We start from the raw sequence: 72089 nt of genomic DNA, 5'->3' as shown, positions 1-72089 counted from the left end.
CACATGTGTTGCGCGCATTTTCAGTGACTCGGTTTTGCTTGCTGGGCTCTTTTAACCCGCCATGGTGAGCACAAAATCTGAAATTAAAATTCTTCTTCAACATAATTTTCAGCATTTAAACGAAAGTGTGGCATCTTCAGTTTGGTTAACCATAATTATCTAATCCCTGGATATACATAGCCTCACGGAAATACGAGAAATACCCATGGATGAGAAGTGTCGAGTTCCTATCATTTCATGTTAATACAAGCAAGCAACGGTGTGTGTGTGTACACACACACACACACACACACACACACACACACACACACACACACACACACACACACACACACACACACACACACACACACACACACACACACACACACACACACACACCTAATCAGCTCAACTGAGATTGAGAACGAACCATTATTAATGTCCAAGACCAGGGACACTACACACATGGCAAAGTGTAGGTTCTGCAAGGTAGAACCAGAAATTACGAGTCACCTCTTATCGGGATGTTAAAAAAAAAAAACTCATGACAGAACAACTGTACACACAAAGGCACAACAGAACAGCTGTACCCTGCAAAGACTTCAATATCGCAGTACCAGAAAACTCATGGAAACACGAACCAAGGGCAATCATTGAAAATAAGGATCTCATGCTCACATACGACCTGATGATCCCATCAAGCATGAACATAGACAACAAAGCCTTGCGACCGGACATCGTTCTCAGGAACAAAAAGGAAAAGACAGCATTGCTGATTGAGATATCAAAAAAACAGAACCCATATTAAAAAAAATTAAATAATTCTGGCCGCCAGATCATGCATCAGATCAAGTTGAAATTTAAAACATGCATTCCGCATCACTGCTAGATCATAAATGTGAACTTTCATGTCGATTGATTAAGCGGTTCTCGAGAAAACATTTTAAATCTTTTTCTTCAATCCAATCTGGCTGCCAAACCATATGACCTATCAATTATTCCTTAAAACAACTTGCACACCCACGGCTTGGGGAATACGTGTGTGAGGTTTCCCCTCGATTTATTGAGCCATTTTGGAGAAGAAGATTTGAATAGGTTTTTGGGTAAATCCAATATGGTTGCCAAACCATGTGACCTATGACATATGTATGAACCTTTTGTTCCTCATGGAGAGGTGGTCATACGTGTAAAGTTTCATCATAACCTGTTCAGCCACTTTAGAGAAGATTTGTGAAGGTTTTTCTTTTTTAACAATATGGCTGGAATATCACGTGACCGATGACGTCATTAAATTATAATTTTGTGCCCATTTTATCCCAAGATGACCCTCAAAATTTTTCATAGTGATGTGGCGTTCTACATATAGTAGAGTCAATGATACGGTTGAACCCCCAAAAAATTGCAACAAAACGTTTTATTGTTTTAAATGCTTTAACAGGTCATGGTGAATTCCAGAAAAAGCCTTGGGTAATCTGACCCCGGAAAAAGGGGTTAATTTGCATATTTTCAAGATGGCCACCAATGAAAATTTCAATGTACTACAAACTTTTTTATGGTTGATTTTAGACCCTATAAATGTATTGGCAACAGATAGGAACATGGGGTTTCTGAATCAAATAAACATAGTTCCATCTGCCTATGATGTATTATGACGTAACTATGACGTATATGATGTCACAGTTAAAAGATAAATGAGTATGCCATAGAAAATCTGCTGTTTTATAATTAATATGTAATGACATGTGATGCTATCATTTAACTCCTTGAACTAGTTAAGCTGTCCCTTTCCTGTAATTACATAGATGGGACGTCATCAATCTAAAAGAAATCTGTATGTATGCCACACAGCCTTACCATAAGCCATGCCCATTGTCGCCCTACATCATCTCAGAATTGTCATTGTCATCATTCTCATTGTTATCCCCCAACATTTGATTGAAAGGGTTGTTACATGACTGCACTTGGCACTGTCCACAAGCTGATGTGCATGGTAGACCGTAGGTTCTGCATGTGCAACGTTGAGTACTGCACCCGGGAGTGCAGTTGCAGTGAACTACCTTAAGCAAAGAGTCTGGTGTGGCATTCATTTCATTCATCACTGGGATGAACTGATTCTCCTCTGTTTTTCATCCCCAGTCTGTTGCTTCCAAATCTGCCTCTTATCCCATCCATGCCATGATCTGGAAATACGTGCGGAGTGAATGGTGCTTAGTTGCCACTTCAGTTGGCGGCAGACGCTCTGGGGTAACAAACGACACAGCCGATACCACTTTCTTTGTCAAGATGCTGTGGCGCAACGAAATGAGAGTATCTGTTCCCTTTCCGCCAAACACCTGGACCATTGCCTTGTACCCAATCTCTACAATTGGATCTGTGCTTTGACCTGGTGTAGCAAATGCTTGGGCACATGACCTCAAACCAGCATCACCTTTCATGACTTTCTGGAAGAGAGACTTCTTGCCAACCCCAAATATGCGCGAAGTCGGATCACATCCAGTAAAGGCATGTACGAACAGCATCATGGTAGATGCCTGGGATCCTAAGAGGCTCTTCAGTCTGTTTATGTGATACACGCTGCTTTGGTCCTGCGTCTTGTCAGATCGGAAGTACAAGTCCCGGTTGCCACCTTCAGCAAAATGGTGAAGCAGCAGAATAAGTAAGTCCGTATCTTCGCCTATCATTGTTGACTGCAGCTGGGAAGCTCGTACTGCTGACAATCATCATGACAATGCTTTTGAAGGACATTGAAAAGGTGAATATCAGCAGTTCCAGAAATTCTATTGTTTTAGTTGAAAGTCACAGATGGCAGTACCGTACAAGTGCATATGGGAGGCCTAAACAGCAGTTATTCATAATCACCTTGTGATGTTCTTGGTGGGGCTTTTCGTTTGTGCTCTTTCATCCTAATAAAGGGGGTTGGCTTTCGGTTTGTGCTATGACGTCATAAACGTCATAGTTACGTCATAGGTGGGAGAAACTATGTTCATTTGATTCAGAAACCCCATGTTTCTATATGTTGCCAATACATTTATAGGGTCTAAAATCAACCATAAAAAAGTTTGTAGTGCATTGAAATTTTCACTGGTGGCCATCTTGAAAATATGCAAATTAACCCCTTTACCTGGGTCAGATTACCCGAGACTTTTTTCTGGCACGCAGCATGACCTATTAAAACATTTAAAACAATAAAACGTTTTGTTGCAATTTTTTGGGGGTTAGGTGATACGGATCATATTTTCACTCTACCAATATACAATTATGACATGATAACGAAGGCACGTATGACATCATCAAAAAATCACACTTATTCCCCATGAGGAGTATGTGCCAAGTTTAAATTTTTTCCTTGGTGTGGTTTCAGAGATACAGAGGTCCAAAGTTTTTTCTAATATGGCTGCCATACCATGTGACCTATGACATCATAATTGTCATTAAAACATTCTACATGAATGAATAGTTGCACCGATGGTGAAAATTTTCTCAATCCAATAAGCGTTTGTGGAGAAAAACATGAAAGTTCAGTGCAGACAAACAAACAGACACAGACACACACACACACACAAACAAACAAACAAAAGGACTGAATGCAATACCCTCTCCTTCGGCGAGGGTAATTACATTTCAGCAAAGGTGATGTGATAAAGGCACAAATAAAGGTTTCCGAAGCTCTGTGGGGAAGATAATTATAAATCTTTGTGATGTTCTGGAGTTGGCTTGGAATGCTCAAGCAAGATTAATTTGTATGTCAACAGAAGGTAAAGTCATTTGCACACCAAAGTGATGAACTTGTGAGGTATAAGCAAAGCAATGAGCATCCCAGTGGCACAGCTGCGCCCCCAGTAAATGATGCTACCCGCAGCCATGTGCTGCATACGAAAAGCGAAGAAGCAGCCACGAGCGTGGAATTTGAATGAGAAGTGTGACAAACGAAGGGCCGGGATTGGGAGAGGGAGTATGGGTGTAAGTGAAATAACTATCAGATATAACTCATAGCTCACCCCTGAAGTTGTACTAATATGGTGTTTTTATCTTTGCAGAATAGTCTGTAGGCACGTGAGAATTCTGCAAGAAGACGGCTGTACGCCTGAAGACAGTCATCCAGGTTGGCCATAATGGAGGCCCATCCCTGATGCTGCAAATGTTCATCGTGGACAAGATTCTTGCAGTACTCAGAGAGTTGTTCAGCCGCTTCTTGCATGTCCTGTAAGAATGGAGCACACACCACAGAGCTCTTGACGTCTTGACGGACAGTTAATAAGCTTGTATAACAAGTGCATCTTCCATTCCACGATGCATCTGAGAAATATCACTTCCTGTACGGTACTTCCTCAATTACAAAACACACCACTACTCGAGCCCACACCAAACATGCATCTCCTACATTCTAAATCGACACACCAGAGCCAGCTGTGCCCGCATGGCCACGGTGTGGAAGACCGGTGGCATCAGCAAAGTCTCCTCCACTCTGTTCTCAATCTCAGTCTCAGCTGGGAAGACGACACGAGGCACGGCGGGTGATTTGTCACGAAGGATCAACTCCTTGCTGAATAGGAAAATTGGATTTGTGTCCTGCTGGGTAAAGATGCATTGTACAGACATGATGACCTCATTTTAGCAAAGATCTTTCGGGCATTCACGGAGAACCATTCCAAATCTGACAAAAAGTTCACCCTCACACCTCACAGTTCCTCACAGTTACTTTGCAATACCTCCCTTACCGTGCCAGCACAGTAGCTACAGACTCTACGTTCTGGTGCCATGCTCTCGCCTCCATTCACCACCAACACTTGATGATGAATGCTGATCCGGTGGTGCTTCTGGATCGCCATTTTTAGCTCTGTCACACTACAGGATAAATGGTCGTTTAGAGTTTATAACAAGGAGAGCTGACATTGACAGTTGTGGAGAGAAAAATATACAATGATAGAAGAAGCACAGCAAGAAAAAGAAAACCGATTTACCTCTGGATGGCCAATTCGGTGTCAAAGGTGAGCATCGAACCGGTGTTAACAAGGAAAACGTACAGCTTCATGGCAGCTTGTAGAGCTTATACCTTGGCCTGTTGACCTGCTGGAAGGAGCATTCGTATAGCAAAACCATCGCCAAGGTAAGGCGTCCTGATTAAGGTGACAAAGCAATGGGAACAAGTTTCTCTCAATCGAGATTCCAGACACAGACAATTTGTGGGAATGCCGAGACATCAACTCTCTCAGTCGGTCAAAGCAACAACCTACTCCTAGAAATGACAAACAGTCACCTGTAGGGGATTATATTGGTGTTATTTTTGCAGCGAATTATATTACGAAGGCGTTCAAAGGGTGTTAGAAACCGGGTGTCCTTTGGAAACCTAGAGCGAGCGTATTTTACATTATATAAACTTACAGGGATGTTTGTTATGGGCTGGAAGGAATGTCCTGGAGGTACGCACGACCCTGGAGGTCACCTTTAAACAATCTAGCCTGGGTTTGAATACTGACCCAGCTATCAACAGTCAGCTCAGTGTTTCACCATTGTGTGTGAATTCGCTCGGATGGATGTTAATCGGACGTCCCGTCTGCCAGCATTAGTTAGTGGATGTTAAAGATCCCATGGTGTCCTTCACAAAGAATAGGCTATCTATCACCATCACCCTGGTCAAATTCCAAATTCTTGCCCTAACAACTGCTGGGAATGCAATTATAAACCACCCAGAATAACCCTTGCCAAGAAACTGCTTTGGCAGTACCGACACTTTATAACAGAGTACGGTGCATCAGAATCCAGGTGTGTTACATTCCATCACTTTCATTAATCTGACTGGATGACGTTTGTTGTTTCATATTGCAATGCAGAAGTGTGCCGTCATGCAATCATGAATGTTAATGAAGTGGAGCATCGAGGTATCGTCAGATTTTCTTTATGTAAAGGTGCACACTCCAAATACATGAACAAACAGTGCCAGTGAATGGGAAAGATCCACCCCCAGATCCTAAATTATCCAAGTGGGTGTTTGAATTTCTGTGTGACCACGACTCTGATGGATAACGAGCTGAGGTCAGCACAGCCATCTGATGTCAACGGTGTATGAACTGTTACCCAGGATTAGGTTTTAATCAAGGACAATCGCTATAAAGTGACCTATATATCCATAGAACCTCGGATTTCTCCAGGAAGCACTAAAATAAAAGAAAGAAAGAGAGAAAGAAAGAACAAGGCTCAGTGAAGAGATGAATGACAGGGATGACATTAACACAGCAATGGAGCAGAGAAAGTTGGCATACAAGAGAAGACAGACAAACTGGGAAGGAATGAACACACAGCGAGTGCATGTAGGGACAAACAGACAGGACAAGGGAACCGAGCAAGCCGAGTAGACGAGGAACACGTGAAGACAGGAAAAGCTGACAAACCGAGTCAATGTTGAAAAGTGCAGATGCGTAGGAGAACAGAGTCGGTGAGAGTAAAAAAAGATAGGAAATTGGAATAGGAGATAACATGAGATTGCGATGGCTTCCCATTCTCAAGGAATCGGGAGAACATGATTGGACAGACTCGGAGGAAATTCCACAGTTGTGTGTTAGCCTGGATTTTGGGAGGGAATAAGTCTTTGGGTTGTTGGCTTAGTAAGTGCAGCCTGGTTGAGCTTGTGAGACAAGAAATGAGATGATACAAAGCTGATAGGCCACCAACATGTTTGTGGCGCTCTGTTCAGTTTTCACCATCATTCACAAAAACCCTTTGCCACAAGTTAATGGCCTCCATTTTCTGGGATGCCGAGAGCATCCTCTTGATTGATCATATGCCTAACAAAACTACAGTCTTGACAGAATATTATGCCAGACTAGTACGGAAACTATGGCAGGCCATCAAGGACAAACGCCAAGTGAATGTTGAATGCAGACGTGCTCCTCCTTCATAATACACGGGTGCACAAGGTTCATGTTGTGCAGACCGTCATTAGTAACTAACTCGCTTTGGTCAGCTGGGGTCACCCTCTGTACAACACAGACATGGCACCGGGTGACCATTTATTATTAACGAGCAAAGGTACCCAGCGTTTGCTCCTCCCACTTCAGCTCCTTCCCCTCCCTGCTCCCACCTTACCACCCTACCACCCACCCTCTGGACTCTCATCACACCCATTCCCCTCCATCCCCCTCCCACAAAGGAATTTTTGCAGGGTGTGAATTTGCAAAAATTAGCTAAGGGGGTAACCTTATTTCTACAAACACTTCTTTCACCCTTGAAAGTTGTGTCATTAGATGAGAAATAAAATTACCTTTAAATCGATGTATAGGTTGTGTTTGTACCATTGTCGTTTTCAGAATAATTAGCGATTAGCACATTTGAGAGATCCTGTGACTCCTCCTTCGCCGAACTGACCGATTGTTGTAATGTCTTGTTATTTTTCACATCTGATACAATGTTTGTGTCACTGACTGAATAAAGTGTTTTTAACAACGTTTTGGAAAAAAATATAACAATTAAAATAAAACCCGCTTTTGATTCCTACCAACCTCTAACTTGCCATGTGTCGTGTCGTGTTCCCCTGAGGAACGAATTCATCGATACAGCTGAAATAATGATGGTATAGATATTTATCTTCGTCGCCATGTCATGAATATGTTCAGGGGTATGTTCAGTTTCCAAGTTTCTTGTAAAGCACTCGCCAAGTGGCTTAAGCACTCAAGCAAGCACACCATTCTAAACTATCGATAATTATCGATATAATGAACTGAAGTTCATTATAATGAACGGCTGGCTTGGCAAACGCTAGCTGGCTGCATGGTAACTGAACACAGCCCTGGACATCCCCACAGCATACAACACATACAAAACGCCAACGAAAGGACAATTTTTAATTTTTTTTAATTGAAGACTTCAAATATTAATCATGACTATTTTCATTATTATGACAACATGCACTATTAAGTTTTCGACACGTCGTTTTAGTTTTTAAATGTGCACAAATCAGTGGTGATGTGTACGAAAGTGTACGTGTACATTTCATATGTAGCTTTAAAGTGCATGTGTGCATAATAAATGTCTCTCGGGAATTTCCCCAGCCTCCCAACTAATTATGTACGCAGGCATTTCACGACCTCACCGATTTTCATCGCTTCTAATGTTTATTCACTTCACATTATATATGAATTACATGTTCATCAGCTTGTTTATAAGCCTTGAAAAGTTGGGCAAAAACCAAAAAAAATTTTTCTTCGCTTTATATCTGGAATTTAAATTCCAGATAAGGTATTTTCATCATGCACCGTCTGTCAGTCCGTCCGTCCGTCCGTCCGTCTCATATTTCGACTTCTCGGCCAAACCGCTGGGCCGATACAGCTGAAATTTGGCAGCAATGTTCCTCTCCTGACTGGTAATGGGGATTACAAAGCTCGTTCCAGTCACATGATATTAAGCAAGTCAAAATGACCGACTTAGTAAATTTCTTCAAAAAAATCTTCTTTTCCAGAACCACCAATCAGAATGCTACCAAATTTTGGTTACAACATAAGGATAGGGGCCTGATGTTAAATTGCCAAGGCCATGCTGATCATGTGACCAGAAGTGTGTCAAAATGGCGGTCGTGCAAATTCCTTCCAAACTCTTCTTCGAGACCCAGCAGTTAGAATGACACCAAATTTGGGTTGCAACATTAGGCTCGGGTAGGGATGTTAATTATATTGTCGATGTCATGTTGATCACGTGACTGGAAGCGTGTCAAAATGGCCGACAATCAACTTTTGGGAAAAAATCACATCAATTCTTTTTGAAAAAAAAATAATAATAATTATAATCTTCTCCAGACCCACCAGTCAGAATGCTACCGAATTTGGGTTACAACATTAGGACAGGGTCACGATGTTAAATTGTGGAGGTCATGCCAATCACATGAACGGAAGTGTGTTAAAATGGCGAATTTAGTAAATGTTTGGGAAAATAATGTAAATTCCTTCAAAAACCTTCCTCTCCAGACCCACCAGTCAGAATGCTACCAAATTTGGGTTACATTAAGCCAGGGCCCAGAGGTCCTATTTTGTAATGAAAGACCACTATTTTCTTTCCTATGCATTAGAGCATATCCTCATTGGGTGGTGTATATTAGACTGCTGCTGCGATTACTGTGAACAAACCATGCATTTAATGAGAGAAGACGCAATGTTGAATCTTCAAGGTGAATGCAGGCTGAACAACGAAAAGCCCGGTTTTATTTTTTCATGATGAGAAGAGTTAATCATCTTCAAAAGGGGTGTTTAAATTTACCAAATACAGAGTTTTCATTCATGCACTCCATTACAGTTCCCTTAGTATACATGCAAAGTTTTGCAGTTATGGAGGACACACACACACACACGCTCATGGAAGAGCAAACACGACGAGGCATCCCAAAACCACAGCACTGTTGGTTAACAGACAATTTTTCGCAGTTGAAGTCCCCCCTACCACCCTTGCAAGGCCACACTTCGTGATGTAAAACAATGCTTGGGAAGCACCAATTTGAACGTTCAGTCAGGTCGGGAATCAAACCCGACCAAGACAGGTCACAGGTAAGTACATACCTCTGCACCACCCTTTCAAGCCTGGTGCATCAGGAAAGGAACGTAAGTGTATCTCGGCCTGAGATATTAATTAGTATTAATTTCTTCAAGGCTTGTTAAACGGGTTCATTATCAACATGAAAATCATGAGGGTCAAAGGTCAATTAATTTTGCTCATGGGTGAAAGATACCATCCCTTTCAAAACCAATCTTTTGAGGCAGTTTTTGTTACAATAAATAAATATTTATCTTGGGTATAAACAACCATTTCAACAAGTAAAAACTGGTGGTGTTCCCTGCATTTTGGGTGATATCGTAATCCACGGGTAGGACAACACATTGGATCAATTACTATTTATTGAATAAAACACACGATAATCCATGAAATGGTACAACACAATGGACTAATTACTATTTATTGTATAAAACACTATAATCCATGAAAATGTACAACATAATGGACTAATTACAATTCATTGAATAAAACACACGATAATCCATGAAAATGTACAACACAATGGACAAATTACTATTTATTGAATAAAACACACAATAATCCATGAAAATGTACAGCACAATGGATTAATGACTATTTATTGTACAAAGCACAATAATCCATGAAAATGTACACTGTACAGCACAATGGACAAATTACTCTATTGTATAAAACACTATAATCCATGAAATGTGCAACACAATGTATTGACTACAATTCATTGTACAAAACACTATAATCCATGAAAATTAACAATGGATTAATGACTATTTTACAAAACAATAAAATCAATCAAAATGTACCACAATGGATTAATTACTATTTATTTTACAAAACACAAGATAATCTATGAAATGTACAACAATGGATTAATTACTATTTATTTTACAAAACACACGATAATCCATGAAATGTACAACAATGGATTAATTTCTATATATTTTACAAAACACAAGATAATCCATGAATTGTACAACAATGGATGAATTACTATTTATTTTACAAAACACAGAATCCATGAAAATGTAGAACAATGGATTGATTACTATTTATTTTACAAAACACACGATAATCCATGAAATAGACAACAATGGATTAATAACCATTCATTGCACAAAACACACTGTAATCCATGAACATGCACAACAATGGATTAATTAATATTTATTTTACAAAACATACTAGAATCCATGAAAATGTACAACAATGGATTCATGACCATTTATTTTACAAAACACACGATAATCCATGAAAATGTACAACAATGTACAAAATGTACATTGTACAACAATGTACATGTACAACAATGTACATTGTACAACAATGTACAACAATGTACATGAAAATGTACAACAAAAATATAATCCATGAAAATGTACAATAAAACTACCAAAATTACTACTTTCTCAAACATCAACTCATCCTGGGAATTCTTTCAAAGAAACTTGCTCTCCTTCATGCACAGATTTATCCCCTCTCGTGTTCAGTTGTCTTACCCTTCCTCCCGCCCTTGGTTTACTGAAGCTTGTGGCGAGGCAGTTGTCCTGAAACAACTTGCCTTTGCCTCATGGAAAGCAAACCCAACTGAGGGCAATCTCAGTTCTTTCCACAAAGCTCGGAACAAGTGTGTATCTACCCTCAGGAGAGCCAGAAAACAACATCTTTCTCATCTCAAGTCTGAACTCTCAAACCTCTCTCCCTCCTCAAAATCCTGGTGGCGTTTAATCAAATCTGTTTCTGGTGTATGTTCCCCATCCATCCCCTCCCTTACCTCAAATGGCCGCACTTCTGATTCCACACGTGATAAAGCTGAATGTCTAAACTCGGTGTTTGCAGCTAAATCTTGTGTCCTAAACCCATCACTATCTCTACCCACTTTACCCAGTCGCACCCAACTGTCCCTGGACTCTGTATCCTTTTCTCCTGACAAGGTGGAGAGCTTGCTTTCAAACCTCGAGTCAGATTCTGCAACCGGTCCAGACGGCATCAGCCCACGTGTGCTCAAAGCCTGCTCTTCTGCTCTTGCTCACCCTCTCTCTGTTCTATTCACCCTCTCATTTGCCGAAGGTCATCTGCCATCTGCTTGGAAATCTGCTAACATCACTGCCCTGCATAAAAAAGGTGCAAAAACAGATCCCTATAACTACAGACCAATCAGCCTTCTCCCAATCATCAGCAAGGTGATGGAATCCATCATCGCTTCAGATATGAAATCCTTCCTCTTCTCCAATGGCTTGATTTCCAATCATCAATTTGGTTTCAGACCAGGTCACTCTACCCTGGATATGCTGCTTCTGCTCTCCCATCAATGGATGGAGGTCCTCAATGCCAGACATGAAATCCGAGCCGTATCCCTGGACATATCACGTGCTTTTGACACAGTCTGGCACCCTGCCCTACTCACCAAACTCTCTTCCCATGGTATTCAAGGCCATCTCCATTCATGGCTCGCAGACTTCCTCTCCTGTCGCAGTCAACGTGTGGCCCTAAATGGAGTTCTTTCATCCCCTCTTCCTGTGCAGGCTGGAGTTCCTCAAGGTAGCGTTCTGGGCCCTGTTCTTTTTCTGGTTTTCATCAATGATCTCTCGGACTCTCTGGAAAATCCTCTATTTCTCTTTGCCGACGACTCCACCCTCTGCCGTACCATCTGTCATCCCTCAGACTGGCAAGCAGCAGCTTCTTCGCTCACTGCAGATCTGGATAAAATCACAAACTGGTTCAACACGTGGAACATGTCTTTCAATCCAGACAAATCTCACACTCTCACTATGTCTCTTCGAAAGGACCGTTTACAAAACCCCCCCATCCACTTTCTCAACAATCCTCTGGAAGAAGTCTTTTCTTTCAAGCTTCTAGGTCTCACTATCTGCCATGACCTTTCCTGGGAAAGTCACATTTCCAACCTCGCCTCAAAAGCCAGTCGCCGACTGGGAATCCTCCGTCATGTTAAGTCCTTCCTCGGCCCTCTTGAGCTCCTGACCACTTACAAAGCTTTTGTCCGTAGCCTGATGGAGTACTGCTCTCCCCTCTGGGCTGGTGCTCCTGCCTCCCACCTTTCTCGGCTTAATGCTGTCGAAACCAGGGCATTTAAGATCATCGGCATCTCCCGCAATGAAGCTGAGTCTTTGGGCCTCTCACTCAATCACCGCAGGTTGGTCGGTGGTCTTTCTGTCTTCTACCGACTCCTCTCCAGCCTTGCCCCCCCTGCTCTCTCTGCGATTTGTCCCCACCACATTTCCACAGGGCACTCAAGGTCCGCCAACAACCCCCTTCTGGTAAAACTACCAAAATCACGAATCACTGCTCATCTTCACTCTTTCATTCCTCTTTTTTCCCCCTTTGGAATAAACTTCCTCACTCTATTCTTTCCCATTCTTCCCTCCAGGCTTTCAAAACAGCTGTTCACCACCACCTCTTATCTTCCCCCATCCAAATCCTCGATCTTTTCTACCCCAGATAATCCACCCAAGCCCACTTCCTTCATTTCTCCTGCTTTCCTTCCTGAAAGTCCCTGAAATGTCCATCTTCTCTTCGCCATGTTCCCCGTCCCATCCCCATCCCTCTCCCTTCCACAGTTCACCTAATGTGTCTGTTCCCCACTGTTTTGTCATTTCGACTCCCGCCCCTCTTGTCTCATGCCTCCTTGCTGTGAGTTGTGTGTTTGCTCTCATACGAGCCTCGACCAAGGTATACAAAAAAAAAAAAAAAAAAAATGGATGAATTACGATTTATTTTACAAAACACACGATAATGGCTTGTAGCATGGTATTGTGCACACTGTGGTCCTAAATGAGGAGAAAGCTTAGAAATGAACCCCAGTTTTAATAAGATAAACAATCTTAATGTTATATAATGCACAAGTCTCTGTGCTTTCAGAAAATGTATACTTTGCTCTGGGTCCTATGGATATAGTTGCTTACAAAGCATGTTTTTTTATCCAAACACAGGCTATATTTTTCCATTTTATAGCTCATGTTTTTTAGAAATGGGTTACATGTATGATTGTATATGTTGTCCAAAATGGTTGAAAATGCATTTTTTGTTTGATATATATTATTATACATAAGAATAGAACAATTCCTCGAAACAGTACATTTCTTATGACCTTCTGCATATCTTGGCACCTTCAAATGTGTAAAATCTCAGATTTTGCAAAATTCCCCCCAGTCATAGTGAAGCTTACAAAATCTTATTCCAGAAATTTAAAATGCATCTGATAGAACATCTTAAATAGTAATTTACTTCTGCATAAAGTGATGATTTAAAATGGCAAGTTTCAACATGGATCATTACTACATACCAGTTTTTAGGTTCACTTCCATGATTGGGTCAAAAATGTTAGGAAGTACATAACAAATTGCATTTACCAAGCTGCTACAAAATTACTGGTAGCTATAAGCTTGATTTTATCACCATATAATAAGTTTACCAAGATGGCCCTATGATATAAAAATCAATACCAAAGGCCAGTTTGTGTTCAGTATACAGAACATCAAAGGTCATTAGGAAGTACGTAACGTTTTTAAGAAATCTGCACTTTTAATCCTAAGATGTTAGTTTGGTTCATCACAGCATGTATTTCTATGGTTAAGTTTATGTGCATATATATTTATGACCTGAATGAACACTGATCAATTTGTTAATTTCATATGACCTTGACCTCTTTGTTCAAGGTCAAATATCAGGTAAACTAAATACTCTCCATATATGTGGTTTGCAATTAGTGTATAATACATATCTAAGCCATCAGACCAATTTTAGAATGATACGAGTGGTTCCTTGATACAGATAATTGATAACCAACTTAGACCCTGTCAGAGCAATAGAAAGAGGAAGAATTAAGCTCTGCCCAAATAGATCCTGAATCCCCATGATATTGGCTAACAAATGATATGCAAAACTTTATCATACAGTGACTTTCATTTTTTGGTACCCCGTGTCCTAAATGTGTACATAATACCTTGCTACAAGCCTAATCCATGAAATATACAACAATGGATTAATTACAATTTATTTTACAAAACACACGATAATCCATGAAATAGACAACAATGGATTAATGACCATTTATTGCACAAAACACACTATAATCCATGAAAATGTACAACAATGGATTAATGATCATTTATTGCACAAAACACTGTAATCCATGAAAATGTACAACAATGGATTAATTACTATTTATTTTACAAAACATACTACAATCCATAAAAATGTACAATGGATTCATGACAATTTATTTTACAAAACACACGATAATCAACAATGGATCAATTACTATTTATTTTCCAAAACACACGGTAATCCATGAAATGTACAATGGATTAATTAATATTTATTTTACAAAACACATGATAATCCATGAAAATGTACAACAATGGATGAATTACTATTTATTTTACAAAACACACCACAATCCATGAAAATATAGAACAATGGATTAATTACTATTTATTTTACAAAATACAAGATAATCCATAAAAATGTACAATGGATTATTATATATTATACAAAACACAAGATAATCCATGAAAATGTACAACAATCAATATCTATTTTACAACGATAATCCATGAAAATGTACAACAATCAATATCTATTTTACAACGATAATCCATGAAAATGTACAACAATCAATATCTATTTTACAACGATAATCGATGAAAATGTACAACAATCAATATCTATTTTACAACGATAATCCATGAAAATGTACAATGGATCAATTACTACTTATTTCACAAAACTCACGATAATCCATGAAATATACAATGGATTAATTACTATTTATTTTACAAAACACCACAATCCATGAAAATGTACAACAATGGATTAATTACTACTTATTTTACAAAACAAACTATAATCCATGAAAAAAAAACAATGCATTAATAAATTTATTTTACAAAACACACTATAATCCATGAAAAAAAACAATGGATTAATAACAATTTATTTTACAAAACACACGATAATCCATGAAATATACAACAATGGATTAATTACTATTTATTTTACAAAACACACGATAATCCATGAAAATGTACAACAATGGATTAATTACTACTTATTTTACAAAACACTATAATCCATGAAAAAAAACAACAATGGATTAATTACTATTTATTTTACAAAACACACCACAATCCATGAAAATGTATAACAATGGATTAATTACTATTTACTTTCCAAAACAAACTATAATCCATAAAATATACAACAATAGATTAATGACCTTATTTTACAAAACACACGATAATCCATGAACATGTACAACAATGGATTAATGACCATTTGTTGCACAAAACACACTATAATCCATGAAAATGTACAACAATGGATTAATTACCATGTATTGTACAAAATACACTATAATCCATGAAAAAAAACAACAATGGATTAATTACTATTTATTTTACAAAACACCACAATCCATGAAAATGTATAACAATGGATTAATTACTATTTATTTTAGAAAACAAACTATAATCCATAAAATATACAACGATGGATAAATGACTATTTTACAAAACACACTATAATCCATGAACATGTACAACAATGGATTAATGACCATTTATTGCACAAAACACACTATAATCCATGAAAATGTACAACAATGGATTAATGACCATGTATTGTACAAAATACACTATAATCCATGAAAAGGTACAACAATGGATTAATGACCATTTATTGTACAAAATACACAATGGATTAAGGACTATATATATATATATATATATATATATATATATATATATATATATATATATATATATATATATATATATATATATATATATATATATATTGCACAAAACACACTATAATGCATGAAATATACAAGGAATTCATGACTACTAGCCGAAACCCCGTCACAGACGGATTCCGTTCCATGAGCCCAATATGACAACCAGTGGCGGCTCTTGTAAGAGCCAGATCCCAGTCGATGTACTCCATGGCCTTACCTAATGAGGCCTACAAAACATCCTTGTACACGACATTTTTGGTGTACACTACTCCTTGTGAAGAAGTCCCCTGATTTGTGCACATGTCTACTTTGACGTACAAACACCATGTCAAACTTCTCAGGTCACAGTACCGAGAAAAACGTGACGTGACCGCGAGGAGCACAAAATTGGTCCTTCAGTATTAATATAAAGATACAATGTTTCTTGTTACATTTTTTGTGGCAAATTCACATTCTGAGGTAGTCAGCATGTGCAGAAGAGGGTTTTACATTGCAGACGCTATTTTCGAGGAGTGGAATTACACCTCTCAGTGGTGACGGTCTGTCGACGACAGACGTAATGACGTCAGTGAATGACCGATGATGTCATGACGTCCTTACGCCCCTCAGCGGTGACGTCACACGTCGCCATGTAAACGAATGTAAAACGAAAAGTGTTTATTCTGCTTCAGAGTTGAAGTTTGACTATCGCCACTATGTGCGATGCACTCTTACAGGAACGAAGTTTCTTTCAGTCCAGGTCACAGTACCGAGAAAAACGTGATGCGACCGCTAGGAGGAGCACAAAATTGGTCCTTCAGTATTAATATATAGATTTATTGTACAAAATACACTATAATCCATGAATATGTACAACAATGGATTAATGACCATTTATTGTACAAAACACAAGATAATCCATGAAATATACAAAAATGGATTAAGGACTATTTATTGCACAAAACACACAATAATCCATGAAATATACAAGGAATTAATGACTATTTATTGTGCAAAACACAATGTAATCCATGAAAAGGTACAATAATGGATTCATGACCATTTATTGTTCAAAATACACTACAATCCATGAAAATGTACAACAATGGATTAATGACCGTTTATTGTACAAAACACACGATAATTATCCATGAAATATTACAACAATGGATTAAGGACTATTTATTGGACAAAATACACTATAATCCATGAAATAGACAAGGAATTTTGCTGGATTTCAGTTTGCTGGATTTGGAGGAAAATTTTTGTAAGGGACAATTACAAAATATATATTATAAAAGGGTCATAAACATCCTTTCAACTTGTAATGTGTCGTCATTCGTGTCTTTCCTCAAGGCAAAGCTGTTTGTTTCAAAGCAATTGATGTTGCAAAAAAAATAAAAAAATGTAAACAGCACATGACATTTTATTTCCTTTCGACCAAAGTCAAATACCACCAGCTCCAGGTAGATCAAAATGCATCCCGTCAGACTGTCCAGAAAACAAGTTCTTGTTGGCTTATCGTGTTTGTTAATTTATAACTGACACGATCTCGATTCACCGGTAAATCAACCTTGGCTCATGCTTCAGGTTAAAGTTGGTCACCATGTTTAGGGTGAATGAACCAAAGTTACCATGTTCGGCGGGGGAGGGGGGTTTCGGCGAAATTAAAAATGAGGAACACCAAAGAAATCGAGGCTGATTGTGTAGGTGTGTAGGCAAAGTAGAATCCCCTTCCACATTCGGATTGTGGAAGGGGAGAGAGAGACAGAGATAGAGACAGAGACAGAGACAGAGACAGAGACAGAGATACATACAGAGACAGAGACAAAGAAACAGACAGAGTGGGTCACAAGAGAGATGGGGGAGGGGGTAGGTGCATGTGAAAGAGTTCAGATCGTCATACAATGTAGACTATACGATGAAGCACTGGACTTGTCCGAGGGGACGCATCACAAAGTCACCATCAAGGTACAAGGTTCACTGTTGGGGGGTGTGGTGGGGGGGGGATTCCAGGCAGCCGGTGATGTACTATTTATAACGATACTGTTATCCCAGGGATCGGCGTCAATCGAACGCGCCTTTAACACCTTCAACATGCGAAGCACACACAATATTACATACATCACCTGTTCTTGAGGATCATATAGCAAGGACTTTCTACTCTACATGAAGGTCACCAAGGTCGTGACCTTTAGAAATCCGATAAAACAGTCACCCCCAGAACCTCTACTGTATTACAATACATACAAACGCTTATTATTACAGCTTCCCTCTCAGGACATTCGCTTAACAAACAACCTCAGTATATCCGGCGGGCACGCACCTGAACAGGTGAGCTGTCCGTGGTGAAAGTGTAAGCCGACACCTCAATGGGACAGTTTAGGCCCCCATCACCTTGCCCCACCTGTGCACAGTACACCGAGACACTCCGTCAGACAATTTCTACACAAGACAATCAAACTATCGCTCTCGTTGATACACCAAGCAGGTCAGGCTTCGTGCGGGCCTACGTTAACGAGTAAAGGTGGACTAGTTGGTCTAGTCTCGGAGTAATAGACCCGTCAAGTTTTATATGTTAACCCCTTGTCGAGTCTGGATGGAAAAAAAAATCCTCCATTAATGAATTCTTCACGTACCCATTAATCCCGTTAGCAAAATGAAGGTCTCTGTCCGTCTTCCATCCAATCCTATCAGCTGACCCCCAGCTCCGCTATGTTTATCGGAAAGCCGGCAGTCAACCCGGAAGTGATCCATTCACATGCAGTGTGGATTACGTCAGCGTTGTTGTTGTTTTCTTGTTGTTGTTCTTGTTGTTGTTTTACGTATTTTGATATTTCTATTCTGAAGGAAAAAGATGCTGTGCTGCGATAACTGCACCTTGAGTTACACAACATTTTGCGTATTTAAAATAATTTTTGACTCCGATGGGGCCCACGGTCGACGACATTCAGGCGTCATCAATCTGACGGGTGTTTTATTCTCAGACACAGACGTCATCCTACACAAAGATTCGTTTATGACGTCACGCAATTCAATAACGTACAGTGTGAAATAGCGAGCTGAGGAACCATTTTAATTGATTGCCGGGATTTCTGACCTTTCCAACCGAACGTACTCACGTCTGGTCTGCGTCGGCCTGAAACCCACCCTCAGTGCTCCGTGCATACGGAATAATATATATGTTTGTTCCTCGAATACAGTGAATCCATTGCAGAGTTGTCTTTTCCCACGCAGTCATGAAATGTTGGAAACATTTTGTGCTCGCTCCGGGGCAACTTTACAATTCCGTATGCGTTGCAATGCACTTTCGATATTAATAACTACTGGGAAGGATCCGCAGAACCTTGGCGAGAAAAGTCCTTGCTCAAGAGAATGCTATAGTTATTTGGGCGGTGCATAGGCAACGGACCGCTGCCTCGATCGCTTCTGAAAATAAAATTTTAAAACGGGTTTGAAGTTAAAAAAAAAAAACATGCTCAATGTCCCCAATGTGTAAACAGTCAACCCTATCTTGGCTCGGCTATTTTGGGGGTGAGTTTGGTGATGAGGGGGGATACCACCCCCTCCCCCCCACTCACACATCTTGGCAACGGAAGATCCAATTGTCAAAAAAATTGATCCGAGGATATCGGTCATCAGACGGATTATTCCTGCGGTGTAAAAAAAATTCAAAACTGTAATTTATCATGAAATATGCTAATTTATACTTTCTTTTTGTTCTTTTTCAATTTGCTCCTTTTGGGAAGGTACTTGGTAATGTCACATTCAAAATGGTGAGAAACGGGAAAGGAATCATTCATCAACATCAGAATCATGATTTATTTTAGTATTTTACTTGGTTGGTTACATTTGCATAAATTATCCAAATATGCAAATTATGTAGCATTTACTGAATTCATGCATTTTATGAAAGTTTTTGAAGATAAAAATTGATTTTTTTTTATATACCTTGTCAAGGCTCATAGGAGAGCGACCCAGGTCGAAAAACCAGTTAAAACCAGTACACATTTTCAACTGGTCTCTATTGGTTCTAATTGGTCTTTAACTGGTCTCTATTGGTTTCAACTGGTACCAGTTAAATTCAGTCAGAATTCCAATTTCCCAGTTGAAAAAACCAGTAGCTCATATTTGTACCAGTTAAAGTCTTACTGGTTCCAGTTGATACCAGTTGCAATGTACTGGTCCCAGTTGATACCAGTTGCAATGTACTGGTCTCCCAGTTGATACCAGTTACAATGTACTGGTCCCAGTTGATACCAGTTATTAAATACAATTGTATTTCAACTGGTAATATATCACTCTATTCCAATTTCCATATTAAAACCAGTAAGAAACCAACTGGCTTTACTGGTACCAGTTGGCTACTGGTTTTCAACTGGTACCAGTTGACCAGTAAGCTACTGGTCTTTACTGGTTTTTCGACCTGGGTAACACACAAAGGGGAGGGGGGCATGAGACAAGAGGGGAGAGGGAAGGACAATACAGTGGGGGAAGAGACACTCGGAGATCTGTGGAAGGGAGAGGGATGGGGTGGGGAACATGGGGAATAGAAGATGGACATTATAGGGACTTTCAGGAAGGAAAGCAGGGAATTTGAGGGAGGTGGGTGTGGGGTGGATTAACGGGGGTAGAAAATATCGAGGATTTGGATGGGGGATGATAAGAGGTGGTGGTGAACAGCTGTTGTGAAGGCCTGGAGGGAAGAGTGGGATTGAATAGAGTGAGGGAGTTTATTCCAAAGGTGGCGAAAAAGAGGAATGAAAGAGTGAAGGTGAGCAGTGATTCGTGATTTTGGTAGTTTTACCAGAAGGGGGTTGTTGGCAGACCTTGAGTGCCCTGCGGAAATATGGGGGGGGGGGAACAAATCGCAGACAGAGCAGGGAGGGCGAGACTGGAGAGTAGATGGTAGAAGACAGAAAGACCACTTACCTACCTGCGGTGAGAGAGTGAGAGGCCCAAAGACTCAGCCTCATAGTGGGAGATGCCAATGATTCGAAATGCCTTGGTTTCCACAGCGTAAAGTCAGGAAAGGTGAGAGGCAGGAGCACCAGCACAGAGTGGAGAGCAGTACTCCATCAGACTGCGGACGAAAGCTTTGTAAGAGGTCAGGAGCTCAGGTGGGCCGAGGAAGGACTTTGCACGACGGAGGATTCCCAGTCGGCGACTGGCTTTGGAGGCGAGGTTTGAAATGTGGCTTTCCCAGGAAAGGTCATGGCAGATAGTGAGACCCAGAAGCTTGAAAGAAAGGACTTCTTCCAGAGGATTGTTGAGAAAGTATCTGGGGTGGGGGGGGGGGTTCCAAACAGTCCTTTCGAAGAGACATAGTGAGAGTGTGAGATTTGTCCGGATTGAAAGACATGTTCCACGTGTTGGACCAGTTTGTGATTTTATCCAGATCTGCAGTGAGCTAAGAAGCTGCTGCTTGCCGGTCTGAGGGATGACAGATGGTACGGCAGAGGGTGGAGTCATCAGCGAAGAGATATAGAGGATTTTCCAGAGAGTCGGAGAGATCATTGATGAAAACCAGAAAAAGAACAGGGCCCAGAACGCTGCCTTGAGGAACTCCAGCCTGGACAGGAAGAGGGGATGAAAGAACTCCATTTAGCATTGAGATGTTATAATATGTGTGGATATTGTTATGAATGGATATTGTTTGAAGTCACTGTTTCACTTGTTACCTAAACACCGAAACTGTATGTTACTGAAACACCCTGTAACACCTTACACACGATTTTCACACATTTGGTATCAAAACCAGTGTGAAACTCTCGATGGGAAAAAAGTCATGAAAGGAAATTTTCTGATCAATGGCGGTTTGGAGGATATCACAAAATCGATGAGGAGGGCATTTTGTCCCCCCCCCCTTCCTCCTCCTCACATCCCCACCCCATCAGCCCAGATTGAGTTAAATATCGTGGGGGTTACGTCCATGGAAAATGCCATGATATTCAAAACCGCGACAGTTAAAACCAGTTTGCTAAGGGAATAAGAGGGTTAGTTTGTTCCTGGCCTTAGAGAAAATGTGGAGGAAGGTGTGTGTCAGCCAAAAATAAACACATCATAATTAAAACTAGAAGGGCACTCGGTGGAGTGCACACCTCTGCCACGTAATGCCTGATCCACGAGAACATATCTGGCCCAATACATTTTTGAAATATCATGCTATATATCGTTTTTGGCCCGATCTCGCAACGGTGAAGAATCAGTTAAAGAATTAAATAATTATCGTATCCAGATCCGGATCTTCACCAAAATCGAATCACTTCTTGTTACACACTCAAAATGTCCACCAAGTTTCATCCGAATCCGTCCACAACTTTTTGAGATATCCTGCTATATATCATTTTAGCCCTATCTCTCAAGGTGAAGAATCACTTAAAAATGATCAGATCCGGATCCGGATTTGAATCTTTACCAAAATCTAATCAGTTCGTCCTTGTCACACACCAAACCTGTCCACAAAATTTCATCCGGATCCGTCCACAACTTTGAGATATCCTGCACACAAATAAACAAACAGACAAATAAACCTTGCCAAAAGGTGACCACGTGTGACTTCTTTAAGGTCACACTGAGGTGAACAGAGCTGCTATCCACCAGGAGCGACTCCTTGAGGAATATCTGCCTACGAGAGATTCCGATGAGAATCGTTCTACAGAGTAACCATGAAAAATATGCATTTGCCTCATAACGTCACCAAATGACGTCATAATGTCTCAAGCTTGACATATCTAGAAAGCACTCATCGAGGTGTTCTATTTGAGGTACTACACGATATGGTTCCTAAAACTTGAAAATTTGACCTTGGGGTCAAATATGTTTGACCTGAGGCGCTAACCATGAAGGTCAAGGCCGATCGCCACCAAAAATTAATCAGCTGAGCGCCAGACCATGAACTATATTCCCATGAAGTTTGAAGACGATCCGATCAAAATTACTCAAAAAATAAGGGTTTCGTCGACTCCCCTGATTTGCGACAAAGTGACCTTGACCTTTGACCTTGACTTTCAAAATTTTATGTGCTGAAAGGGACCTCTATAGGCCTCTGATATGCGAAGTTACAAAAATTTCCAATGATAACTGTGCTCTGCAGAATTTTTTTATACGTGATTACAGACAAACAAAAAAAAAAAAACATACAAGCTGACTAACATATCTTGCAAAAACTTCGTTTTGGCAAGATAATGAAATTGCTCGTTGAGCAAGGAATTTCCGGAATAACTTTGTCATATCTCCATGATCTCTGAAAAAACAAAAACCTGGAAATCAATTTGGTTCTTATAAGTCGATAGTGCTACTGTTGAATTAGTTATAGCACTTAGTTTGGTCATGATCATAACTTGGAAGTCAATCGGACTTGAAATGGCGTTTTCATCGCAATTTAAAATTTTTGACCTGACCCCCCCTGACATTCGACCCCCGACCGCAAAGAAGGGTGTTGGTGTGACACCCCAATGAGACAAATGGTTGGATGCAGTATTGGAAGATGCACATTTTGGATTTGGTTTGAAGTCGATACAACCATTTTAGCGGACGTTATTGCAAAAATAAGAATTTCGGTTTTTTTGTGACCTTGACCTTTGACCTAGATTCACCAAAAACGACACGTGTCTAAGTTGGACCATGGCCGACGTCTGCACCCAGTTTGGTCATGATCGCTGAAACGGTGTGGCTGCTACAGGGTAAACAAACACATAAACAAACAGACAGACAGACAGACACACAGACACACAGAATGACACACACAACCGACTAACATAATTGCCGAAATCCGAAGGACTCTGGCAATTAACAAGAAAAAGACGTTGTGCAGAGCACGATACTTGCAAAATCCAGCGCCCCCCCCCTCCAAAGGTTGCCATGGATACATCAAATTGTCCATTTCATTATGATTAAAATTGAATATCTTAATAAAACCTCAGGTCAATCAGATAAAAATTGATTATTTTCCAGTTTGGAATTGATTTTAGAAGTTTGATCTAGAGTTGACCTTTGACCTTTTGACCTCAAAATAGTTGGTTTCCCAATTCAGTGATACAATATGCAAATCTTGTTCAAATTTCAAGTCAATCGAATGAAAAATCCATCCATCCATTGGGATCATACTCTGTGTAGAGCATTGGTGTCACCTAAACGGTCTCCTTGGATATTGGACACAATCCTGGACAGGTCACCCACTCTGACACAGTAGAGCAGCAAGTTGGCACTCATTTTGCCAACCTCAGAAGGATGACAGGCAGAGTCAACCCCACCTGGTATTAATTCAACAGACAGTGGGATTTGAATTCAAGCTTCTAGGATCCCAATCCCACCACCCTAACCATAAAGCCAACACCAAGCATAAATCAGCATGATTTGAGGATAAAATTAGAGAATCACCCAAAACCACAATCAATAGCAAATGAGACTGAAGGATAAGAAAATAAACTTTATTTATTCATGTGATTTACACAGTGCAAGGATACAGTATGAGCAGTAGTAAAAAATTTCTTATAAACGAGTGATTAAACGAAGTCTGTAAACACGAGCTGTCTGCAGGTGGTGATCTCAAACAAAGCTACACCCCCTCCCCCCAATCAAAATAAAACATCAGATGTTTGGCCATCTACATATTACATATGCAATAGATGGTATAATGTTCAATTCATCCCCTTTGCTTGCCCTCCCTTTCTTGGCCTCTCTTTCCTCCTCCTCCTTCCCCCATCAGCTCCCTCTGGTTTCGGTAACTCATACAATGGCCTTATTTAGACATTTTGTTGACGACTAGACCTGAACTGGAGGGGGATATTTTCCTTTGCAACAACCTCATTCCCCCCCCCCCACCCCGTGTAACCTTTACCATCCACAGGCTGGACCCTCATAAGCACACGGATGAAAACACAGCCATTGATGATGTAAATAGCCCTGCTATAGGCTAACACTTTTCCGTGATGGTTCCCTGGAAACCTTTTCTGCAGGAAGGATTGGAATGAAGCCCCAAGGATTGACACGATTTAGAAAGTGAGTCAGCAATGCATACCCAATGTTTCGCACAATGTACAAGCTCATTTCATCTTAAATCTGCTCTCAACCCACGACCATGATCAGGTGGATTCCACTCGATATCGTATGTTCAGGGTCATTCGGCCCAGCTTCGCTCTTGTTCTCAACACAATGGTCGTTTCTTTTCTCAGACCTGACCTTTAGAGCCACAAACTTATCTTAGACTCTTTTACATGGCAGTAACCACCCCAGGTCTGGCCCTCCAGCCAAGAAACTTGCACCAGTGGGTAAAGGAGAAGGCAGACTACCAGACAGGAGTGAAGATGTTCCAGTCAAATAGCCATGCATACTCATTTGTGCCAAACACAGTGGAGAGGATAAAAGCATTGCAGAGGGTGGGCGAAGGGACTCAGCCATGAGGGTAGACGAGCCTGCTGGTCTGTCAAGATTGATATCTGAGGCAGTCATGGCAAGCTGTGGGCTGAAAGTAGGAGGCCAGAGTTGACCGGTTCCAAGCAGCATGGCCAGACTCGTGGTATCCCTTTGCCTGGCAAATGAGCTCAAGTGTGCCACGAGCCGAGGTGCCCATGGTCCCGAGTCTCCTGTATTATTCGGCGTGCCCATGAATCGAGCGACTTCGGCCAAACACTCTCGAAATCCCAAGTTACGATAGTCCACAGCCACTGCGTAGGCCTCATAATAACCTGTATACACAAGAAAGCAGCAGGAGGTCAAAGTCATTGCTCAACTAGAAATATCCAGAGTTGATGGGATAACATTGGGAGGAAAATAAGTGGATAAATGCAGGAATCACTCACTGGTTGTTGGTTAGTAAGGAGGAAGTAGAAGACTGGAAAGAAGGAATGGGTTTATACGAAGGAATATCGAATCGATGGGATGGAATAAAGTGTTAGGATTAGGAATAGGGCAATTATGAAAATGGGGAGGAAGAATAAAATTACTTACATTTTCCTCCCAGGGAGTTTAATGCCCTCAAATGATCCACTGTCATCTGCAGGATCTCTGCCTTCTCCAGCTTGCCAGAGGTCTGAAACAAATTGAGTGATTCGTGTTCATCAAATCGCAGCTGAATTGGGGTTAACGAGTGAAGGGCAGGGCAAGGAGAGACAGGCAGGGTGAACAAATCACTGTCCTACTAATCACCGACCATACACCGACTGGGCAGGAAACTCTTCCTGACTCAGTATGTGCTGGTGTAAGCCATTCCTGTAGAAAATACATGAATCACCTTGTACCATAGACTCCTATGGAGAAGGACTGGAACCTCACGATCTCAGGGTTTGTAACTTGAGTCTGAAGGATTAACTTGAGTCCGGGGCTAAAATGACTTCTAGAAGGGCTAGAGACATGATCTCGGGATCCATATAGGGGTTTTTGAGGACGGCGAGTTCAATAGTGTCATTTTCAACACCACCTGAGGTCATCTTCAAGGTCAAATTACTGAATTTGGGTTTTTTTTTTGTTTTTTTTTTTGCCCGTTTTTGTGTCCAACTCATAGAGGAAAACTTTTGTAAAGTCTATGACAAAACATGACATTGTGCACCTACTGCACCTACTTGCTGATTTCTATCATCGTTAACTAATGTATGTTTTCTTTGTTTCTCTTTCAGAAACTGTCCAGCTGGTGATCTCACAGGATCTTTGTGTTGTTTCCTGCTTTGGTGACAATATGCCATGTCATTGCAGCTGCTTTGGTCAAGCCTGGTGTTGGCGCAGTGGTTAGGGCAGTGGCTTGGGATCCAAAAGGTCCTGAGTTCAAACCCCGTTGGGCCACTGAATTAATACACCAGGGGGTTGACTCAGCCTGTCATCCTTCCGAGGTCGGCAAAATGAGTACCAGTATACTGGGCTGGTGTATACCCCGGTTAAAATAGGTGTACCATATCCCTGTGTCGTAAGAGGCGACCAGGGTTGCGTCAGAAAGGGCATCCGGCGTAAAACATGTGCCAAATCACTATGCGGATCATACGGATGATCCGCTGTGGCGACCCCTAACGGGAGCAGCCGAAAGAAGAAGATTGCAGCTGCTTTGGTTGTAGAGGAAACTATGATGGGACGCCTTATGTAAAGGTCATATCCTTCCCAAAAGATCCTGAGGAGAGGGAGAGATGGATATTGGCAATGCCAAATGAGAAAGAAAGCTTGAGGTGCTTAAAGGAGATATATATTTGTGAGACACATTTCAATTGTGATTGGGTGTCAGTTAGGGGTAGCAAACGACCCAAAGAACCCCCCATCAATATTTCCTGGAGTACCGAAATCAGCTTTGAAGCAGGTGACCTCAGCCCCACGCCCAACATCATCTTCTACGTCAGAATCAAGAGCTAAGAAGATGCAGGCAGCTGATGAGGCTGCAGACAATATCCAAGATTTCGACCACTTCTGTGCTAAAATCAGCTCCTATTTTCCTGGCTTTAACGTCATAAAAGACCAGGAAAACCTTTACCTATCAAGAACTGGTGTTCCTGGACAAACTGTCAAGCAGTTCTTTCATTTCCAACAAGTTCACTCACCTTTTGGATTTCTATTCTTGAATAGAGTTGAGAAAGATGGCATTGAGGTGCCCAAACGACTTTTTCCTTTGCAGAAGAACAGCCTGCTCTCAAAATGGTCACAGATTAGATCCATAACTGACCAGGTAAACATCTATGAATGCACAAGCAAGGAAATTCTTCAGCTTGTAATAAGCCAGCTCTGTTGGATGACTGAGGCACACGAGCTTCCTCATTTCACCTTCCTTCTGTCGCAGCTGCATCTTATGTTCAAACCTCTTGATCGGCACCGATTTGATACTGATACTATGATTTTCGCAATGCAGCTTCACAACATATCACCCAGTGCATACAAAATGATTCGTCGATCCGGCTTAATCATTCTACCATCAACAAAAAAGGTAAAACAGATGCTTGCTAGTAGTCAGCAGGACTCCAACCTCAAAACCTTGTTCGACCAGCTTAAACCACAGCAGCGTTTGGTCAATTTAATGTTTGACAAGGTAAAACTGGTCGAGACATTGCGATTTTCTGGAGGGCATGTTGTAGGATATGCTCAAAATGCAGCAGCGGGTGGTGAACACGAAATACTTGCTTCACATGCTGTGGTTGTTGAAGTTGCCTGCCATTTCAGTGGTCCACGCTATATTCTACGCATTTTGCCCTGCAAAAAACTAACTGCCGATCAGCTGAAGGAACTCCTTATCGAAGCTGCATCAGCTGTCGTTGGTGCTGGCGGTGCTGTGATTTCTTTGATATGTGACAATTGCAATACCAACTGCAGTGTTTATTCAAAACTTGGAGGACCAGGAAGTTGCCAAGTGCTGTCAATTCAAGAGCAATCTATGTTCTTAGTGTATGACTACGTGCACATCTTCAAAAATGTTCGCAACAACTGGATTACTGTTGATGGCAAGACACTCTCATTTGTCGTAGATGGTAATGAGTACAAAGCTTACTGGAGTGATATTCAGAGGTTTATGAGATCGACCGGGCTACTCCTATTCGCTTAACCAAGCTGATGCACACCGCTGTTTTCCCCAAGCCGCTTCAACGCCAGAGCGTACCACTGGTATGCCAAGTGTTCAATGACAAGACTGTCGCTGCTGTAAAGACCTTCAAGGATTCACTGGGCATCAGCGAAGGCACAATCATCCTCACCCAGATAATGAGTGAGTGGTTCAAGATGATGAACGTGAAAGACCGTTTGTCAGCTATCCATCTGCACGACGAATCCAGACAGCCATGGACAGCAGACTGTACAAGTTTCACTAGGCTGGAGCAGGCCTGCCAAATTATATCTACCTGCGCATGGCAAGGAGGTGGTGGGCGTAAGCTGAAGCTAACTCAGCAAACTGCTGAAGCCTTCACTGTGTCCACACGTAATAATGTGGATGCTGCCAAATTGCTTCTGGCAAAGAAAGACTTTGACTACTTTCTTCCTGCTATATTTGCAGATGAAGCCTTGGAAAAGTTTTTCGGCCAAGCCAGGCAAAGAAGCGGTGGAAACTTATACATTGACGTAGTTGACATTATGGCTGCAGCTAAAATTGTAAATTTGCAAACACTCATTAAGCATGACATTATGCCCGAATCGAGTTCTCGTGTGATGGATTGCGACAAGAACTGTACAACTTCCATAAATCCAGATGAGCGAAGTGAACTCATTGACGAGATTACTCCTCAAGACACTCAGGATCTCTTGGGGTCTGACGATGCCCTTAAGCATAAAGTAGTTTATTTGACCGGACACCTTGTTCATAAATATGACGATAGCACTAGTATGGAGGAGATCATTGATGATGAAGATGGTAACGAGGTGTCATCTGAGTTTCTAGATAATTTGAATAGAGGTGGATTGAGTGTGCCGACTATGCCAACCGTCTTTTTTGTAAATAATGCCTATAATTTGTATGACAAGACTAAAATGCGTTGCCGATTTCATTTTGCTGAGCTGTTATCCTCTATAGATGCAGCTTTAGCGAGTAGGAATGCTGCATGTACTACTTTAGCTAACATTCTATTGAAAGCTCATGTCCTCAATGTAAGTGACAAAGAAAAAGCTTTGGGATTCCTCAGGAGGCAAGAAAAGCTCTCCAACCAGTGATAGACATAGACAAAGTTGTAATAGGCATAGTGGTGTGACATGCATATAATGTTTATGTAATACGATATATGACAATAAATATCAAAGTTTGACAGCTCTTCACACTTGCATCTTATTACAATCAGCCATCTCTCACCGTTTATGAGACACAAAAACGGGCAAAATATACCAAAATTCAGTAATTTAACCTTGAAATATGACCTTTTGACCTTGAAGATGACCTCAGGTGGTGTTGAAAATGACATTATTGAACTCGCCGTCCTCAAAAACCCCTATATGGATCCCGAGATCGTGTCTCTAGCCCTTCGAGAAGTCATTTTAGCCCCGGACTCAAGTTAATCCTTCAGACTCAAGTTACAAACCCCGAGCATGGGAGGTTCCAGTCCTTCTCTATAGGAGTCTATGCCTCGTACTCACATTTAGTTAGCATGTGATCACAGTGAAAAAAAAAAACCATTTCGTATTGTACGAACCATTTATGGGGAACCAGTTAAAATCCCTATCATCGAAATGAAATACTGTATTGGAGAAAAAAAACATTTTGAATATGAAATATCAGGAGGCTAACCCATCTATAATTAATTTAATGATGCCGTGATAGTCATTGGGTCGTCCGCCGCGCAGCACGAGACGGCCTGGTTTTGTAATCGCTTGAACTGTGTGTTTTTAGATCCTCGTGGAGGATCTCTAAGTCTTGCTCACGTTGTTGTTCTTCTATTCTATTTCTTCTTGTGGACTTCTTTGTTTCACAGCCTACAGTTTTCATCCAAACTTCCTGAAACTTGGCATATATATGTAGAAATTCCCTGCGCAGACAGTAACCTTCTCCGATTTTGAAAATTCCTCCTAGAAAAAAAAAGTTATGACGTCAAAATATCTTCGCTAATGGAAATCGCCTAAAAAATTATCTCCGAAACTCGGCAAGCTTTTTGAATTCTGTTGGCGGGAATTGAACAGGGCATTAGCAGAGATGAATTACCGCACATATGATACATCACTATGATGTCATATCAATTTTTATGACGTCATTCCTATTTTTTGACATTTTTTGTTTCACAACCCAGAGTTTTCATCGGATCTTCGTGAAACTTGCCATGTGTATGCAGAAAGCCCACGCGCAGGCAGTAACCATCTCTGATTTTGGAAACTCTTCCAAGAAAAGAAGTTGACGTCATAATATCTCCACTAATGGAAATCGCCTATACCATTATCTCCGAAACTAGGCAAGCTGTTTGAATTTTGTTTGCGGGAATCAAGCCGGGCATTAGCACAGATAATTTAATCGCAAACCTGATACATAACAATGACGTCATATTCCTTTTTATGACGTCATCATTAAGAGGACGAGGATCTTAGCTCATTTGAGCTTGTTTATTTACCATTTGAGCTTTTGTCATCAATTTTTCAACAAACCTGGATGATGAGAATGTGGAGAAAACCAATGAATGTATACATTTTACTCTTTTTTTTTTCCCCTCCACCACCGAAGGTGGATGGAGGTCATGTAGAAATCCCTGCTCGTTTGTCTGTCTTTTTATCTGCAAGCAGGATATTTCAAAAAGCCTTACAGCAATGTTCGTGAATGGAATTGAATAACCACACACGAAGGAAATCCTTGGGGTGGGGAGGGGTGAAGGGGGATTAAGCTTTGAGAGAAAATGGCCCTCCTTGAGGATAAGAGGTTTGCTGAGGTCCAAACTGTGATAAAAGGCAACAAGAAGAGAGTTAAAAAAAATAATAATAATAATAATAATAATAATAATAACTAGAACTGCCAATTTATAACTGCTGGCAGTGATGACCGGGTACCCAGACGTCCGCCTTCGATACAACGTGAGACTTTATGTTGATGATAGCTGCAAAGTTTTCCTTCGATAAGATAAGTGGTTCCAGAGAAAACATTATTTCATAGTGATACAAATACAGCCCTGCTTCGATACAGAGCGGGACTGACGCGTTACGAACCGGGTGGCACAAAGTGTTCAATCTATGTACTGTATTCCACATGCAGTCAGCCATTTTTCCAGGGGACATTGGCGGTATCAATTGAATTGCTATTCCTGTACCCTCAAATGCATGCAGGTGCAGCCAAGTGAGTTCTGAAAAAAAAACAAATCTAAAAGTTCAGATTCAAATGATTAAATAATTCTGGCTGCCAAACCACATGACCGATCAGGTTGAAATTTTAAACCTACGTTTCACATGTGGGCTTCATAATAATTTTGAAGTTTCACATATATTGACACAGCGGTTCCAGAGTAAATATTACTTAATATTTCCCCTTCAATCTAACATGGCTGCCAAACCATGGGGCCAATCGAGTTGAAATTTAAACCCTTCATTCCACCTAACCGTTCCATCATAAAACTGAAGTTTCACATTTATTGATGCAGTAGTTCCAGAGTAAATATTAATTAATATTTTCCCTTCAATCCAATATGGCTGGTAGCCTGGTGTTGGCTTAGTGGTTAGGGTGGTGGCTTGGGATCCAGGGTCCTGAGTTCAAGCCCCGTTGGCTGCTGAATTAACACCAGGGGGTTGACTCAGCCTGTCATCCTTCCGAGGTCGGCAAAATGAGTACCAGTGTACTGGTCCCGGTGTATGCCCCGGTTAGAATAGGTGTACCATATCCCTGTGTGTCGTAAGAGGCAACCAGGGTTGGCGTCAGGAAGGGCATCCGGCCATAAAACATTGCCTCAAGAAAAAGCCCAACCCCTGCACAGCAGGGAAAAATGGCTGTAAAAACGGTCATTTTTTTTTTAATCCAATATGGCTGGCAAACGATGTGTCGTACATGAAAATGGCGGGAGAACTTATTGTTCATCATTGAGAGGCGGTCATACATGTAGAGTTTCGCCTCAATCTGTTCAGCCGTTTCAGAGAAGACTTATAAAGTTATTAATTTTCAATCCAATATGGCTGCCGTACCATGTGACCTATTACAACATAAATTTAAATTCTCCCTCTAATGGGGAAGTGGATTATGCTTGTTAAGTTTCGTGTTGATTGGACAAGGTAGGTCTTTCTATCCAAGATGGCCACCAAAACATGACATCATAATTTTTATCATATATGCAGGCATGGGGGTAGATTATAGTTGCCATGTTTCGCCATGATAGGTTATGTGGTTTCAGAAAGCCTGGTGTTGGCGCAGTGGTTAGGGCAGCGGCTTGGGACCCAAAAGGTCCTGAGTTCAAGCCCCGTTGAGCCACTGAATTAATACACCAGGGGGTTGACTCAGCCTGTCATCCTTCCGAGGTCGGCGAAATGAGTACCAGTATACTGGGCCGGTGTATACCCCGGTTAAAATAGGTGTACCATATCCCTGTGTCCTAAGAGGCGACCAGGGTTGCGTCAGGAAGGGCATCCGGCGTAAAACATGTGCCAAATCACAATGCGGATCATACGGATGATCCGCTGTGGCGACCCCTAACGGGAGCAGCCGAAAGAAGAAGAAGAAGATATATATATGTATATATATATATATATATATATATATATATATATATATATATATATATATATATATGTGTGTATATATTTACCAAGTCATATAACGCCAGGGGGTTGACTCAGCCTGTCATCCTTCCGAGGTCGGCGAAATGAGTACCAGTGTACTGGGTCCGGTGTATGCCCCGGTTAGGATAGGTGTACCATATCCCTGTGTGTCTTAAGAGGCAACCAGGGTTGCGTCAGGAAGGGCATCCGGCGTAAAAACCGATGCCAAATCATTATGCGGACAACAAAACGAATTTCCATACCAGATCGGTCGAGGCCCAGGTTACCAACGAGCGCCTCCGGTACCAGTGGTCAGCAGGGTACCAGTGGAAATTGTGCTACTGCTGGGCAAAGGAGGAGAAGGAGACGGGGAAGGCGAGTCCGGAGGCAGTGGGAGAGGGGGAAGAGTACAAGTGTGGAGGTGAGAGTTGGAACTCTGAATGTTGGGACGATGACTGGCAAAGGGTGAGAGTTGGCTGATATGATGGAGAGAAGAAAGGTGGACATACTGTGTACACAAGAGACCAAGTGGATGGGGAGTAAGGCTAGGAGCATTGGAGGTGGTTTCAAACTGTTCTACCAGGGTGTGGATGGGAGGAGAAATGGTGTCGGGGTAATCCTGAAGGAAGATTATGTCAAGAGGGTATTGGAGGTAAGGAGAGTGTCTAACCGAGTGATGAGTGTGAAGTTGGAAATTGAAGGGGTGATGATGAATGTCATCAGTGCATATGCCCCACATATGGGGTGTGAGATGGAGTATAAAGAAGATTTCTGGAGTGAGTTAGATGAAGTGGTGGAGAGTGTAACCAAGGATGAAAGAGTGGTGATTGGAGCAGATTTCAATGGGCATGTTGGGGAAGGGAATAAAGAGGATGAGGAGGTGATGGGTAGGTACGGTCTCAACAAGAGAAATGTGGAAGAGCAAATGTTGGTAGAGTTTGCAAAAAGAATGGAAATGGCAGTGGTAAATACGTATTTCAAGAAGAAGGAGGAACACAGGGTGACATACAAGAGTGGAGGCAAGTGCACACAGGTGGATTACATCTTAAGCAGGAGATGCAACCTGAAAGAGATTAGAGACTGTAAGATGGTGGCAGGGGAGAGTGTAGCTCGACAGCATCGATTGGTGGTCTGTAGTATGATTTTGGAGGTGAGGTTGAGGAAGAGAGTGAGGGCTGAACCAAGGACCAGATGGTGAAAGCTGAAGGAGGAAGACTGTTGCGTGGAATTTAGGGAGGAGGTGAGACAGGTGTTGGATGGTGGTAAAGATGGATGGGATGATTGGGCAACTTCAGCAGAAGTGGTGAGGGAGGTCGCTCGGAAGAAACTGGGTGTGACATCTGGACAGAGGAAGGAAGATAAGGAGACTTGGTGGTGGAATGAGGAAGTACAGGAAAGTATCAGGAAGAAGGGGTTGGCAAAAAAGAAGTGGGATAGTCAGAGAGATGAAGAAAGCAGGCAGGAGTACTAGGAGTGGTGGCGAAAGGCAAAAAGAGAGGTGGCAAAGGCTAAGACAAAGGCATATGACGAGCTGTATGAGAAGTTGGATACAAAGGAAGGGGAAAAGGATTTATACCTATTGGCAAGACAGAGGGACCGAGCTGGGAAGGATGTGCTGCAGGTTCGGGTGATAAAGGACGCAAATGGGAATGTGCTGACGAGCGAGGAGAGTGTGTTGAGAAGGTGGATGGAGTACTTTGAGGAGCTGATGAATGAAGAAAATGAGAGAGAGAGAGAGAGAGAGAGAGAGAGAGAGAGAGAGAGAGAGAGAGAGAGAGAGAGAGAGAGAGAGAGAGAGAGAGAGAGAGAGAGAGAGAGAGAGAGAGAGAGAGAGAAGGTTGGAAGAGGTGGAGATAGTGAATCAGGAAGTGGGGTGGATCAGTGAGGATGAAGTGAGGACTGCTATGAAGAAGATGAAAAGTGGAAAGGCGGTTGGCCCAGATGGTATACCAGTGGAGGCATTGAAGTGCTTAGGAGAGATGGCAGTGGGGTTGTTAACCAAATTGTTTAATAAAGTCTTGGAAAGTGAGAGGATGCCGGAGGAGTGGAGATTAAGTGTACTGGTTCCGATTTTCAAGAATAAGGGTGATGTGCAGAGCTGTGGAAATTACAGAGGGATAAAGTTGTTAAGCCACACCATGAAGTTGTGGGAAAGAGTAGTGGAAGCTAGGTTGAGAGGAGAGGTGACGATCTGTGAGCAGCAATATGGGTTTATGCCAGGAAAGAGCACCACTGATGTGATGTTTGCTTTGAGAATGTTGATGGAGAAGTATAGGGAAGGCCAGAAGGAGTTACGTTGTGTGTTTGTTGATTTAGAGAAAGCTTATGATAGGGTGCCAAGAGAGGAGTTGTGGCATTGTATGAGGAAGTCGGGAGTGGTGGAGAAGTATGTGAGGATCGTGCATGATATGTGTGAGGACAGTTGGACAGCGGTGAGGTGTGCGGTAGGAATGACGGACCGGTTTAAGGTAAAAGTGGGATTGCACCAAGGATCGACTCTGAGCCCTTTCCTGTTTGCAATGATGATGGACAGGTTGACGGACGAGATCAGACTGGAGTCTCCATGGACTATGATGTTCGCGGATGACATCATGATCTGTAGGGAGAGTAGGGAGCAGGCTGAGGCGAGCCTCGAGAGGTGGAGGTACGCACTGGAGAAAAGGGGAATGATAGTCAGTGGGAGTAAGACGGAGTACATGTGCGTAAATGAGAGGGAGGGTGGTGGTATGGTGCGGTTACAAGGAGTAGAGGTGGAGAAGATGGATGGGTTTAAATACTTGGGATCAACTGTCCAAAGTAACGGAGAATGTGGGAGAGAAGTGAAAAAGAGAGTGCAGGTAGAATGGAGTTGGTGGAGAAGAGTTGCAAGAGTGATTTGTGACAGAAGGGTAGCTGCAAGAGTGAAGGGGAAAGTATATAAGACGGTAGTGAGACTAGCTATGTTGTATGGTTTGGAGGTGGTGGCGCTAACAAAAAGACAGGAAGCGGAGCTGGAGGTGGCAGAGATAAAGATGCTGCGATTCTCGTTGGGAGTGACGAGGATGGACAGGATAAGGAATGAGTATATTAGAGGGACAGCGCAGGTAGGATGGTTTGGAGACAAAGTGAGAGAGGCGAGATTGAGATGGTTTGGACATGTGCACAGGAGGGAAGCGGAGTATCTTGGGAGAAGGATGCTGAGGATGGAGCCGCCAGGCAGGAGGAGAAGAGGAAGGCCAAAGAAGAGGTTCATGGATGCGGTGAGGGCAGACATGCGGGCGGTTGGAGTGTCAATGGAAAATGTGGAGGATAGAGCGAAATGGAGACGGTTCATCCGCTGTGGCGACCCCTAACGGGAAGAAGAAGAAGAAGAAGAAAGAAGGAAGCAGGAAGAAGAAGGAAGAAGAAGAAAGAAGAAGAAAGAAGAAGAAAGAAGAAGAAAGAAGAAGAAAGAAGAAGAAAGAAGAAGAAAGAAGAAGAAAGAAGAAGAAAGAAGAAGAAAGAAGAAGAAAGAAGAAGAAAGAAGAAGAAAGAAGAAGAAGAAAGAAGAAAGAAGAAAGAAGAAAGAAGAAAGAAGAAAGAGAAAAAGGAAAAGAAAAAGAAAAAGAAGAAGAAAAAGAAAAAGAAAAAGAAAAAGAAAAAGAAGAAGAAAAAGAAAAAGAAAAAGAAGAAGAAGGTTATGTGGTTCCAGAGAAAACATTATTTAATATAATTCTTGAATCCAACATGGCTGCCAAATAATGCGACCTATCAATTAGAAATTAACAAATTATATTCACGACTCATGTGCAATACGTATGTCAAGTTTCCCCTTGATCTGTTAAACTGTTCTGCAGAAGAAGATATTTGAAGTTTTTCGGGTAAATTCAATATGGCCACCAAACCATGTGACCTATCAATTAGAAATTAACAAACTTGTGAAAGGATGTTTTGGGGAAAGTGTGTGTGAATTTTTGCCTCAATCTGTCCAGCGGTTCTGGAGAAGACGATTTCTAAAATTCATTAATTTTCAATCCAAGATGGCTGACGAACTATGTGACCTATGACATCATAAATTTAGAGTCTGCTTCCAATCGTGGAGTGGAACATATGTGTGAAGTTTCGTGTTAATCGGATAAGGTGCATTTTTCTATCGAGGATGGCCACCAAACCATGTGACGTGTGATTGTCATAATTTTTAACATGTATGCAGATATGATGGAAGATGGTTGTTGCAAATTTTCACTTCGACAGATTAAGCAGTTCCAGAGAAAACATTATTTAATATTATTCTTGAATCCAGCATGGCTGCCAAACCATGTGACCAATTAATTATTCATTAACAAACTTATATTCACTACTCGTCTGCAATACGTATATGAAGTTTCACCTTGATCTGACCAGCCGATCTGGAGAAGAAGAAGTTTGAAGGTTTTAGGGTAAATTCAAGGTGGCCACCAAACCATGCGACCTATCAATAAGAAATTAACAAACTTGTAAAAGGATGTCATGGGGAATGAGGTTGTAAAGTTTCGCCTCAATCTGTTCAGCCGTTCTGGAGAAGAAGATGTTTTTAATTATTTTTTTCAAAACAAGATTGCTGCCGAACCGTCACCTATGACGTCATAATAATTTTTTTACGGTGATTTGTTGTGTCAATGACAATCAAGAAATTTCAGATTTTTCCCATGCAGCGTTCTACTTGACGAATTTTCACTGGCAAACTGCTTCACCGATGACGTCACGAAAAATCACCCGTGTTCCCCATTGGGAGCTTATTAAAATGTATGAAGCGAAAAAAATTCCATTGCACGGTTTCAGAGATACAGAGGTCTAAAGTTTATCGGTTTTTTTCAAGATGGCTCCCGTACCACGTGACCTATGACGTCACAATTATCAATTAAGTATGCTATCAAAAAAGATACATACTATGGTGTAAATTTCGTGTCGATCGGAATTACCGTTCCTGAGAAAATGATTTTTCAACTGAAAGAACCCGCAAATTGCCGGCGGATAAAGAATAAGAAATAAACAGAAGAAAAACAATAGGTTACCCAGTCCATTTGACTTGGTAACCTAATTACCCAGCCCATTTGACTGGGTACCATTACTAGAAGGGCACTCAGGAGAGCGCATCCATCCTTCCGCCACGTAATGCCTGATCCACGAGAACATATCTGGCCCAAAATATTTTTGAGATATTGTGCTCTATAACCGTTTTTGGCCTGATCTCTCAATGGTGAAGAATCACTTAAAAAAACTAAATAATTCTCACATCGAGATCCGGATTCCGATCTTCACCAAAATCTAATTAATTCGTCGTGGTCACACACCCATCATGTCCACCAAGTTTCATCCAAATCCGTCCTTCACTTTTTGAGATATCATGCTATATATCGTTTTTGGCCCCATCTCTCAATGGTGAAGAATCACTTAAGAAATTCAATAGTCGGATCTGGATCCGGATCTTCACCAAAATCGAATTAATTCGTCGTGGTCACACACACAACATGTCCACCAAGTTTCATCCAAATCAGTCCACCACTTTTTGAGATATCCGATACACAAAGAAACAAACAAACATTGAGGGGTGAAAACATAACCTTCACCTTCGATGGCGGTGGTAATAACTAACTAACTAAATAAATAAATAAATCGATGCAAAAACTAAAAATAGATGAAGAAAATGGGTAATGTGGCTCAGTTGGCATTCACACCTCAGCACAGCTCATGATACTGAGATGCAGGGTTCGAATCCGGTACACCGTTTTGTTTTCTCCACTTTGTCTATTGTCCTTGTAATTCGTGAATAACTAAACGGATTTTTCACGACATCTTTGACCAGTGTATCAACCTGCACGTGTACAAGCTCCTCCATGAGCCTCAACTCAGTTTAAAAAGCGATTAAAAAGTACTAGTGCAGCACATCTGTGGGTTTGCAAATTCTTCAATTATGACGTCATAAACATGCACGAGAACTTCTGTAAATACTCAGTCACCGCACATACGAACCAGTCTGCACTCTCAGCACAAACATGAATGTGGATTGGTAGAGTTGCCGCCTGTACACCGACCAATATGACGAGCACATTTTTTTTTGACGTACCATACGCTTCACAGATTGTTGGCGCTGCTGAAGCAGTTTCTTGGCAAGGGTTATCCTGCGTGGTTTGCCATTGCCTTCCCAGCATTGTTTTTTTCCATGCTCTATACTTTTCAATGTTGAGCATCAAGCAAGCAAGCAGCACGTATCATCTTTAAAGTCTGGTATAACTCGGCCAGGGTTTGGACCACCGACCTCACAGACTTGGAGCGGACGCAGCTCCAACAATTACGCCACCGAGTCTGCAATTACTGCAGGAAAAGTTCCACTTAACGAGTGCTGGTGATATAGCTGAACAAAATGAAAAGCAAAGTGCCAGGAGAGAGCCGCACAACCACGAGGGTAGAACCTTTCACACCTGTTTCTCGCCCGCCCTGGGAACCAAACGGCGCAGCTCTGCAAGGCTGCTGTTGATGCGATCTCGTCGCCGTTTCTCGATGATCTAAGGCAAAAGGGAAACAAGTGACACGGGGCAAGTGAACGTCAAACAATGTTGTCACCGCACAGATTTCGGAAGTTGTCCACCTAAGGGAACTACATACCCCCCGCCGACGCTTCCTGGCAACGCTCTGGGTGAAGTTTCTTGAGAAGGTCGTCCCATCATGCCTGCGTACAATAAAATGATCATCAAGAAGCTTGATCTCAAGAAAGGTGTTAGAATGCAGGTCTGGCCAAGTGCACCTACTTACCCGGGAAGTCCAATAACCTCTTCCTCCGAAACACTGCCCTCTAACTCGCTCTCCGAGCTCGACTCCTGGCTGGTCCTCTTCATGTCGGCTCCGAAACAGACCGTCCAGCCCAGAACTATGGTGATCCCGCAGGTCTCCAAGGCGTGTTCTCAGCGTTTGAATAATTGTGAACTTGCTGAGCCGTTTTGTTTGTCACCTCCTGGATAAACCACCCTGTGCACGGTCCAACGAAATGGTCAGTGCGCTGGTAGGAGGGAATGACAATGATATACTGCCCACCCAAATCTGCGCTGGAGGCAAGGGGCGTGGCGTGGGCGGGGCATCTGAAAATTAGGGACACAATGCAGCTGCGCAGAGAAGATTGTGGGCGGGGCTTGGTAGAGCAAGAGCTGTAATCACACTGAAGGCGTGTGTGTGTGTGTGTGTGTGTGTGTGTGTGTGTGTGTGTGTGTGTGTGTGTGTGTGTGTGTGTGTGTGTGTGTGTCGTGTTTCTAGATTGTAAGTTAAACATGTACAGGGACATTAAGGAGAGTGCGCGGAACAGAGGGTGTTGTTGCATCGCGGTGGGTGTGTATGACGTCATGATGCCCCGATTGTAGAGCGAGGGGGATTCCACACTGCATCACATCCCTTGGGGTCTTTCACGATGCCGGGGTGGGGGGGCTTTGAGCGGACGCATCGTAACCCAATCTGCGTGTGAGTGCCACACCCAAGCATGCCCAGTCCGAGTTCGGCAGTAGACCTACTGTCTAAACATTGGAAGAGGAGAGGTGTAAAGGACTCGATGCATGTGAAGCAGAAGATCCGTGAACGGGATGCCCAGTTTTGGTCACTGAGTGTGGATCTCGTTGTTCACTCACGAGTCCTCATGCAATCGATTTGTACCGTGCATGTACAGCGTGTTATGAGTGCAGCACATTCGGGTGATGTTACACTTTCAACACCTCCCATGCAACCACCACCACCATCATCATCATCCGAACATGACCTTAAACACCCATCGCACATCCCTTCCTCTTAACAAGTCAATGTACCAAAGCATTACCCGTGATCAGGGATGTCTGCCCGGAGAGGAACACCTGGGAATGTCAATACACTGAATATAAATATTTACGTCTGGTGAGATCTTCACTGGCGATGACCATGGATCACTACACACAAGGAACATGTACAGTGGCCACGTGGAGTTTCACGAGTTCACATCAACACTAGTATCGGAGAGCGTTGTTTCTGCCCCAACGGCTTCATCAGCAGAACAGAATTTTCAGGTTGATCCATGAGAAAACTTGTCAGCCATAGAGCGAAGGACGCTGCACAGAGGGGGAGAGAGATAGAGACTGAGATATATATATATATATATATATATATATATATATATATATATTTATATATATATATATATATATATATATATATATATATATATATATATATATATATATATATATATATATATATATATATATAGAGATATATAGAGATAGAGATAGAGATATATAGAGATATATATATAGATAGAGATAGAGATATATAGAGATATAGATATATAGAGATATATAGAGATATATAGAGATATATAGAGATATATAGAGATATAGATATATAGAGATATATAGAGATATATTGAGATATATTGAGATATATAGAGATATATAGAGATAGAGATATATAGAGATATATAGAGATATATAGAGATAGAGATAGAGATATATAGAGATATATAGATAGAGATTGAGATATATATAGAGATATATAGAGATAGAGATAGAGATAGAGATATATAGAGATAGAGATATATAGATAGAGATAGAGATATATAGAGATATATAGATAGAGATAGAGATATATAGAGATATATAGAGATAGAGATAGAGATATATAGAGATATATAGAGATATATAGAGATAGAGATAGAGATATATAGAGATATATAGATAGAGATAGAGATATATAGAGATATATAGATAGAGATAGAGATATATAGAGATATATAGAGATAGAGATAGAGATATATAGAGATATATAGAGATAGAGATAGAGATATATAGAGATATATAGAGATAGAGATAGAGATATAGAAATAGAAAGAATGAGGGGGCGATCTATTGGGGAGCACAGGTCAGTTGACTCTCTGGTTTGGAAACATGTGATGCTGAACAGACAAGCTTCTTCTGTCAATACTCGTACGATGGTCTGCAGACACCAGCAATGTCCTTCTGGTGACTATGGAAATGGAAGCAACAGTCGAACAGAGTGGGTGGAAATGAATGCAAGTACACAGGACAGCCGCCTTCACACCCCCTGATAATGTTTGAATCAAAGCGTCCAAGAGATCCATACCTGATAGCTCATAAGTCACGATACATGTCCTCGTGCAAACATCAATGATTCCTAAAAGGTCCGTGTGAGGGAGGGAAAAAGCCCTTCTGTAAGTTTGGAGTGTGCGCCCTGTGAAGGTCTCCCCATCATGTAGCTGGTGGGATGGTCACGCACCGGCAACCCCTGCATTGTTCCCTTACCCACAAGGGGGGGGGGGAATGGCCCAGCGGCACTTTGTGCAAAATTTGTGGAGCATTTAAACCAATCGGGATTATCCGTGAGGATGATGTAACAGGTGGGTCAGCACGGGCTGCCAACTATGCCCATTGCTGGCGGGCTGCCTGCTGCGGCGTGACTCGGACGTGGGAACACGCTGCAGCGGCCAGTCCCAGGCATTAGCGGCACCGGGCGCCAAGAGGTTAACGACCGGCCATTCTTCCCTGGTTGGCCATCCGTCAACGTCTGGCTGAGAACGAGCCAAGTGAAAGGCTTGGCCGCCGTTACTGCATGCAACGAACCCGCAAGGCGCTACGAGACTGTTGGGGGTGACGCCTCAAGTATCCTTTGTCTCCAATATCTCCAGCATCCTATACCTCCAGCATCACCAGCACCAGCACCTTCTGCCTCCAGGATATCAAGCAACCTCTGCCTCCTGCACCTGCACCCTCTTCCTCCTGCATCTGCACCCCATGCCTCCTGCACCCTCTTTCTCCTGCATCTGTACCCCATGCCTCCTGCACCCTCTTCCTCCTGCATCTGCAACCCATGCCTCCTGCACCTGCGCACATTGCCTCCAGCAATGCCAGCATTCCCCGCCTCATGCACGACCGGTGGGAAATGGATCCCATAAAATAAATAAAATGGTTAATAGAGAAAGGAGAAAAAGAGAAAACAGAAAAATACGAGTTTGTAAATGTAAGATTAATGACCTTAATGTTTGCTTGTAAATGTAAGCATAGTTTTCATTAACCTGTCGCCTGTGCAGTGGGGTTTTGCAATCGCTTCTGTGTGTCTGTCCGGGGATGTGTGTCTGTCCGGCCGTAACTTTTTTTTACCATTTGAGTATCACATTTTCAACAAAGCTTCATTATGACAATATGAAGAAGACAAATTAATAAATTGGTCAAAAGGTCAACGTCACATAAAATCAATTTTCTTGCAATTGACTTGGAATTAAAAAAAAAAAAATAGCATCTTGGGTCACAGAGTTGGTTCACCAATGAAAAGCAAGGAGCAGATTGTTTGTTCCATTTTTTAGATCAAAAGGTCAAGGTTGCATAAAATCGTCAATTTTCATCCAATTGACCTAAAATTTGAGCAGCCTTTGTATATTAGGTCACTGAATTGGTTCAACAATGAAAAACTAGAAGCTGATTGTTGTTTTTTTACATATCAAAAGGTCAAGGTTGCATATAATTGTCAATTTTAATCCAATTGACTTTAAATTTGAACAGGGTTTGTATATTGGGTCATTGATGCCGATTGCTTTTCAGGTCAAATGGTCAAGGTAGCCTAAATCGTCAATTTTTACAATTTTTTTTTATCTCCACCACCGAAGGTGAAGGAGGTTATGTATTCACCCTTCTCTGTCTGTCTGTTTGTTTGTGTACAGGACATCTCAAAAAGTTGTGGATGGATCCGGAAGAAATTTCGTGGGCAGATTCAGTGTGTGACAAGGAGAACTTGATTAAATTTGGGTGAAGATCTGGATCCGGCTTGTAGAATTTTTAAAGTGATTCTTCACCATTGAGAGATCGCGCCAAAAATGATATGTGGCACGGTATCTCAAAAAGTTGTGGATGGATTCAGACGAAACTTGGTGGACAGGTTGGGTGTGTGACAATGAGGAATTTATTCGATTTGGTCGAGATCCGAATTCGGATATATACATACGACACATACATACATACATACATACTACACATACATACATACATACATACTACACATACACATACATACTACACATAATACATACATATACATACTACACATAATACATACATACTACACATACATGTATACATACTACACATACATACTGTTACGAATTCGTGCCCACCAGCGTTCGAACGACCGCTTTTCACTAATAGTAGCCACGTCGCCCACGGGACGGACAATTCAGTCGTGACCTTCCGGAACAACGCCGGAACCCTGTCACGGGTGGGTCTTCAACCCCACCACGGCCTAGCCAATTTTCTACCCGCGCAAAATAGGGTCAATCGCCGAATATCGATATACCTAAGTACCTGCGCGGGTAGCCAACCGGGAGACCATACCTTGACGCAGGTCGGCTTGGACACAAACCGCTCAAGCGGTCCGTTCTGTTCTGCAGTGATAATCGAGTAGGTATTATCGCCCGACCTCGCTGGATCCGATTCTATTTAATGGGTATTTAAAACCCAGCTAATATTCCGAGATGCAATGTGGCATTCCAATGGGGGAAAAAGACACGACGAACGGTAACATTCACACAAGCACATTTATTTTACACAGCACACATATACAGCCATGCAATCAATGGGGGAAGGGGACAAGACACGAGCAAGGTAAAAGCACTACAACCAACTATAAGCAATTATCTAGTCACTTAACAGTTTTTACTTACAGGACACGGCGCCACCAACATTCATTCGAAAGCAAAACCCAAGGAAAATAAAAGACTACCCCCACAGACAGGGTCCGTAGACCTTTATGGCATGGGACTTGGCAGACCGAACGAATCCCACGAGACCATTGCAGGTTACCTGCACCCTCGTGGAGCGATGGTGGGTGAGTCGCGACGTCTGTCCCCCACGGCAGCTAGGACAGCCGCGGCTGAGCTCGGTCTTCCACGGAGCCGGCCAGCTCTCTCTGGCGCTCTCCACACGGATGCGCAGGCTTGCGCGACAGAGCTGGAAAAGTGACGCCTCCCGTCTTCATCCCTGGTGCCACGCCCGGACTCCCCACCGACTGCAAGCTCCGACGACTTGACCCGAACCACCGAACTCAAGACTCTTCCAAGACCAAGACGACGAAGAAGAAGAAGAAGCCCCACGCCCCCACGAAAACCAACACACACACCGAGCTGGCGTCCTGCACGCCCTTATTTTCCTCCGTTCCAACGCCTCGCCCTTCCCCTTTTATCGCCCCGCCCACCTTCCAGCTCCTGCAGAAAGCTTCCAGAAAATGGGGCGTGCCCTCTCGTCCCCCTCCCCGCGCACCTCGCGGGGGCTGACAGAATCTTTCTTGGCACAGGTCCAGGGAGATTCATTTCCCCAACATCAGGCCCCCACCTTTTTTCACCTTTGACCTCTGGCTGGAATCGCACTTCCCCCACACCAAAGCGCGGGAAAAGCAGACGGGAAAATCCGCGCACCATCGGAACTCCTCTGGTTTCCTTCGCCTCGTAGAAACGGTTTACATGAGCGGAGAGGGCTGTGGTTTGGTGTGTGGAGAAGGGGATCGGCAGTTGGTGTAGCGGGGAAGGTGGTTAGGTGATCGTGGTTGGTGTTGATCATGGTTTGAGGCGATCGTAGTTGTTGTGGTTTGAGGCGATCGTGGTTGGTGTTGATCGTGGTTGTTTTTGTTTGAGGCAATCGTGGTTGTTGTGGTTGGTGGTTGAAATGTGGTTGATCCAAAATAACGATAGGAAAAGAAAAACACTATCTCAAAGGATCACAGCCCTGTGACACGAATAAATCCCATTAAACAACGGTGGGGAAATCTAACTGAACACAGACTTATCGGCATAACTAACTAAGGACCTATATGGTGTGCTGCGAATTTCTACAGCCATAATAATATATACATACTACACATACAATACATACATACTATACATACACACACACACTACACAAACATACATAGATATACATACATACTACACATACGTACATACACACTACACATACATACATACATACATACATACTGTTACGGCTGTGGAAATTCACAATACATCATAAAGCACCTCAGATTAGTTTATGCCGCTAAGTTGGTGTTAGATAGGTTTCCCCACCATTGTTTAGAGGGTTTTCTTCATGTTCACCGGGCTGCGACCCTTTGAGATAGTGTTTTTCTTTCTCTATCGTTATTTTGGACCGACAGAGCACACTACGACCCTTTTCGCGTCAAAAAGGAGTCCGAACACGCGGAGTGAAAACGCAGACAAGGAAACCTGTGGTAGTGCGCGGGTTTTCGCACACCTCTGTGGCACCAAGGCTGGCACGAGAAGCGGCGAGGCGCTCGCTCCCTATTGGTGGATGCACGGCGTGGGGTGGAAAAAGGGGAGGAACCCCTCTTTGGAAGAAGCTTCTCGAAAGAAGGTGGAGCCGAAAACGAGGTGGAGCGAAGGGCGGAGCCCCGCGCTATTTAAGGTGGACCGCACGCAAGGCTCCCTCTCTCTCTCCCTCCCTTTCGTTCTTGGTCTCGTTGGCACTGGTCCACCTCTTGGGGCTTCTCTCTTCTTCTTGGTTCATGCTCCAGCGTTCTCCGTGTGGTGCACGATTTCTTCCCCTGTCTCCCGGTGGTCCTGTGGAGCGACCTGTTGTTGGAGGCGTGGGCCGATGACGAGTCCGGGCGATGCATCAGAGACGCGGACTGAAGGCGCAGCTCTGCCGGCTGTGTGGCGCGAACCTGCGCGTCTGGGCGAGGAGCGCCGGAGGGAGCTTGTCGGCCACGCGGGAGGCCCGGAATCAGGCGCGGCCACGCTAGCTGCCGTGGGGACGGGGCGTCATGACTCGCCGACCACCGAGGGGGGGCAGGTAACCTGCATCGGTCTCATGGGCCTATTTGGTCAGCCAAGGCTCACGGCCATAAAGGTCCGCAGACCCTGTCTACCTCCCTGCCTATGGGGAGGTCTTTCTTTTGCTTTTGTATGACTGCTGTGGCGCCGTGTCCCGATAAGTAGACCTGTGTAAGTAATGTAAATTGCTCGTATTCGGTGGTGACGCTTTCTATTTGTTTCTTGTACATTGCATGACTGCCTTGCTTCTGAATACATGTGTGTTATAATAAATGTGCTTGTGTGAAATGTATCCCGTTCGTTGCATCCTCATTCCCCCATTGGAAATGCCATCTTGCATCGTGGAATAATTAGTTGGGTTGTAAACACCTGGTAAAGAGAATCGGATCAGTCGAGGTCAGCGATAATACCCGCTCGGTTATCGCTGTAGAATGGTACGGACCACTTCAGTTGTACGTGTCCCAAGCCGACCTGTGGCGAGGTACGGCCCCTCGGTAGGTTACCCGCGCAAGTACTTAGGTGTTTCAATATTCAGCGGGTGACCCTATTTCGCGCGGGTAGAATGCGGACTGGGCTGTGGTGAGGTTAAAACCCCCACCCGTAACTGGTTTCTGGCGATAGTTCCAGGAGGGTCACGACTGAATTGTCTATCCGGTGGGCGACGCGGTCGCTATTAGTGGAAAGCGGCCGATCGCATGCCGGCGGGCGCGAATTCGTAACAATATATACATACTACACATACATACATACACATACACACATTATACATAATACTACACATACATACATACTACACATACATACATACATATATACTGTTGCGAATTCGCGCCCGCCGGTGTGCGATCGGCCACGTGACTCGAATCGCGGAATGTCGCCCACCGGACGGACAATTCTGTCGTGACCCTCTCGGACTAACACCGTGAGCCAGTCACGGGTGGGCCTTTCGGCCTCACCATGATCGTGCCAATCGGCCACCCGCGTGGGATAGGGTTGTTCGCCAAACTCGACCTACCTAAGTACCCACGCGGCTGGTAGACCGGGCGATCGCACCTCGCCGCAGGTCGACTCCAGACACGGGCCGCTTAAGCGATCCGTTCCGTGCTATCGGGATAACCGAGCAGTGTTATCGTCGGCCTCGACGGTTCCGATTAATTAACGGGCGTATTAAGCCCACGACGAACCCGTTACGTGAAGCAAGATGGAGATTCAATTAAAGAAAAGACGAAGCGAAACGGGAAAACAGTTTGTGATGAATTGAAGGATGTGACGCGTGATCACATGTCGCGCGGCTCGCACACGGGACAGATAAAACCGAGATTCCGTGCGGTCGGTGGGATTGTCCCTGGGGCATTGTCATTTACGGCGGTGGTTCACTTGGTGCTCGTTGAATGGTAAGAATTGAGAGTATACCGGACTCCGTGCTAATTGCTGATTTATTTTGCGGTGATCGACTGCACGTGTATACCTTGCTGCACATGTACTCCTTGCTACACATGTATTCCTTGCTGCACATGTATTCCCTGATGTGTCTGTAGAAGCGGCTTCAATCAAGTGAAATAAAGCCTACACTCCGAAGGTTTTTCCCTCGCATTCATTTCACAGTTCAACATAATGCACATTTATTCCGCGGCACACGGAGAGCACACATATACAGCCAAACAGAATGCACATAAAGCAATTTAAAACAACAACAACAATGCAGAGCTACGACCGACTACGCGAATACACGGCAACACTTAACAGTTTTACTTCACCAGACTGGCGCCGACACACACACGTTTACACCAAACCCCAAAAGAAAATGGAAGTGCGACTTCCCTGATCCCGTCGAGTCTTCCTTCTGCGACCGCAACTCCGAGCCCCTCCGGCGTGCTCCGCGAGCTCGTGCCGCGTGTCGCTCGTGTGGTCCGCTCGACTGTACGGATGGGGTTTTGGGGAAACGGACGGGGTTTGTTCGGCGCTGTTTTCCGCGCTCGCGCACGGGTCAATGAAGCAAGGCAGGAACCACAAGCTCGCGACTCGAGCCAGAAGACGACCATGAAGACCAACCCTCGACTAACTACTCACTCCAACTCTCGACCAACCAACCCAACAACCCTCAAGGTCCGTCCTGTCCGCCTTTTGTAGCGCGGGACTCCGCCCTTCGCTCCGCCCCGTTTTCGGCCCCGCCTCCCTTCGAGCTTCTTGGAGAAGCCTCTCGAAGTGGGGCGTGACCTCTCGCTTTCCCTCCACCCCACACCGTGCGGGGGACAGGGGGGAGTCAGTCTTGGCGTGGAGCCAGGGAATTATTCCCCCAAAAAGAGGCCCCCACCCTTTCTCACCTTTGACCCCTGCATCGCCCCTCCTCCACACCGAGCGCGGAGAACCTCGACGGGAAAAACAGGCAGGAAAACCCCCGAGCATAGCCGTTGGTTTCTGTTTTGTGCCCGGAGATCGTAACCGCACAGGGCCTGCTGAATGGCGAGTGGCGAAGATGTGGTAGCGTAGATGGTGGAGGTGGCGTGGTTGTAGTGTGGTTGGCGCTGTGGTGGGGATGGCATGGTTGTTTAGATGCTGTTTGTTTGAAATAAAAGATAGAACAGAAAAAATGGCTAACTCAAAGCGTCACAGCCCGGATGGATCACATAAATTCCCTCTATACAACGGGTTTGGGCTAACTACACATGTACTTACAGAGATATCTCACCTACGGGACCTGAATGGTGGTTTGCGAATTTCCACAACCACAACAATACATATTACACATACACACACATAATACATACATACTACACATCCATACATACTACACATCCATACATACTACACATACATACATATATACATACATACATACATACATACATACTACACATCCATACATACATACATACTACACATACATACATACACACATACACACATATACCCACACACACACACATACACATACACATACACACATACATACATACATACGTACACACACATATCTGATCCAATGTACTAAACTCTGTTACAGAACGTCGGTGCTGCCGAAACAGTTTCTTGGCCAAGAGTCATGCTGGGCAGTTTGCCATCCCTCTCCCAGCAGTCGTTGAGGCAGGAACTTTCATTCGTCTTCTTATTCTTCTTCCATATGCATTGCAAGGCTGTGGGGTAGCATAATTGGCTGAGGACGTGGCCGTGCCGTTGATGCAGTGTCCTCTGTACGTTACGGCAGGAATTTGTAATTTGTTCAGGGTGCTGGCAATAGCTCACCTACTCTTCGCAAAAGACACTGTGGGATCTTTAATGTCCTCCAACTAATTCCAGCAGACAGGACGCCAAGTTTAACGTCCATCCGAGGGACGGCATGGCACACACATTGACGAATCCCCTTGCCCATGAAAAACCAGGATAACAGTCTATAGCTGTGTCTGGATTTGAACCTCGATTAGACAGCTTAGACTTAGAGAGTAGTCATAGGCTGCTAACTTCTCAGCCCAACACTGAGTGCATGCAGAGGCTTGTGGGTTAATTCCTTTACTCTCATTGAACAGGGATTGCAATGGTTCGTGGTCGGTTACAAGTTCAAATTGTCCACAGAAGAGACACTGATGCATCTTTGTTACACCATAAATACATGCGAGAGCTTCTTTTTGAACCATGGAGAAGTTACGCTCCGCTGCTGACAAAGTGCGTGATGCATAGACTACATGCCGTAGTATACCGTCATTACGTTGCTGTAACACACAGCCAATGCCATAAGACGAGGCATCACAGCTGAGAACCAATGGTTCAGCAGTACCAAAGTACAGCAACACTTTAGATGAACACAGCAACCGTTTTGCCTCAGCAAACGCCTGACTACACTGCGTACACCATCGCCATTCAACACCTTTACGAAGGAGTTTGTGGAGAGGCTCAAGGACGGTGCTCAGATTCAGAAGAAAGTTACAGTAATAGTTCAACATACCCAGGTATGCTTTGAGCTCGGTCGTGTTCGCAAGAGTCGGAGCATCCTTGATAGCCTCCGTCTTGGACATGCTGGGCCTTATGCCATCAGCACTGACAACACGGCCGAGAAATTCCACTTGGGGTAACATAAATCGACATTTGTCACATTTCACCTTAACACCGGCTTCAACAAGACGTTTGAGAACCGCCTCAAGGTTACACAAATGTTCAGAATCATTGCGGCCGGTGATCAAAACATCATCTTGAAACACGACAACATTTGGAATTGTTTTCAGCAGATTCTCCATGTTGCGTTGAAATATAACAGCGGCTGATTTGATTCCGAAAGGACTGCGGTTATAAACAAACAACCCCTTGTGAGTGTTATAACATGTATACTTCTTGGAGTTCACATCAAAATATCTGAGTATAAGCAGATTCCAAATCCAGGCGGCTCAACTTCTGACTACCAGAAAGCGTAGTGAACAAATCATTTGCCTTGGACAGAGGATAATGGTCCTGTTTGGAATACCTGTTGATTGTTGTCACCACAAATCCGAACACTACCATCTGACTTTAATACAGGAGCAATTGGACATGCCCAATCACAACTCAACTGGACTGATTACACCTTCCATCTGCAGGCGGTCGAGGTCTGCCTCGATCTTTGGACGCATCATGTTAGGTACAGACCTCGCTTTACAAAAGATTGGCTTCGCACTCTCATCCACATAGATTTTGGCTTTAACACCTTTAAAGGTGCCGACGCCACCTCCAAACAATGAGGGGTATTTGTCAAGAATGGCATTGTGATTAACATCACAAGCCATCAATTTGATCACAGGCCAATCAAGTTTGATGAATTCAAGCCAATTACGCCCAAACAATGTCGGCCCATTTCCCTGAATGATCCACAAGGGTAGTTTCCGTGACACATCACTGTAGGTGACCTTCACCTCCGCACTACCAATCACAGGTATCAGTTGATTGGAGTAAGTTCGCAACTTGGCGTTCACCGGTCTGAGTACCGGTCTCGCTGTCTCCTGGCTAAACAGCCTATTGAAAGTTTCAGAACTCATGATTGACTGGCGAGCCCTGGCTCCATCTCCACGGCAATGTCATTCACCCTGACATCCACCACAAGGGGTTTGCTTTTATCCAACATACTGAGCAAATCATGCTCCTTTGAAGCAGGAGGTATTGCTTCACCACCGGTCACTGACATGGCCAAACTGATCATGTGGTGATTCGTACCATGTTGCGACGTCTAGCGACACATCTTGCATAGATGGCCAAGTTTCCCACAGTTCTAACAGGAGCAATGTTTGAAACGACACAGGTGGGGTAAGTGCCAGCCCCCACAACGCCAATACGGTTTACCTGTTGGAGAACCCGACGATCCACTGCTCTGCTTTGGCACAGATGAGCTCGCATTATGAAACGAGGTGATGTGTTGAGCAGATCTGTGAAATTGAGGATAGCTGGGCTTCACAGCTGATGATGGTGATGAGCTCAGTTTGTTCACATCATTGCATTAACTCGGCTGGCAGTCTCTCTCTCTGCCGCTGATAACACGCAGCCCCTCATCCGCAGTAATGCAGGTAGTTGCGATTGACACAGCTTCAGTCAGATCGAGATCGGGAACAACCAACAATTTCCAGAGGATCGTCTCCTTATTGATGCCAATAACTAAAACATCTCTCAACATCTCATCCAACGTGGCACCGAATTCACAATGTTCAGCCAATCTGCGAAGGTCAGCAACAAACTTGGACACCGACTGACCTTCCTTCCTCCCATGAGTGGAGAACTTGGACCAGGAGTCGGGACACGATTTTCCCGGATTTCGGATTGTAGTATCTGGCCACAATCTCGATCAGTTCATCGAAGGTTTTGTCCTTCGGTTTATCGGGAGTAACCAGATCCTTCATCAGGGCATATGTTGTTTTGCCACACACGGTGAGCAGAACGGCCGGGCGACGATCACCATCTTCTGCCGCCGCCATCTTGTGAACGATAAAGTTTTATCTCAATCTATCAGCAAAGTCTTCCCAGTCCTCATCCGGCTGGTGCTCCACCAGAATCCCCACGGACGCCATAGTGAGCAATGCTGACTTGGAAAAGCACTAAACTCGTTGCCAATTGTGGTTGTGGATTGTAAACGTGTCGCGATCCGAAGGATTGCGGGGTGGAAGGCCAGACACCACAAAAGTCGAAACCACATTTATTACCCAGGGAGGCGCACACTGCGCATGCGCGGAGCGGTGGCTTCACAGAACGTGACACTGTACTAACCAACCCTTGCACAACACCCTCCATAATCCGGGCTTGGTGACAATGTACTAACCAACCCTTGCACAACACCCTCCATAATCCGGGGCTTGGTGACAATGAACTAACCAACCCTTGCACAACACTCTCCATAATCCGGGCTTGGTGACAATGTACTAACCAACCCTTGCACAACACCCTCCATAATCCGGGCTTGGTGACAATGTACTAACCAACCCTTGCACAACACCCTCCATAATCCGGGGCTTGGCCCTCGGGTACTGCTGGGTGTGCGCTGCCGCTCGCCACGTCGCCACAGGGCGAATCCCCCTTACCTGTGGCTAATATTTTAAACCACCCATTAGCCACTGTGGCTAATCCATGTTTTAGTGGTTTTTTTTTTTTACCAGCTTTGGACGAATTTTGGGTGATTTTAGCACAGAATTCAACCTTCGTTGAGACGGCCGCCATTTTGTATGTTTTGATTACGGGAATCACGTGTGATTTCGTACAAGCTTATATATACTAACTTTAGTAGTTTTAAACTCGTTTCTAGTAAAAAAAAAATCGACCGAAATTACGCATGATTCCCATGATTCTCGTCTCAAAATTTTATTTTAATTTTTCTGAAATGTTTTTTTTTTTTCCGGAATGATTCGGAATGATTCGGCGCTACATGCTTCGTTGGGTCAGTGGTTGCCAGGTGAGTTTTGACACAATCAGTAGGAGTACCTGTAGTAGGACGAGTTTGTTTGGATGAGTGAGTTTGATGTGTGAGATTGGTTGGATGAGTGAGTTTGAAGTGTGAGATTGGTTGGATGAGTGAGTTTGATGGGTGACTTTGGTTGGATGAGTGAGTTTGATGTGTGAGATTGGTTGTATGAGAGAGAGTTTGATGGGTGACTTTGGTTGGATGAGTGAGTTTGATGTGTGAGATTGGTTGGATGAGTGAGTTTGAAGTGTGAGATTGGTTGGATGAGTGAGTTTGATGGGTGACTTTGGTTGGATGAGTGAGTTTGATGTGTGAGATTGGTTGGATGAGTGAGTTTGATGGGTGACTTTGGTCGCATGAGTGAGTTTGATGTGTGAGATTGGTTGTATGAGTGAGTTTGATGGGTGACTTTGGTTGGATGAGTGAGTTTGATGTGTGAGATTGGTTGGATGAGTGAAGTTGTTGGGTGAGATTGGTTGGATGAGTGAGTTTGATGTGTGAGATTGGTTGGATGAGTGAAGTTGATTGGTGAGATTGGTTGTATGAGTGAGTTTGATGTGTGAGATTGGTTGGATGAGTGAAGTTGTTGGGTGAGATTGGTTGGGTGAGTGAGTTTGATGTGTGAGTTTGATGTGTGAGATTGGTTGGATGAGAGAGTTTGATGTGTGAGATTGGTTGGATGAGTGAGTTTGATGTGTGAGATTGGTTGGATGAGTGAGTTTGATGTGTGAGATTGGTTGGATGAGTGAAGTTGTTGGGTGAGATTGGTTGGATGAGTGAGTTTGATGTGTGAGTTTGATGTGTGAGATTGGTTGGTTGGATGAGTGAGTTTGATGTGTGAGATTGGTTGGATGAGTGAGTTTGATGTGTGAGATTGGTTGGATGAGTGAAGTTGTTGGGTGAGATTGGTTGTATGAGTGAGTTTGATGTGTGAGATTGGTTGGATGAGTGAGTTTGATGGGTGACTTTGGTTGGATGAGTGAGTTTGATGTGTGAGATTGGTTGGATGAGTGAAGTTGATTGGTGAGATTGGTTGTATGAGTGAGTTTGATGTGTGAGATTGGTTGGATGAGTGAAGTTGTTGGGTGAGATTGGTTGGATTAGTGAGTTTGATGTGTGAGTTTGATGTGTGAGATTGGTTGGTTGGATGAGTGAGTTTGATGTGTGAGATTGGTTGGATGAGTGAGTTTGATGTGTGAGATTGGTTGGATGAGTGAGTTTGATGTGTGAGATTGATTGGATGAGTGAAGTTGTTGGGTGAGATTGGTTGTATGAGTGAGTTTGATGTGTGAGATTGGTTGGATGAGTGAAGTTGTTGGGTGAGATTGGTTGGATGAGTGAGTTTGATGTGTGAGTTTGATGTGTGAGATTGGTTGGTTGGATGAGTGAAGTTGATTGGTGAGATTGGTTGTATGAGTGAGTTTGATGTGTGAGATTGGTTGGATGAGTGAAGTTGAAGTTGTTGGGTGAGATTGGTTGGATGAGTGAGTTTGACTGGCATGAGGTTGGTCCAATCCTGGTCTACAACCACCCCCATCCCCCACTACCACCTACTAAAGGCACAACGACCATACCCCCCCCCCACACACACACACACACACACACACACACACACACACACACACACACACACACACACACACACACACACACACACACACACACACCATCACCACCTCCCCTGATGGTCGTTCATTCAACCAATCTCACACGTCAAACTCACTCATCCAACCAATCTGAACAATCCAACTCACTCATCCAACCAACCTCACCCATCAAACTCACACATCCACCTTAAAATTAACTTATTATTTCATATTGCTAAAAAAAAAAAAAACTTTTGAATAAAATATGTGGCTATTTCCTTTCTCCTGTGGCTAATCATTATAAACCTGGATAAGCCACAGTGGCTAATTCCTTTTGAAAGCCAGAGCACACCCAGGTACGGTACCCACTGTGATGTTTAACAGAGGAAGGTTAAACCCCAACCAATCGCCTTCTTGAGCATCATCTCACCAGGTTTTGGTTTACATTGGAGGATATATTACGATTACCTGTCTTTATTGCTGCAGTTTATTACTTTTGAATAAACTTTAATCAAACGGACTTCAGCTTTTGAAATTATCCACATGCCATGGCGGTTAAAATGGTTAAATATGTGGTTATATGACGTGATGAGTGGTGCGTGAGTGGAATTCCCGTTCCCTGGGGGTTAGAATAGTTAAAAATGTGGTTATACGATGTGATGAGTGGTGTGCGAGTGTGAAGTCCACATCCCCTGGGGGTTAGAATGGTTAAAAATATGGTTATATGACGTGATGAGTGGTGCATGAGTGGAATTCCCGTTCCCTGTGGGTTAAAAGTGTTAAAAATGTGGTTATTGTAATGTTCGGAGGGCAGCGGGACTCGGATAGTCATGAGGATTGTCGAACACTGTTTATTGCCCGTCCGGATGCACACTACTACAGACTACACAACGCCTCAGGCGGCGCGAACACCTATATCCCTTGCAGGCACGTGACCCCCCAAAACCACTCCTCCACGCCTCCACAACGCTCCCCGCATTTCCCTGCCCCAGCAGGCCAGTACACCACACTCCTCCCTCCTAAAACTATGATTATAAAATGATCATCATAATAATAGGCATAATCGGCACAGAATACCATGACATAAAAGCAAAGAGGTACAAAAATGATAATAATCAAAAAGCATAGGCACCACCACACAGAAAACAACCAGAGCCAAAAATGGCATTAATCAGGCGGCCGTGCACCAAAACCCAGACGAGACGGCACAAAAGGAACCGTGCTTCATCTGCTACCCGCAACCCTAATGCCGTTGGTGTCATCTGGCCCATAACTCAGCCCTCCACACCACATAACGTGTCGATGTGAGCGAGTTGAATTTCAAAGCAATGGACAGGTGCTAGAAAACTGAGTTGCACGACGAACCCACAAAAACCTGACCGCGTTAAAGATAGCAAAAAGCAAGTTGGGAAGCACAGCATCACCACGCAACAGAAGCGCCCCCAGGCGGCTCATGCTTACACGCCCTCCGGCGAGGTTGCGATGACCTCCCGAACGAACCTCCCCCGGCACCATCAAATGCCCCCGGTCGACAAGGCGGCACATCTCCTCCAGGTAGAACCGAATCAGATAAACATTCCGAGCCTAGAAGCCCCGTGGCACCAGCGCGGCCGACCTTGGCGAGACCAGAGGTTTGTGCTGCACGACGCCAAGCCCGTCTGACCTTGGCCATCTCAGGGATGGCGGTGACGCTGAACAGCGCCGTTGGCTGGGCGCACCATCAACCCCATAACAAACCCACGCATCACAATGAGCCGAGATCTCAACGCACGTCCGAACGGCCTTGGCGAGAGCAGAGGTTCGCGCCCCAGGGCGCCAGGTACGTCTGACCTTGGCGAAATCAGGGGTGGGGGTAACGCTGAACAGCGAACCAGCCCCGGCTCTGAGCCGATCTCTGAGCCGCACACCAAAACCGCGCATCCAACCCAACCCAGAAAACCATGCACGTCCACACGGACGGTCAGCGCAGCCTGGAGACATATCAGTGTCATACAACAAAAACATTGTCTGCTCCAATGCAACCTTCCCCTCACGTACAGCGCGTCCTCCCAGCATAATCCCCACACATGACAGGGTAGCGAACCGTGGGCTGCCCTCGCAGCTGGAGATCGACCAGACCTCTTTATTTGCCACGATCGCCCCCAAGCCCTTCACATCACATCGATCATATCGGACATCCCATCGATTGATCCCAGCCAAACATATTATGCTCACACGCGAACTGTCGGCATTTATCTTAACAAGGTTAAATTGCATCACTCTTGCAACGAAAATCAAATACACAACAATCAGCAACCCATGAATCACATCGCGTGTCCGTCTCTTGGTTGTCGTCGCGACGTTGTGATGACCTGCTTGTCGTCGATGGTCGCGGTGCACGAACTTCTTGACCGCGACCGGCTCGCTCCAATCCCCCGCTGAAATTGCCTGAACGACACGGGTGTGCACTGTACCATGAGTGTAGCCGGAGCGCGAGAGCCCGTCACCGCTGGCACGGCTCCCGTTGCTCCAGACCCGCATATCGTCGTCGCCGGAGGCAATGAACGGCAGCCCACGTTGCATCGTTGCGGCTCCTGCCGCCAGAACCTCGCCCTCGGGTCTTGAAGGAGGCACAGGTGCACCTGGAGGTACGAACTCCGAAACAGGAACCGCGAGCTCCTCCCCTCGCACCACGAACCGCGGGAGCGCAACCCGCTGACCCTAATTGGCGACCAATACGTGTGCCCTGCCAACCGCCGGTAGCGCTTCACCAGTATACGTGTGCAATGCGAGGGTAGCACGAGCGGACTCAACTCGACACACGATCAGCGCCCCGATCATCTCGACCTCCACTGGCATTGGTCTTGTCACCTTTGGACCAATTGAAAACAGGTTCAACATCGGCAGCATCTCCTGCTCCGGATCGCCGGGATCGCTAGGCCCAGGCTGCGAAACTCGACCCGGGGCGTAAAAGTGTACGCCATGCACAAAACACCGTACCGGCAGTCGGTCTCGACCCGGGACGTAGGGGTTGCTTCGCACACCGCCATCCATGACCGTTATGATGGGCACTGACTCTCGGCACACACACCGTAGACGTCCCCGAGTGCTCAGACCGCCGTCCGACTGACTGCATTGCAACGCTCGGTCACGACCCGCGCCGAAGACCGTGCGTGCAGCTGTGCGCGCCTGGAACATCGCGCTGACCTCCGGATCATCTGCTGCGCACCGACCATCGAGACCCTGGACATTCCTCAGAGCTTGTGCGACAGCCGACGCCGCGTCTGAGCTGAACCTCATGTCCTCGTCCTTTAGCCGTGGCCTCACAGAAACCATTCCCGAGGCTTGCAAAGCAGAAATAAAACGAACTCCGAGCGCGGCCGTCGTCCACTCAATGCGACTCGCAGGCGCCGGCGGGACGTCAGGCTGCAGGACTCGACCCGCCCGAAGCCGTGCGCGCGAAACTCGCGATGCGCTTCTCTGGGACCCTGGCCCGGTGTTGAACTCGAACCGCGCGAGTTGCGCTGAGTTTCTCGCTTCAGCGATCCAATCGCCCCGGCCAAAGACTCCAAGTCAATACCGACATAACCCAGGCACTTTGCACACGCCGATCCAAAACAGCCTCGTCGCCACTGTAATGTCCGGAGGGCAGCGGGACTCGGATAGCCGTGAGGATTGTCGAACACTGTTTATTGCCCGTCCGGATGCACACTACTACAGACTACACACCGCCTCAGGCGGCGAGAACACCTTTATCCCTTGCAGGCACGTGACCTCCAAAACCACTCCTCCACGCCTCCACAACGCTCCCCGCATTGTGCCCTGCCCCCGCAGGCCAGTACACCACACACCACAGTTATATGACGTAACAATGGTATGAGAGTGGAATGCCCGTTCCCTCAGGGTTAAGAGGGATAAAACCCTCCATTTAAACCTGTGGGGATGGGTGGCCGAGTGGTCTGAGCGGGCAGTTTGCCGGACAGATTGCAGAGGAGCGGACGTGGAGCGGAGGTGGTCCCGTGGAAGGGGCTCGATCCCCGCCGGTTGCTGTGGTCCCGTGGAAGGGGCTCGATCCCCGCCGGTTGCATATGGCTGCTGAACATGAGGAGACATCGGCCTTGACTGACCTTGCGGATGATTGTCTCGTCGCAACATAAAGCAAACTTACACACTCGCCACGTTGAGGTTCCCACATTTTTTAACTAATTACTTGTCCATAATTAATACATTTCAATTCGTTCGTTGTGGTGACGTCACAACTAACCTCCAGTAAATGTTATTTCTGGAGAGTATTTAAATTATGTCATTAATCCTTCGGGAATTATCCTTTCGATTAAATAATCCATGGAACATCCGAGAAGGTAAAAAATGAAATCAAACACCAGTTTCCTTCCAACGAACTTCAACGTCAGAAGCCTGAGGCCCAGCAAGCACGCGCAACGGTTACCAAGCAACAGTAACCAAGGTGCGGTCGATGTGATATGGATTGAGGCGAATATAAATGTACAACTGCAGAATAGAGTATCTGAGCAGTTTACTTCTTATCACGATTCGTTCTCACTGAATTGTCAAAGACATCGAAGAAGCACAACCCGTGTGACGTGTCGCCGCCGGGCCGCCATCTTGGTTAGCACAACTCGAGTCACTGGAAAAGCGGATGTCGTTGTTTTTGAACGAATCTCACACGGAATGCTCTGTGAAAATGCCGTTTTGTGCAGCAATACCTACACCGGTCCAATGACGTACGGAAGGGTTGTGGAAACACGTTTCACATGTCGTTTTAAATGTTGCTGAACAGGTGTCGTGTCACTTTACTGTGAAACATCACTTCAGTGTCGCAGCTTTCTGCTTTCATCACCGGCATCGCGTTACCACACACGAAAACGGCAGGGCTCAAGCGGCTTGCTATCGCTTGCCAGGCGACTCGTTCCGTATCAACCGCTTTGCATGTCGCCAATGAAGAGGACAAAGCGATTTCGACGTGCTTCGTCACGTTTCACAAAGATGGCCGCCGTAGTCGGACACAAAACAATACTCCAACCAATGAAATGTTCAGAGACCAAGCTGCACTCCCCTGTGTCCCTTGTTATGCGAACTCATATTGTTAGTGAAACGTGCATTCAATACTCTTATTGTAATTCTTCAAGATCTACAAACCTGCCAATGTCCCCCTCACCTGTTCGGAGTTTGTCCTTTTTCTGGAAGTGACGTGACATGGCGGAGGAGTCTGGCGGGCTGGGCCCGAGTGATGCACGTGGAGATGTGTCGTCCTCATCCTCCATTGGCTGAGAGTGCGGCTCTGCCGCTGATGGGATGCCCCGAAAACCAGTGGCCTGGTCCTCATTTCGCCAACCACGGAAGGATGACAGACTGAGTTAACCCCATCTGATGTACCAGCATGAGAGCCAAATAACAGCCGGAATAAAAAGCCAAATACCAGTCTGAATAACCACTTCTGGTACACACCACTCCCTCCCCAAATACACCACACTTCCACTCGCCTCAGACATACCTAACCCCTGGTATACCTACCCTCAGCCACGCGGTACACCCAACCTCTCCCATAATTCTTTACCCCCCCCCCCACTACCCTCTGGAACATACCACCCCCCACTCCCTCTCTCTGGTAACACCCAACCCCATTCATGAACACCAACATCCACCCTCTGGTGCACGACCAAGCCCTTTCCCCATCCTGTACATCACCGCCTCCCTTCCAGAGAAAGTGAACAAAACCAAGAGAATCCGTTATTGTGACACAAATGCACTCTGAGATTCTGAAAACATACAACCAAAACCCAGAATTGAATCCCATTGGGAATCTGTGGAAAGACTTGAAGGCAGCTCACCGGATGACGAGATTGGGGAAAAGCGTTCGGGACCCCCATCATTTGATGATAGGAGGGAAACCACGGGGTAACCTTCCCAGGTCAGAATGCAGTAATGTGTGTCGTGGTGGTGCTGAGATGTCGTCCACCAGACGGCAGGCTCCTTGGGTTAACCTGAGGTGGTCCATTTGGGTGGGTGCCTGGAATGTCTTATCCTAAAGAGAGGATGATCACCTGTCTCCATTATCGTCTGATCTCAAGCGTTTGAACAACGGTATTGCAGCTCTCTCTGAGGGTTCAGAGACCGGATTGCGGCGAGATCATGGTGGGTGGTTACACCTACTATTGGGCTGGTCGCTCTGATGGTTACCAATGCCCAAGGAGTTCCTGCAGCTGTGTCCAATGAGCTGACTCCAATGATACTTGATGTAACACCGCTCAACGAGCGTTTTATGAGACAAAGGATTTGTCACTCCTTAGGTGTCGTTTCCCTGGTCTCTGTATGTGCTCCGACTGGGGCGAGTGATCTCACCGTGAAGGACGCATTCTGTGCCACGCTCAAATAGGTGGTTGATCAGTGCCCCAGGCGAGATACTCTTCTCGTCTTGGGGATTTCAATGCATCGACTGGAATTGATAGGGATGGCTATGAGACATGTGTTGGTCCCCACATGGGTCTGGAACTGTAAACCATAATAGCACGAGGTTCCTTGACTTTACAAGAAGTCATGGACTTAGGGTAGCCGGTTCATGGTTTAAGCGCCCACAGGCTCATCGCTGGATTCCAACGTATTCCAACGCTGGTGGTGTGGCAAAGGAGATTGACCATGTGCTCGTTGATGATTGCTGGAGGATGATCCAGAATTGCAAGGTCTACCGGAGTGCGCAGTTCCTCAATACCGACCACAGGCTTGCAGCAACTCTGAAGTTGCAGTTAAATCCAGGAGAATGGTACCATCCCAGGCTGGATGTTGGCAAGCTCAAGGATGAGAGGGTAGCTGAGGAGTTTGCGAACAGGCTGAGTGGAGATTTGGGGGTCTGGGTGCTTTGAGGGATCCTGAAGATTTGTGGAGTGCCTTCAAGACCACCCTCCTTGATGTTGCCGGTAGGAGTCTTGGAACTCATCAGAAGGCGAAGAAGAATTTTGTTTCTCAAGGGACATTGGATACCATTGACCAGAGTCGCAGGGCCAGGCTGAATGGCAGAGCTGAGCTGTTCAGGGAGCTGAGGCATAAAACTGTACGTGCACTCAGGGTGGACAAGGAGGCCTATGTGCGAGGAATCTGTGAGGGGGTAGAGCATCACCTGTGGTCAAGTGATTCTCATCCTGCTTAGGGCCCTGTCACACCTTGACGTTTTCGCCAGCGTATGGCAACATATCAAAATGTATGTAAAACGCTGGTGTACGCTGAACTATTGATGTTTTTTTCAGTTTTGGGCATATTCATAACGAGTTGGACGTCTGCATAACATATTAGTAACGTACACAGAACGTTTCGATAACTTATACCAACGAATGCTTAACGTGTTGTCGGCGTTCACAACCTATGCCCAACGATAGTCTAATTTATGCATAGCGCGGCAGCGTATCGCCGACGATCACGTGGTGTAGCCTATTAATAGGCTGCCGCTCAAAGATTTAAATCATAACCGCACTAGAAATCGAAGTGTCAACATCACCGTCATAACGAAGAAAAAAAAAAACATGGAGTCTGGAACACTGATGGGTTCCTCCTGTGAAGCCCCTTTTTATATACCGATTCCCCTAAACGCTGCCAATACGCCATTATACGGTAGCTGTAAGTTAGAAACACATTCAGTAAGTTCTGTGGTCGTCCGGAAGACGTCAAATACGTCTACATACGTCAATATGTGTTGGAGATACGTTACTCATAGGTTCAAAGCACGTTACTCATAGGTTAGAAATAAGTTTCGGGTATGCTAGACATTACCTCGATGTATTTCGACTTATGAGTAACTTACAAGTAACGTATGTCGACGTGTGTCAACGATCGCATAACGTGCCTACAACTTATGGCCAAGCGTATGCGGAACGTGTGAGTCATACGCTGGCATACGTCGAAAAATTTTGAGCATGCTTAAAATTTGTCGACGAGCTCGGCGTACTACGACGTATGCCAGCGTGCTTCAGCGTGCTCTTAATGTATACAAAACTTACCCATAACGTATTCGACATGTGCCAGCGTATTCGCCAAATTTTTCACACGTCGGCATACGCTGGCTAAAACGTCAAGGTGTGACAGGGCCTTAACAGGGGAATTCACACATTGCGTTCATTCAAGCCCATTCCTCGGTGTACTGCAGTTAGAGCAGAGGGTGGTAGGCTCTTGACAGAGGAGTCCAAAGTGAAGGCCTGCTGGGTCAGTTACTTTGAGTGGCTGTACCAGGTTGATCCACCAGCTATCTAGTTGGGTGTCAGGGGTGTTACTACTCCGATTGCTGACCCTCCAATCAACTGTGTTCCACCTTCGTTTGTGGAAACACAGGCTGTGGTGAACCGCTTGAAATGGGGTCAAGCTCCTGGGATTTGTAGCATCCATGCTGAACTTCTCAAGGCTGGTGGAAATGCTGTACGTGTGTCGTTGCATGCAGTTCTGTGCTCTGCCTTGTACACAGGCATAATCCCAAGTGATTGGAAGAGGGGCCTTGTTGTCCCTCTCTGGAAAGGGAAGGGTGATCGCCAAGACTGAAACAACTGTCGAGGGGTGACGCTGCTCTCAGTGCTGGGCAAAGTATTTGCTGGGATAATTCTGGATAGGGTTTGCCACCATCTGCTTGAGCACCAGCGTCTAGAGCAGTCAGACTTTACACTAAAGAGATCAACGATTGATCGTATCCTTGCTCTTTGGATCCTCACCGAACGCAGACGAGAGTTTTGGCAGGAACTGCTTGCAGCCCATATTGATCCCTGTAAAGTGTTTGATTCATTGAATCAGGATGCCCTCTGGAGGATTCTTGGTCTTCGTGGGGTGCCACCAAAACTGATCAATCTGATGTCTGAACTATACTCTGGCACTGCGAGTGCTGTGAGATGTGGTGGTACCATCTCCGACTTATTTCCAGTTGTTACTGGAGTTCGTCAGGGATGTGTACTGGCCCCCACACTTTTCAGCACTTGTCTGGACTGGATTCTGGGTAGGATGTCAGAGAGATCAAGCTGCGGTGCATCATTTGGGAATGTCAAGATCTCTGACCTTGATTTCCCAGATGAGACTTGCGGATTTCACAGATTGCGGAGACTCTGGATATCTTTTTGGGGGCCCTTGAGGTTCTAAATCAGGAGTGAGAGCTGCTGGGATTACGGGTTTCCTGGGTCAAAACTAAGATCCAGGCTTTCAATGACATCTTGGATGCTGCTATCCTGTCTGTACCTGTTTGTGGCGAGGATGTTGAGGTCACGGAGAGATTCACTTACCTTGGCAGTGATATTCATGTCTCTGCTGGCTGTGAGCCAGAGGTCAACAGACAATATTCTTGTCAACAGACAAGACAACAGACAACAGCCAGAGGTCAACAGACAATCCTTGACAATATTCTTATTGGAGATGGTAAATCATTACCTGTAGAAATACTTCAAGAAGTCAAGAACTATTTGGAAGTCTGATGTACAAATTTTGAAGGTTACTTCTCAGATATTGATGATCTTAGCATCAAATCTGTTTGGAACCAAAACCCTTTCTCGTTTGACATATCGAGATTGAGTGACAACGATTCAGCAAAGGTTGATTTCATTGACTTCCAAGAAGACCTAAGAAAGAAAGCTGATTTTGAAAGGGCTGGGATGGATGTCAAGCAGTTTTGGTGTGAGCAAATCGCAGCTTACCCAAACTTGGCTATGAGGGCAATGAATGTTTTGATTCCCTTCACAACTACGTACCTTTGTGAAACAGGATTCTCTGCATTATTAAATCTGAAATCAAAGTGGAGAAATCGACTTGATGCATCAGATGACATGCGAGTAGCATTGTCACTAACTGTACCCCGATTCCATATTTTGATTGCACAAAAACAACATCAAATATCTCACGAGATAAGTAAGAGTGTGTGTTATGAAGTCGAGGTATTGAAAAACTTGCACATTCAAGTTTGTTTTCTTCTTTTGTGTAATAAAACTCAACTATAAGAAGTAAAGTTGCTGATTTATAATTGGAAATAGGTGAATGAAAGTTATATTGTAAAATACTTGTAGCTGTTTGTATATTTGTAATTTCTCAGTTATTTTTATATATATATATATATATATATATATATATATATATATATATATATATATATATATGATAAATGCTTATGATTGCCTTTCATGTTCTATTCCTAGCTATCCATATCTAAAATAAATTCAAGCTATTGACATCTTTGGAATTCATACTGTCAACTAATAGGACTGGTGATGATGATGATTTCGACAGTCAAGCGAAGGGGTCATGGGACCATGTTGGGCACTCCATCGGGGGTCTGGAATCATCAAAAGGTTCAGAAGCCCTGGCTTTGAGGCAAGTGTGTGTACCTCTTGGCCATCCTGTCAGCCCATACATATACAATACTGTACTGTGAAAAGGCTTTGGTAATTTCAATGACATCCACACTTTAGGGTAAATATAACAAATTATCAGTGATAAGTCATGTGTTTATTATTGTAAAAATGTCATTATGTTGTTGGACAGTGAATCCTCTTCTGATGAAACAATTTCCACGAGGCACTGCATGGTGCTGCAGTAACTGCTTGTACTTCTCTATGTTAGCGTCCCATTGATTTTAAACAAGTTTTCCTCCCCGTAAAGCTGAGATATAACTCTAGAAGTCACAGAGCCTCCTCCGTGTTTAACAGTAGGCTGCGAACATTGCATGTCATAAAGTTCTCCAGGTCTTTGGCGTTCCTCCGATCCAAAAAGTTCAAACTTTGACTCATCAGACCACAGTACCAAATTCCTCTGTTCAGTCACCCAATCTTGGTGTTGCCTCGCAAATTTCAATATTTTCACCTTATTCTGTAATCTCGGCTGTGGTTTCTTCACTGCAACTCTGCCACGGAGACTTGCTGCAATCAGCCTTCTGCGCACAGTGCTGCACAAGATGTTAATGTTCAGGCTTGCTCTCATTTCATTTGTCAGTTGCTGACTTGAATTTCTTCTTTCATGTAAGCTGAGCAACTTCAAGTGCATGCTTTGCCTTGGGGAGATTCTTCTGGATCTTCCTGACCTTTTCTTGTCTTGTACCGTTGTTGTAAAGTGTACCTCACACCACTGTCGGATATCTTCAGCTTTTCTGCTATTTTCTTCATAGTGGGCCCTTCTTCTTGCAGAATTTGGATCTTCACACACTGTTCTATAGAAAGTTGCTTCTTTGACACCATCATGAACCCACATATAGACTTTCAAACAATGAACAAGTTGATGAAAACTAAATTCACACATTCACCAACTTCAACTTTTCTTTTGGTTTCTTGTAATTTAGTGGGGCAACTTAGCTAAATATAGCATAACAATTGTGCATTTTGTGAGGAAAGCACCAAATTTGGCACACTAGTAGCCTATCATATTATGAACAGATTTGGATATTGGGCCATGTCAAATTTTTGATGGCAGTGGAAAATGGCTGCCACAGTCATCAGTGGCTGAATTTGAGATGGCCCAATATCCAAATCTGTTCATAATATGTTAGGCTACTAGTGTCCCAAATTTGGTGCTTTCCTCACAAAATGCACAATTGTTATGCTAAGTTGCCCCACTAATTCACATTATTGTAATTCGTGTTGATTACTTCAAAAATCAATTATTATTTTCTGTATAAAAATCCACAAACTGTTTCCTGCATATTTTCTTTGAGGTTAATGGCTATTACTAGCACGTGATAAAAAATTATTTTATATACTTAAACGTAACTGTGATATTAAATTAACTTTCACAGAAATGGGAATTATTATCGACCATTTTTGCACACTTCTACCCACAAATATTTAATGAGGAATAACACCACAAAGCTGAAAATAACCCAAACTTTTGCACACTGCTGTATGTATATGAATGTATGTATGTATGTATGTATGTATGTATGTATGTATGTATGTATGTATGTATGTATGTATGTATGTATGTATGTATATATATATATATATATATATATATGTATATATATATATATATATATATATATATATATATATATATATATATATATATATATATATATATATATATATATTAGACGACCCGTGAACCCGTTGGGTTCACTAGAGAATACGAGAGAACCCGTTGGGTTCCCGTTGTGACAGCGGTTTATAAGAAAAATCATTTCAATAAAAAAAGAAAAAAAGATAGCTCCAGTGAACTATACCTCTGAGGTTGTTTGCATTGATCAAATTCTCCCGAAGAGTACTTGACTGAATCGGGAATTGATTTTTTAATAATTTTTTTCGTTGCCCGATTTGAACGAAACTTGATATTGCGCGTCAATGTGAAGAAGAAAAAAAAACCGAGAAAAGAAAGTCGAATAAATTATTGTGCGTAATCTTCTAAACACAATTTTATTTATTTCATGAACACGGAAGTATTACATCAAAATGGTGGTTTATTTTAGGCTTAAAAATAAATCATTCTTTGTCTATACTAAATGTTTGAGATTTTTAAATGAATCATTTGAAGAAAACAAAAAAAAGATAGCTCCAGTGAACTATACCTCTGAGGTTGTTTGCATTAATCAAATTCTCCCGAAGAGTACTTGACTGAATAGGGAATTGTTTTTTAAATAATTTTTTTCGTTGCCCGATTTGAACAAAGTTTGATACTGCACACTGCAGGAGAATGGTGAGTAAGGTGGCCCTAAAATTTTTGTACTTTCGTGTACCGTTTTGGCTGTATTTCGGGAACATACATACATACAAGATGAGAGTTTTAGTAATATATAGATATATAGACACCTTCCATGCTCTTTCAGCCGAAAAGCTGCATAAAGAAACCAAGAAGGCCTGCACAAAGTAAGCACTTTGCTGTTTCGAACCCTTCCCAGAGTTTTCCACAGCTGTAAAGACATTCACAAGTAGTACACACATGACAATCCCAATGCTACACACCCCTCAGCTGCCAGACCGGCTTCATCGCTTATTGGCGAATCATCAGCGACAGTGCAGACAATGACAGCATAGCATCAGTGACAGTGCAGACAGCTAAGACAGCAATGCATACCAATGAGGCTCCAAAGCATGTACCATGTGCAAATGTCAAAAGCAGTCAATCTATACTAATAAAAGGCAGTGTGTGTGTGTGTGTGTGTGTGTGTGTGTGTGTGTGTGTGTGTGTGTGTGTGTGTGTGTGTGTGTGTGTGTGTGTGTGTGTGTGTGTGTGTATGTGTGTGTGTGTCTCCTCCATAACTCCAAAACTATAAAACCTAACAGCTTGAAACTTTGCAAGCATACTAAGAAAACTCCAAGGAAGTGGAGTGAGTGAAAATTAGGTGTTTGGGATAATTAAAACACCCCTTTTGAAGATAATTAATGGCCTTATTTAATTATATCCTTTATCAGGCAATCCATGGCTACCTCTCTGTCTGGGGTCTGAAGGTGTTTCCTGGGTGACCTTGCTGGGGTCTGAAGCTGCCATGTTTTTTGGCATGCTCAACCTTACCTTGACTTGGAACAGGCCGCAATGATTTCTTCATGATAAAGTTGTTATTTTCACTTTCCTCACTCATATTATCGAATGCCTGTTCATCATAGCTATGAATTGCTGGGTAGATTGCAATGCTTATAAACATCCACAGACGTCAGCATTCATGGCTTGACATTTCGGGTGTCTCCAGGAGGTGTACGTTTAATGTGTTGCTTACCTCCGAGTGCCAAACTCGCCGTTTCTTAACAACCATTTCATTGGAGTGCTTACTTGAGAGCTTCAGCCACTTGACGAGTGCTCTCCAAACTGCTTTGTTGTTCGTTTCGGTAAAAGTACCCATACTCTCAACGAGCAATGCCTTCTTCTCTTTTTTTGTGCCTAATATGATATCTGGTCGCAATGATTTGTTTTCAATGTTCACGCCGGATGGGATTATAAGGTCGTACATGAGTGGTACTTCATTGTTTTCAGTGATTGCTTTTGGTTCATTTTCTGGAATTGGAATATCAAAGTTTTTTTTCAGATGTGCCAGCAGATTATTTTGCAAGCTCTGTTGTGTCGTTGTGTGTACAGATGTTCTGACAGTTGTTTTTTTTTCGTGTCCGGTCATTAAGCATCACATATCATTCTCTTTGCTATCCCCACCTTCACCTGTCTTTTTTTTTTCCTCCTCTCCCCTAACCTTTTCTCTCTGTGTCCCCTCCTCACTTCCCCTCTCCTCATCAAAAGCAGCACTCTCCCCCCACACCTCTGTCACTCTCTCACTGTGTGTGTGTGTGTGTGTGTGTGTGTGTGTGTGTGTGTGTGTGTGTGTGTGTGTGTGTGTAGTGTTCGTCTCTCTCTCTCTCTCTCTCTCACACACACACACACACACACACACACACACACACACACACACACACACACACACACACACACACGTACCCCTCCCTCCCGCAGTGAATAGCAATGTTTGGTGAGGTATCGCTCTCACCACCTCCCCCTTAACTCCACTTTCTTCTTCCTCGCTGCCTCCCCTTCCCCTCTCACCCTATATCTTCTCTCTTCCCTCTCTCTCTCCCTCCCTCTTTCTCCCCACTTTATTGACCCTTCAGCGAAGCGACAGGTTGTATTTGCTAGTATATAAATAATAAAGAATGACACACCCACATCTCTCACCTATGAATGGAGGGAATAGCCAATCAGCTCTCACCTCATCAACTAAACCCAGGTAGCTAGGATTATGTAAATTAATTGACACCTCCCATGCTCTTCAAGCCGAAAATGCTGCAAAAAGCAACCAAGAAGGCCTACACAAGGGAAGCGCTTTGCTGTTTCAAACCCTTCCCAGAGTTCATCCACAGCTGTAAAGACATTCACAAATCGTACACACATGATGAAATCTGTCTGGCAGCTGAGATGTGTCTGAAGGATGCAGCATCAAGCTGACTATCCTGTTACCAATATGCATCTTAAAGATTTGGAATCCATCATTACCTGCAAAGTTCAGAGTCCATGTGGGCAAGGGTGACTATCCTCATTGACCAAGATCCTTCATGGTCTAGTACTGTCAAGGCAGCAACTAATAATGGCCTTACGAATGGTGAGCATTATACAGGAGATAAGCTCATTGTGTCCTGCTCACAATAACAGGTGGTACATGTATGTGTAAAGTATTGTTGCGAATTCGCGCCCGCCGGCGTGCGATTGGCCACGTAACTCGAATCGCGGCACGTTGCCCACCGAACGGACAATTCAGTCGTGACCCTCTCGGAACAACGCCGGGAGCTAGTCACGGGTGGGCCTTTCGACCTCACCACAACCGTGCCAATCGGCCACCCGCGTAGGATAGGGTTGTTCGCCAAACTCGACCTACCTAAGTACCCACGCGGATGGTAAACCAGGCGATCGTACCTCGCCACAGGTCGACTCCGGACACGAGCCGCTGGGGTGGCCCGTTCCGTACTATCGGGATAACCGAGCGGTGTTATCGTCGACCTGGACGGTTCAGATTAATTACCGGGATGTTGCACCCACTACGAACCCCTTACGTGAAGCAGGATGGAGAGTTAATAGAGAAAAGACGAAGCGAAACGGGCACAGTTCAACAAGCAAGCATTTTATTCACACGCACACACAGACAAGCACGGAAGGCACGTATTTACAGCCATGCAATTATGCACAAAAAGCAAATGTAATACAACCGACTAACGCGTACACATGGCAACACTTACACAGTTTTACTTCACAGACGGCGCCAACACACATTTACACAAAAGCAAAAGAAAGAAGCCACCCTCACAGACAAGGAGGCAGACAGGCCCGTAGGCCAAATGTGTGCGTGACCTGGAGGAGCGGCCAGGTCCGCGAGACCGGGGAGGTCTTACCCACGTCCTCGTGACGCGTTGGCGGGCAAGCCGCAAAGTGTCCGCGCCGCTGTACCCCGACTCAGGGCCCCTGGCGTGCTTGTTGGCACCACGTTTGAGGTGGGGGAGGAATGGGGCCCCCTTTTGCACTATCTCAGCGTAGGGGAAGGGGAAATTGTTGATGCCCTGGGGGCGGGGAGTGGCTGGCTGAATTGGGTCCCGCGACAAGACGAGCGATCCCCCACACCGCAGCCTCGTCGCCGACTGCCGTTCTCCTGGCCTCGGACCCGAGCTCCCCTGCCCCGACTAGCCGCCCACAGCTCAACCGCACGCACTCGACTCAACTCTACCAACGCGACGCTCCTTGTCTCCAAAAGCAACTTCTCGATGACACTCTCTCCTTCCAGTTCCATACTCTCCTCCGACCTCAACTCCCGCACGCGAGTCGCCTTCCGCTCGCACCTTTATAGCGCTCAGGAGGCGCCGATATGCAAATTCCCGGATCAGGACACGATTGGAGGCGGGCCCACACCCCCCCCCCCGGTCAGCCATTGGTCGAGCAAAAATGGTCGAGAACCTCCCCTGATCCCAAAATTTGCATAGAGGGACCTAGACGGAATTCACCTCCACGCGCCTGGAGGTGGGGCCAAGCCGCCTCGCGCTTGCCCATTGGACGGAGGAGAAGTGGGCGTGA

General features: G+C 44.1%; 2 protein-coding genes across 10 annotated transcripts in view; both read right to left on the bottom strand.

Annotated features, from left to right (window-relative positions):
• The window catches only part of LOC147013304 (RB1-inducible coiled-coil protein 1-like), a 126080-nt gene extending 107088 nt beyond the window's left edge, over positions 1 to 18992 (bottom strand). For 4 of the 7 annotated variants that reach the window (XM_085855012.1, XM_085855009.1, XM_085855015.1 and 1 more), the window contains exons 1-6: positions 18868 to 18992; positions 18555 to 18635; positions 4944 to 5049; positions 4701 to 4827; positions 4381 to 4554; positions 3981 to 4183 (exon numbers count right to left, since the gene is read on the bottom strand). In XM_085855012.1, the coding sequence (XP_085711138.1) occupies positions 3981 to 4183; positions 4381 to 4554; positions 4701 to 4827; positions 4944 to 5014 (575 nt within the window). In that variant the 5' untranslated portion in view covers positions 5015 to 5049; positions 18555 to 18635; positions 18868 to 18992. Of the gene's footprint in view, positions 1 to 3980; positions 4184 to 4380; positions 4555 to 4700; positions 4828 to 4943; positions 5053 to 18554; positions 18636 to 18867 lie in introns of all 7 variants that reach the window. The other 3 variants (XM_085855014.1, XM_085855011.1, XM_085855010.1) reach the window with 2 other exon arrangements.
• Positions 18993 to 25311: 6319 nt separating this feature from the next.
• Positions 25312 to 60853, bottom strand: LOC147013303 (hairy/enhancer-of-split related with YRPW motif protein 1-like). Of its 3 annotated transcripts, none has more exons than XM_085855007.1 (6): positions 60775 to 60853; positions 40082 to 40294; positions 39935 to 39998; positions 39751 to 39834; positions 26180 to 26261; positions 25312 to 25917 (listed from the first exon to the last, which is right to left on the bottom strand). In XM_085855007.1, exons 2-6 carry the CDS (start codon positions 40162 to 40164, stop codon positions 25433 to 25435), a joined length of 798 nt encoding a protein of 265 aa, XP_085711133.1. In that variant the 5' UTR covers positions 40165 to 40294; positions 60775 to 60853; the 3' UTR covers positions 25312 to 25432. The 3 variants fall into 3 exon arrangements, with proteins under 3 accessions (XP_085711133.1, XP_085711134.1, XP_085711132.1); XM_085855008.1 differs by lacking the exon at positions 60775 to 60853 and adding an exon at positions 60160 to 60409; XM_085855006.1 differs by lacking the exon at positions 60775 to 60853 and adding an exon at positions 42422 to 43098.
• Between the last annotated feature and the right edge of the window lie 11236 nt (positions 60854 to 72089).

This window comes from Eptatretus burgeri, chromosome 14 (assembly GCF_056783735.1).
Source record: "Eptatretus burgeri isolate ZD-2024b chromosome 14, Ebu_testis_v1, whole genome shotgun sequence".
Classification (NCBI taxonomy): Eukaryota; Metazoa; Chordata; class Myxini; order Myxiniformes; family Myxinidae; genus Eptatretus; species Eptatretus burgeri.
The sequence above is the reverse complement of the archived record's forward strand: the minus strand, read 5'-3'. Positions and strand labels throughout refer to the sequence as shown.

Coding starts and splice junctions, on each gene's coding strand:
- LOC147013303 (XM_085855007.1), bottom strand. CDS start 40,164: ATGAAGAGGACCAGCCAGGAGTCGAGCTCGGAGAGCGAGTTAGAGGGC. Junction 26,262..39,750: donor CCAGGGCGGGCGAGAAACAG/GTGTGAAAGGTT, acceptor AATTTGTTTCAG/ACCTCTGGCAAGCTGGAGAA. Junction 25,918..26,179: donor AAACTCCCTGGGAGGAAAAT/GTAAGTAATTTT, acceptor TTGTGTATACAG/GTTATTATGAGGCCTACGCA.